Here is a 72089-nt window from a genome sequence, read left to right as displayed (position 1 = left end):
TCTATTTGGAGTCTTTTGAGGAATCTCCATTCAACTTTCCAAAGTGGTTGAACAAGTTTACACGCCTACCAACAATGCAGTAGGGTTCTCTTCTGACCATCCTGTTAGAATTCCTGATTATAGCCATAGTAACTAGGGTGAGGTGGAATCTGAATGTTGTTTAGATTTACATTTATTTTATAGCTAGGGAGGTTGAGCATTCCTTCATGCGTCTACTGGCCATCCTTCTTTCCTCTTCAGAGAAGTTTCTCTTTAAGTCTTTAGCCCACTTATTTATTGTGAAGCTGCTTCTTTGAGGATTTGTTGTTGGGAGATTTAATTTTTTGAGTTCCAGGTATATTTTAGATATGAGACCCTGGTCCACTGTATGGCTAGTGAAGATCTTCTCCCAATCCTTGGGGTTTCTATTGATTTTGCTAGCTTCATCCTTTGCCATTCAGAAACTGCAATTTCATGCAATCACATTTGTCCAACCTGTCTTTGATTTGCTGGTTTTCTGGGTCTCTTTTAAGAAAATTTCGGCCTGTGCCAAGGAGACTTAGAGTTTCTCCAATTCCGTCCTGTAATGTTTTCAGAGTGTCCGCTTTGACTCCAGGTCTTTGATCCATTTGGAGTTGATTCTTTTGCAGGGTGATATATATGGATCTAGCTTTAGTTTTCTACAAGTGATTAACCAATTTTGCCAGCACCATTTATTGAAGAGGTTGTTTTTCTTCCATTCTAATTTTTAGCTCCCTTATCGAAGATTAGATGGCTATTTGTCTGTAGGTTGATTTCTGGATTTTCATTTATATTCCATTGTTCCTGAAGTCTGTTCTTGTGTCAGTAATAAGCTGTTTTGATTACAATGGTGTTGTAGTAGAGTTTGAAATTTGGAATTGATATTCCTCCAGCACTTTTCTCTCTGTTTTTGATCATTTTTGCTATTCGGGGTCTTTTATTGCTCCATATGAATTTTTGGATTGCGTCTTCTACTTCCTTGAAGAATGAGGTTGGAATATTGATAGGTATCTTATTGAATTTGTAGAAAGCCTTGGCAAGTATTGCCATTTTCACGATGTGGATCCTTCCAATCCAGGAGCATGGGAGGTTTTTACACTAAGAACTGTTTTGACTTTCTTTTTCAGGTTTTTAAAGTTTTCATCAGTGGGGCACTGGTGGCTCAAGCCTGTAATCCTAGTTATTCAGGAGGCTGAGATCTGAGGATCATGGTTCAAAGCTAGCCAGGGAAGGAAAGTCTGTGACACTCTTATCTCGAATAAACCATTAGAAAACTGGAAGTGGTGCTCTGCCTCAAGTGATAGAGTGCTCGCCTTGAGCTGAAGACCTGTGGGACAGCTCCCAGGCCCAGAGTTCAAGACCCATGACTGAAAAAACACAAAAAAGTTTCCATCAAAAAGTCCTTCACTTTTTGGTTAATGCCTAGGTGTTTTACTTTGGGGGAGCTATTATAGATGGAGTCGTTTTCCTGGTTTCAGCCACACTTTTCTCATTGTTGGATTAGAGAAAAGCCATTGTCTTTGAGGGTTAATTTTATAACCGGCTACTTTGCCAAAGTTTTGAATTACTATGAGTAATTTGGGAGTGGAGTCCTTGGGATTCTTTAAATACAAGATCATGTCATCTACAAAGAGGGAGAGTTTTATTCATCTTTCCCTATATGGATCAATTCTATATTTGCACCTTGTCTTATTGTTCATATTGTTGTAGCTTGGCATTCTAATGCTAAATTGAAAAAAATTGGGTAGAGTGGACATCCTTGTCCCCTTCTTTTTTTATTGTGAAAATATTTTACAGAGGGGTTACAATTACATGGGCAAGATAATGAATACATTTCTTCTAAAGCATTGTAGACTCCTCCTTTGTTTCCCCTTCCCAGCACTTCCCATCCTCCCCCTGCTCCCACGCAAACCTCCCACCCCACCCCCCCCGCACCAAAGTTGTAAAGTTCGTTTTCGACAAACTACTTGTACATCTCATTGTTGCAATGGGTCCACCTGTATCCCTACTTAAACGATTTGTTTTTCCCCTTCCCCTCCAGAAATTATACCGACATCAAATACAGTGAAAACAGGGGTCATACTGTGGGGGAGGCACATACAAAGCAACAAAGAAATAATCTTACAAATGTGTTAGAAAAATCGCATGAAAGAAAAAATATTGGAATACATATCTTAAGGTTCATTTCCCTAACATCAACTTATCTGACCTTTTCTGCTTGACTCAGACATATACTAGATATTGCTAATAAGGGAAACCAAGGGATCTATGTTTCTTTGGGCGTGGCTTCCTTCACTTAATATATTTTTTTCCAAGCCTTTCCATTTCCTAAAAAATGGGGCAATATCATTCTTTCTGATGGAGGCATAGAATTCCATTGTGTATATATACCACATTTTCTTGATCCACTCATCTACTGAGGGGCATCTGGGTTGGTTCCATATCTTAGCTATGGTAAATAATGCTACAATAAACATAGTCGTGCTGGTAGCTTTAGTGTGGTCTTGTTTGTGAACATTTGGGTAAATGTCGCACAGGCCGAAATTTTCTTAATAGAGACCAAGAAACACAACAAATCAAAGAAAGGTTGGACAAATGGGATTGCATGAAATTGCAGAGCTAGCAAGATCAATAGAAAGCCCACGGTTTGGGAGAACATCATATCTAGCCATACAACGGACAAGGGTCTCATATCTAAAATATACTTGGAACTCAAAAAATTAAACCTCCCCAAGAACAAATCCTCAAAGAAACAACTGCACAATAAATAAGTGGGCTAAAGTCATAAAGAGAAACTTCTCTAAAGAGGAAAGAAGGATGGCAATAGACACATGAAGAAATGCTCAACTTCCGTAGCTATAAAAAATGCAAATCAAAACATCATTGAGAAACCACTTCACTCCAGTTGAAATGACTAAAATCAAGAAATCTGATAACAACATATGTTGGACGGGATGTGGACGGAAGGAAACCTTACTGCATTGTTGTGGGAGTGTAAATTTGTTCAATCACTTTGGAAAGTAGTGTGGAGGTTCCTCAAAAGCCTGTACATAGAGCTTTCCTATGACCCAGCAATCCGTTGTCCCCTTCTTGATTTAAGAGGATGGCTTTAGTTTTTAACCATTAAGTATAATGCTAGCTGTAGGTTTGTCATATACAGCCTTTATTCTATTGAGGAATGGACCCTGGGTTCATAATTTTTCCAAAGCCTTCATCATAAAGGGTTTGTTGGATGTTGTCAAATGTTTATTTTTTTTTCAAACAATTGCGATAACCATGTGGTTCTTATCCTTGCTCTTGTTGTTGCTATATATTATATTAATTGACTTGCGGAAATTGACCCAACTTCGCATCCCTGAAATGAATCCTGTTTGATCATGGTGTATTATTTTTTGGATGAATTGTTGAAGTCAATTGACCAAAATTTTGTTGAGAAGTTTTGCATCCATATTCATCAAAGAAATGTGTTTAAAATTCTCTTTTTTGATGAGTCGCTACCTGGTTTGGGGATGAGGGATTTGATGGCCTCATTGAATAAGTTCTGTAGTGAACTTTCTTTTTAATTTCATTGAAGAGTTGGAGTACTATTGGTGTGAGCTCTGCTTTGAAGGCCTTGTAGAATTCTGATGTAAATCTGTCTGGTCTTCGGCTTTTTTTAGATGGGACTGCTCTTATTGTTCTTTCTATGTTAATGCTTGATATGGGCCTCTGAAAATGGTTTAACTCATCTTGGTTTAGTTTCGGCATGTCGATATTTGCTATGAAAAGGTCCATTTCTTCCAAGTTTTCAAACTTATTAGCATAGTTTTGAGAAGTATTTCCTTATAATGTTCTGAATCTTGGTTGTTTCTCTGGTGATGTTTCCATTCTCATCTCTGAGTTTATTTATTTGGGTGAGTTTTTTTTTTTTTTCTGGTAAGATTTGTTAAGGGTCTGTCAATTTTGTAAATGTTTTTGAAGAACCAACTCTTTGTTTTGTTGGTTCTTTCTATGTTTTTTTTTTTTTTTTTGGAATCTAATTCATTTAATTCTTACTTAATTTTAATTATTTCTTTCCATCTACTGGGTTAGGGTTTATCTTGCTGCTCCTTTTCAAGGAGGTTCAGATGTGTCATTAAATTGTTGGTTTCATGTATCTCCAACTTGCCTCTGAGTACTGCCTTTTCTGTGTCCCAGAGGAGCTGGTAATTGTGTGTTCATTTTTGTTGAATATCACGAACACTTGAATTTCCTTTCTAATCTCTTACATGACTTACTCTTGATTCAACAGTGTGTTGTTCAGCATCCATGTGTTACAGGAATTTCTTTGGTAGCTTTTGGCATTGAATTCTAATTTTATTTCCTGTGGTCTGAGAGAGTGCAAGGTATAACTTCAAAGTTTCTGATTTTGGACTTTTGTTTTGGACCTAAAATGTGGTCAGTTTTTGAAAATGTTCTCTGTGGTGCTGAGACAAACGTGTATTCTGATACTGGTGGGTGAAATATTCGTTAGATGTCTGTTAAATCTAGTTGATCCTTGCAGTTGTTTAGATCTGCAGTTTATTGAGTTTTTGCCGAGTTGATCTATCTAGTGGGGATAGTGGTATGTTAAAGTCACCAACAATTAATGTCTTTGGATCTATGTGAGCTTTGAGGGAAAGTAGTGTTGCTTGGATAAATTTGCATGCTTCGTTGTTTGACAAATAGATATTTAGAATTGTAATAACCTCCTGAAGGGGCAATCCCTTAATTAGTATGTATTGACCTTCTTTTTCTCTTCTCACTAATTTTAATTTGAAGTCTATTTTTTCTGATATTAGGATTGCAACTCCCACCTGTTTATGGGGATCATTTGCTTTGTAGATTTTGTTTCAGTCTTTCACTTTCAAAATGTGTTTGTTTTTATGGTGTGACTCCTGAAGGTAGCAGATAGAAGGATTTTGCTTTTTAATCCAACTAGACAGTCTATGTCTCTTAATTGGAGAGATAAGTCTGGTAATGTTGAGAGATAGGACTGAGAGGTATTTTTTTATTGTGAAAATGCCGTACAGATGGTTTACAATTACATGGACAAGATAATGAGTACATTTCTTATCAAGAATTGTTGCCTCCTCCTTTGTTTCCCCTTCCCATCACTTTCCAGACTCCCCTTACCCAATCCTCTCTCTCCCACCAAAGTTGTAAAGTTCATTTTTCAACATAATGACTTGTACATTTCATTGTTGCAATGGTTCCTCCTGTATTCCTATTTAAACTATTTGTTTTTTCTCTTCCCCTCTACAAATTATACTAACATCAAATACAATGAAATCTGGACATATTTTTTGTTATGTCGAAAAACTAACTTTACAACTTCGGGCGGGGAATGGGGGAGGGAGGGAGTGAGGATCAATGTGGGGGTAGGTGAAAGGGATGGGAAGAGGAAACGAAGGAGGAGGCAACAATGCTTGAAAAGAAATATACTCATTACCTTGCCCATGTAATCGTAACCCATTGGTACAGTATTTTCACAATAAAAAAACTTCAAAAATATTTATTACTTATTATAATTCAAATACCAAGCAAAAGTAATTTTATATAATCATTACAAGTATCATTTTATTACTATCATAAAACAGAATAAAAAACAGTCCCAATTATTACCTACCTATCATTATTCTTAATTCCTAATCATTACCTAAATATCTTAAGCAACCTAATAGTCATGTTTTTAAAATAGACATAAATATTCTATCCTTTTTACTTAAAATTTTCCAGGGGCATGTATTCATGTTTCTAAGAAATGTTCACAACTGTTAAAAAATGCTTTTGTGAAATTAATGTGAGACATGTTGTTGTTGTTGTTGTTGTTGTTTGCAAGTCCTGGGCATTGTCCCTAAGCTTTTTTGTGCTCAAGGCCAGCAATGCACAACTTGAAGCACAGGGCTAATTTCTGTTTTGGAATGGTTAATTGGAGATAAGAATCTAACATGTTCTGTCGGAGCTAGATGTGAAAACAATTGTTAGATCTCAGCCACCAGAGGAGGTAGAATTATAGGCATGAGTTACCGGCACTTGGTTTGATGATGTTTTGTAAATTTTAGTTACATTTTAAGATGTTTGTTTCACTATAATGCACATAATTCTATACATAAATTTATGTATATGATGACAAGTTCCCTCTAAAAATATATGACTTTCTACACATAACATTTATACACACACATATAAATATATATTTCTGAATATATACACTCCCTCTAAACCTTTTATGCTACTATTTTTTACTCTTTTCATTTCAAAGATATATAGTCTATTTTTCCAAAAGTTTCCTAGAGTAAAATGACTAATATTTCAATAGAAAGTAGAATATATTATTTTCAAGGTAATTTTAGATATACACATGATATTGTAGTAATATTTATAGTATATTACTTGAAAAAATTCTGCTCAAACCCTTAAATATTTGCGTGTAATAACAGGGAGAGAGGAAGTTAATTCTTACTGGTTAGAAATGTGCAATGCTTCCAAAATCTGTTCAATAATTTGTTATAATCACATAGTCAAGTTACCTGTTATGGTTTAGCTTTTTTTCTTTCTTTATTTATTCAAAACTTAACATGGATGCATGCACAGTGGTAATATTAAAATTATTAATCAAAATACAAATAATTCAAAATCATAGACACATACCAGACTTTCAATAATTAGCACTTATGATGCTAATAATAATTTTGTTGAAGATGATGATGACCAGAATGACCCTGATAATGACAATGATATGATTGAAAAGGAAAAATTTTAGACATCTTTGAAGCTAGATCTCCCACATTGAATACATAATAATAAACAGTGTTGGATTACATACAATAAGAATAACAAGAGGAGAGTTTCAATATCAAGAAATACAACCACATAATCAGGTGAGACAGTAAATCTCTCATGTTATTCTTGCAGTCTCTCTAATGTATACTCACTTTTCTTGGTGGTATTGTTTGCTTATAAATAAAATCGTTTATTTTCACATTTTTATTATCCCACATAGATAAAATATAATAAGCTGAGTGCTTTGTTATCAAATGATCTTGTTTGTTCTAGCCTTGGGAACTGAGGAGAAAGCCTTTCACCACCCACATAGCCAGTGGCTTAGTTATATATCCCTAGACGGTAACAACACATGCCTCAAGCATGCTTCACTCATTAGGCAGAAATCCTTGGTTAGTTTTAGTTTCTATCCAGTTCCCTGAAGAAAATCTATGTATAAATTTATGAAGAACACTTGGCAACACATAAAGCAATAAGAAAATTTTGATGGACTAAGATTAGTGGTCAACTTAGTGTTATTAGTTCAAGTAATTCTCGTATAGATACTATTCAATAAACAATGCTTTCCAATGATATGTTGAGTATGTTCTTCAATACAAATGTAGACACATGACCCAATTTACATAATACCACTTACATATGTGTAGTTGCCTTAAAAGGACACAACCCTTAGAGCCAGGAGGTAAATTTTATTTATATTTCTGCATGAAACAATTTGTGACTTTATGCCAACAAACTGAATTTGACTCTTTCCTTATTTCTAAGCTAAGGTGCAAAATGTAAGGACTCTTCACTTTTCTTTTTTCTTGCTCTAGGAGTAAGCAAATGTATTCTTCAATATTTCTTGTAGATTACATCCATTTACAGATGAGAAATGTAAGGCCAACAGTCAATGTGGTGAGTAAATAATGATACTAGAATTTGTGTCTGAGCTCTTCCCTCTGCATACTTTCAAGGAGCAATAATTTGTTGATGGAGAGGACCGATATGAAAAGACTATGGGGAAAAAACATACTTTGTAAAAAGTTGTTTAAGACTAGGTGACCAGTGATGAGTACATAAAAGAGACTTGTGTCAGGAGCATGAAAAGGAGTACATAGAAATTATATTAGTGCTGGGCGCCAGTGGCTCATGCCTGTAATCCTATCTACTCCGGACGCTGAAATCTGAGGATCAAGGTTCAAAGCCAGCCTGGGCAGAAAAGTCCATGAGACTCTGATCTCCAATGAAAACCACCAGAAAACGTGAAAGTGGTGCTGTGGCTCAAGAGGTAGAGTGCTTGTCTTGAGCTGAAGAGCACAGGGACAGCACACAGGCCCAGAGGTCCAGCTCCTCGACCAACAAAACAACAACAACAAAAAAAGAATTCAAATTAGTAACAGAAACTGAGAAAATCTTGATCGTTCAGTTTATATAATGGATGGGAGTAGAAGGCTAAGAAGAAATCTAAAGGGTTCTACATCTATGGCCAAGCAAATGTGTGAGTGATATTCTTGGTGATAAGGATTACAGGTGAAAATGATGGATTTAGGGGAAAAAACTCCCTAATATTTCTAAAGTTTATATTAAACAGATGCAAAGTTAGGACTGTTTAGATATCATCAAAATATCCATGACCATGAATATTAAAAAGAATGATAGGGCTGGGAAGGTGGCTCAGTGGTAGAGTGCTTGCCTTGCATGCCTGAGGCCCTGGGTTCGATTCCTCAGCACCACATAAGCAAAAAGAAAAAATCCGGAAGTGGCGCTGTGGCTCAAGTGGTAGGGCGCTAGCCTTGAGCTGAAGAGCTGAGGGACAGCGTCCAGGCCCAGAGTTCAGGCCCCAAAACCGGACCCCCCCCAAAAAAAGAATGATAAAATTGGGGGCATTATTAAAGGGAAGAGGAAAAGAAAAATTATGATATAAGTGTAGCAATGTGAGCACCAGTGCGGACAAAATTGGAAGAAAGAGATAAGGAAACAATAAAGTAATAAAAACAGATTTACAGAAGTAAAGAAAGGAAAGAATTGGCAGGAAGAAAAGGTCAAAACTGTTACAGAGACATTGAAGGAAATATGCTATTTGGATTTGAAATATAAAAGGACATAGACAAGTTCAATAAGAACAGTGTTTTGGTGAAATGGTAGAGATGTAAGTCATATTGATGAAATTTTGAGATGTGAATGTGAAGCCATAAAATTCTAGATCCATGAATTCAACAGATACTGTTGATTTTAAATGTTGGGAACAAATACTTTTATCCTGACATTAGAAGTATTATACAGATGTAACTCTCATGACCTTTACTTACATATATTCTGTGAATATTTTTGAAGACTGTTTAACCAGGAGATTATGGATTGAACTATAACACAGACAAGCCTAATTTGCCCTACAGTTCCAATGAGGGACCCATGTATCTACATCAGTTTGGGATTTTATTGAAATATCGTTAGATATGTTTGGATATCTTATCAGCCTAATCATTATAAATGTAGGACAAGTAATACCAACTATAGGTTGAACATACAGTTTTACTTATGTTACTAAAGACTCCGCAAATTTATTCTTGTTTAGAATAGAAAATGCCTCAATAGCCATTGATACGTCATAACTGCCATATACTCTATTTAAATATAATTCTTGTTAGGGATATCTCCACGCTGAAATAACCCTCTCAATGAACCTGCCACAAATTCTTATATGTAGGAAGTGCTCTTATAAACTTCAAACTTTTATTGAATGGAAGAGTTCAGACATTACCCTCACCACAAGGACTAAATGCCTAAAAAGATAAGACATTTTGTTTTAATGCCTTTCTTTCATTTTCTGATACACATTTTCATGTAGGGAAGGATTCTGATGTAACAATAATACAACGGTGACTTGGAATAACACAACATCTAAGATTGAGTGTTAATTCAGATACTTACTAATTAGCTCTAAAGTGTGTGGATATTTATATTTCTCCTGGGTAAACTAATGAGCTCCAAGAAAATGTCCTTAAGGAGCCTTTCAATTCTAATATCACTGTTTGTCTCAAAATGCCTTAAATTCTACACCCTGTAATGTTGGCATAGAGATATACTGTGGAACTTTTCTCCTCAGAGTGAGTACTACCCTATTGGTTAACATGGACAAAGTACCTTCATACATAGACTGGGTATTTGCAATCAAGAAGTGGTAGCTGAACAATGTTCTTAGCAGTTTGTACAGATGAAGTGGAAATAGAGCAATCAAAAGGAACATGCAAAAAAGACAAAGGCACAAAGTAGAATGTGCCAAGGAAATGCTGATGTACAATTTCAATTAATGTGCTCATGTGTGAGGGTGTGTTCAAAGTACAGCGTCAGACAATATATTTGGATACTTTGAGAAAAAAACTGCATTAAACCCATTACGCTGACTCTCTAATCAGTCACAACATTATCAATTTAGGGAGTATTTTCCAAGAGCATACTGAGAAAAAGAGGGCTCATCACAATTAGTGTTCAGGTTGAAGTAATGACAATCACATAACATGTCTTATAAGTCTTTATTTATTTTGAAGCATTAAAGTGGGAAAAAGCCAAGTAAATATTTTGCATGTAACTAAATTAAGTAGGACGTATTATATTGGTCTCTCTTTAACTTGGAAGTTATAGGTTATGCTTTTTATACTCTAAGTTGGGACAATGATCTGTTTTCAGTTATTTTCTTCTCTTCCCCTTCTTTTGCCCTTCCACTTAAAGAGAAATACTTGAGCTTGCATTTCTAAATCCTTCAAAATTATCTGAATTTCTCCATACTTCTGGCAGGCTCCTATATCTTTCTCAAGGGAATTTCTTCTCACTACCATTTTTATCCTACATGATATTGGATATCTTCCTGCTTAATTCAGTGCAAGATACACATTAGACTCATCCAGATATCTCAACACTTGTACCACCATAAAATCCTATCTTACTTAGAAACCATGATTTTAGTATGTCTGGGGAGGTGGTATCTGTCATTTTTTAATGTCCATAATTGATACTTACATGCAAGCATGTTTTAAACCAATATGCCTCTCAATAGATGAATGAATCGGTGTGTCCATTGCAGTGCTGTGGGCTGTGGCAGGGACCAGGAAGGAAAATGGTTGGCTACCCTCAGCTATTAATTCTGGGCCTTGGGGCTGGCCAGATGGAGAGTTTCCCTGCATAGGGTAAGCATTTTTTATAGGAATTCCTTTATTGTCTATTTTTGATCAACACATTCTTGCCCATTGCTTTCTTTTTTACATTTAGAGTTTCCCTGCATAGGGTAAGCATTTTTTATAGAAATTCCTTTATTGTCTATTTTTGATAAATACATTCTTGCCCATTGCTTTCTTTTTTACATTTAGGGCAAATTCCTGGTCCTCTCTTGTTAACATCAGTAGCCTTTTTTTTTTTTTTACAATTCTTCTTTATATGTCCCGTTTGACCACATCCAAAACATTTTAGATTAGAGGGTTTGGTTTGTAAAGCATGCCAGGTAGTGGCCATAGTTTCAGCAAATAACTGCATATGCCGGGATTCGGATGTAATGTCTTTACACGCCCTTAAATATGTATTTACATCCCCAGATTCTTTAATAGGCAATATGGCTCGTCTACAGTCTTCATCAGCATTCTCATAAGCCAACATGCCTAGTAGTTGTTGCAGTGCAGCCTCTCCCACAACAGTACGTTCCAAGGACAGTGTCAATCTTGATAAAAATTCAACATAGGGTTTATTAGGTTTTTGAATTACTTTAGTCCAGGAGCCATAATGCTCTCCTACCAGCCGAATCCTCTCCCATGCCTCAATACCTATGTCTCGTAACTGCTCATGGATCTCTTCAGGAGAGTTCACTTGCATATGAGCATCTGCATATTGTTCTGTTCCACTCAACATGGGAAAGGTTATGACCTGCAGGCATGGATTATTGTTCTGTGCATTTTGTCTAATCCTTTCAGTATATAACTCAGTAAACCACATTTGCCATTGTAGGTATTCAGGTTCCTTAAGCAAGGCTCTAAAAGAATCTTCCAGTCCTCAGGAGCAAAATTATTGTAATGTCGGGCAAGCCCAATAAGCAATTCCTTAACATAATGAGACTGAGGACCATACAACGTCATTGCCTTCTTACGTTTACCAATATCATGGACAGCAACACCCTCATATCTGGGTGGTTGAGCTATACCATTCATAGGAGGTGGTCGAATTACAGGATGAGAAAAAATAGGCATTTCATCATGAAACTCACTGTCTGAGACCTCTGTTTTGTGAGGGAGTGACGAGGTTAAAATTACTTCTGCAAGTGGAGGAGTAGAAGGCTGTTTTACTTTCACTTTCTCAGATTCTCCTTTCACCCTGCTAATTTCTAACTCCATATGTTGTAATCTTGATAAAATCAATTCCATTTGCACAGACATTCTATTGATGCTTTCAGTTTGTTCCTTTTCAGCCTTCTTTAACTCTTATTTTTTCTCCGTTAATTGTGATGCATCCTTATCTATTGCGTCCTTAACCTCAGAGTCCAATAGTAAATCTACAATAGAAGGGGTGGCCTCTTTCTTTAAGATTGCTATTAATCTTTTCTCATTTAAAGCTTTAAAAAGGTTATGTAAAAAAGCCCAAATGAACCAAAATCTAGCAGGACTCCTTTCCCCTTCTCAAACAGCTCTTTCTACATTATACATTACTCATTTCCAATTATCAACATCTAACGTCCCTTCGTCGGGGAACCAAGGATTCCATTCCCTAACTACATTAATACACATTTCTATGTCAAAAGAAGAAATAGTTACACCATAAGCAGCAAGTAAATATTTTAGCATATCTAAGTACAGAGTAGACTTAACTTGTCCCATGACCCTGTAATTAAAAGTACTTACATGAATATCCCTTCTGAATTCAACACTGCAGGGTCCCTGTTTGGGTGCCAGTTGTCAACGTCTAACGCATTGGGGTCCCTGGGTAAGTGCCGCAAAATCACCAGGACACAGGGGTTCCAGAGTGCAAACAGCAATTGCCACTTCATGCTGTGTTTTATTGCTAGTGGGTGTTTAAAGACAAGCAAGTTTATCTTTGCCAAGATTTAGTCAGGAGACATTAACACAAAGAATTTCAACAGAAACAATTTTGCTTAAACAATGAGACAAAGTCTTTGTATATTTTTATCTGAACTATTTTAGAGCAAGCTCAAACCACTTCCCCGTACTCAGGAAAATGCTTGACTAGCTGTTGGTCTATGCTTAAGTAAGTAGAAGAGCTACTTCCTCAGCTCCCAGGAGTCTGACATGAGCTTTGAGATAGGGAGAGAGAATATATTCCCTCTATAGTCCGGCATGCCAATAGCTTTCCACATTCACAAACACAGTCCTCAGATAATCCTGAGGCCAGAGCCTGCATCATTCTGGCCCTCCAACACAGACCCAGAGTCTTCACACAGATTGTCTCACCAACTCTTCTATTACTTTAAGCAAAAACAAAGCAAAGCAAAGCAAACAACATAGACTTTATGGTTAATTAAGCTGCTATTAAAGATTCCAGGCAGAACTATACTGTTAAATGATGTTAGTAAATATGTTTTGTAGATACTGATCTCACATGTGTCACAAAAATATCCATGGATTCATAACTAGAAACTCTGAAGTGTAGTGTATATTAATAAGGTGAGTTTCATTAGGTAGCCAATGAAGAGAACACCACACGGTATTCAGTCAGGTAAAAAAGTTTATTTACTGAACTGCTGCCCATGCCATATATGGTGGAAAGGCATGTAAAAAAAAATGGGGTGACCCAACCTCAGGCAAGGATGTATCTATGTGAAGGACCAGATGAGGTGTGGCCATTTGGGGGAAACTCTGACCACACTGGATCTGGATGTGACTTCACGTTCTTGGACTCACCTCTGGTCAGATGGAAAGTGTGACCAGAGGCTGACCAGGTTGTGACTTAACAGGATAGGGAGGAGGTGGCTGCCTCCAGGTGTGCCAAATACTAGGCAACACATAAAGGGTTGAAACTTAGCCAAGAAGTGGAAAGGTTTCTGCATAGGGTCTACATTACCTGGAACAGACCTAACACCAAATATAGGTAGTAGCTCTGACATATGACTCCTGACTCCAAACAATTCATTCTCAATTATTTTCTTTCTTTTTCTTTCTTTCTTTCTTTCTTTCTTTCTTTCTTTCTTTCTTTCTTTCTTTCTTTCTTTCTTTCTTTCTTTCTTTCTTTCTTTCTTTCTTCCTTCCTTCCTTCCGTCCTTCCTTCCTTACTTTCTTTTTTCCCTCCCCCTCTCTCTTTTTTGTTTTTTTGGTCGGTCATGGGGTTTGAACTCTGGGCTTGGGCACTTTCCCTCTGCTCTTGAGCTCAAGGCGAGCACTCTATCGCTTGATCCACAGCTCCACTTCTGGGTATTGGAGATAAGGGTTTCACAGACTTTTCTGCCCAGGCTGTCTTTGAACCGCAATCCTCAGATCTCAGCCTCCTGAGTAGCTAGGATTACAGGTGTGAGCCACCAGCGCCCAGCTCGCTCTCTCTCTCTATCTCTCCTCTCTTTCACTCACCCTCCCGCTCTCCCCTACCTCAGTATTCTCAACTCTCAAATAATAAACACTTGCTGAGTTGAACTCACAGGCTGGGAGAGCAGCTCAATTGGCATATGTGAAATTTATTTAATGTTTCCTTATACCTCTACTACAAGTCACTGGAATCAAATAATGAACACTCAGCAGCATGGCATTTCAAGCAATTTGGAGGAGGAAAGCAAGCATGCTCACTGCATTCTGTGAGGTCAACCCTAGGAAGGTGGGGCAGACTCCTTCCTCCTCTTGCTAACTCTCAACTCAGTTTCTGCATCAGTAGAGGTGACTGTCTCCAAGAGTGCCAGTTACTCAAGTGACATAGGTATTAGGCAGAGACTTAGCCTCTTGTGGTGCTGAGATTAATGGCATGATTCAACATGATCCACTAGTTTGTTGAGATTGGGACTTCTTAAATTTTTGGTTAAGCTATGTTCAAATTGTGATCTATTTATTTCTGATTGCTAACCATGATTATAGATGTGAACCAGCACATCAGACCATTAAAAGTTCTTTATCCCACATGGAAGACATGAAGTTTATTTTACCAAATGACATACAAGTTGACAGACAGCAAAAGTAAGTCCTTAATTCTGGTCAAGATGTGTTATTAATATGAACCAAAATTACTTAGCAAAATATGTTACTACTGTGATTATACTTTCAAACTAACCCTACACTTGAATATCAAATCACCTATGTTAGCCAATGATTCACTCAAATTACCTGTAATCATTTATGTCTGTCCTATCTTCTAGAAGTAGGGAGAACTGGAACTCACACAATTGACTAAAGTGGGAGAATTTGAGATGATCACAGTTCTGAATCAGTCTAGGAAGCAAAGTATCACCCATATCAACCCACTAGGTAGGGATAATGGAATGCAATCATGATCCCTGCTTTTTGGGTTGGGTGCAAAAATTGCTACTCTATAAGCAAAGTAACTTAAACTAGAAAGGATTGGTAGAATGACTCCAGTGGTGGAATACTTGTCTGGCAAACACAACATCAAAACTCAAATCAACTTCCTAAAGATAAAATAAGAAAAGGAAAGAAAGAACAACTCATACTGAGCATGTGTTCAATGTAAAGATTTACACTAAATTATTGTAGTTATAAATGCCATCATTTATTTCTAGGAGCACACACATTTTGTGTCAAGACTAAATGAAAAAATAACACCATATATATAAAGCTTTGGTAAAACACAGGTCTAGCTTACAATGGTGAACACTTAAGTTTACATGTGCAGTGGTGTTGCAGGGTTGTTAAGGTTTATGGAAGTCCATCTTCTTGATGAACTTGACATGATGAAATTACCTAACCATAGGTAAACATACAGTTCACTGGACAGATACTGCTGATATATATACATATATATATATATACATATATATATATATGTATATATATAGTACACACATCTATGCATTTGTATATTAACTGACATGTAAATAAAAATAAAAAATTACAATGAATAAATTTAGTGAACAGATAACTTTCCCAAAGTATTACTTTACCTGAACCAGTTCATGTCTTAAAATCTCCAATGCTATATAACACTTACATGGTTGCTGATCCTCTTCCGATTTTATATGATATTGTTTTTTCTTTGTTTTTCAGGTGAAAAGCCTGCCAATAAATATACTTTCATGACATTCCTTTCTTTAGAAAATGAAAAGCACGTTATGTTATCTGGCTATTTATGTACTATCAAAATATTTTTTTTATAATTTCAAGTGCATATTGTCTTAGATCTCACTCATTCTCTTCCAATAGTACCTATGGTAAGGAGAAAATGAAGGATTATTCTGTTACTTTGGAAGTTTCTGTTATTAATAACTGTAATAAATATGAAAATTAAACTCTGAAATTATTTAGAGATATAACTTGAAAATTACTTTCTAGACACTCATGTTACTCCCTCAACTAAATCACAGAACTTAAAATAAGTAACATTTTTAGCTGGGTGCCTATGGCTCATGCCTGTAATCCTAGCTACTCAGGAGCTGAGATCTGAGGTTAGTAGTTCAAAGCTAGCCCTGGCAGGAAATCCATGACACTCTTCCTTCCAATTAACCACCAGAAAACCAGAAGTAGCACTGTGGCTCAAGTTGTAACGTGCTAGCCTTGATCTGAAGAGCCCAGGGACAGTGCCCAGACCCAGAATTCAAGCCCCCTGACCAAGAAAATTAAAAAGAGGGGGAAAAGTAATATTTTAAAGCTAATGTGCATATAAACACAAATTTGTCTAGAAATAAACTATAACAGCCCCTGGACTGGCAAAAAAAGAGATTAAAGTGAAATTGCCTTCAATAATTCATTTAAACGATCTATTCTGAGGGCAGGCTACTGGAACTCACATCACTAATTGAAGAGGTAAAATTTGAGAGGATCACAGATCAGAACCAGTGTGCAAGGAAAATAATAAGAGTCTCATATCATCCTAAAAGTTCGCATGTTGGAATGCATTTGTGATCCTCGCTAATTGGCAGACAGAAGTGAGGAACATAGCCTGTGTTCGCCCCTCAGCAAAATGGATAACTTACAAGCAAAGTAAATAAATCGAAAAAGGATATTCTAAAGGTAGAATACTTGTTCAGCAAACAAAATATCTAAATTCATACTTATTTCCTAAAAGAGGAAAGAAAAGAGAAGAAAGAAAGAAAAAAGAAAGAAAGAGAGAGAGAGAGAGAGAGAAAGAAAGAAAGAAAGAAAGAAAGAAAGAAAGAAAGAAAGAAAGAAAGAAAGAAAGAAAGAAAGAAAAGAAAAGAAAGGAAGAAAAGAGAAGAAAGGAAGGGAGGAAAAAAGAAAGGGAAAACCAGAGGTATAAATAAAAACCTCAGCATGCGTTAGAAGTTAACAATGACCCTAAATCATTTTAGCTATAAATACCATCATTTACTTCTGGGCAGAGACATTTTTTATCAATCCTGAAAAAACCATCGCATACCACATATAAAGCTTGTGTTAAATACAGTTCTGCCTTAAACTGTTGGAACAATGAGAATGTATGTCTAGTGCTGTTGCATGTATGTTAATATATGTGGGAGTTTATCATCCTGATGATCTTGAAATGATGAAATTGACTAACTACACAATTACCTTGGCAGATCCCTGTTGAGACCTTTATTAAGTCACAGGTTAACAAAGAACAGTATATACAATGAAATATATTGAACAAGGCATTGTGACCAAAATTATTTTTACCTGATTCAGTGTATTTTTCCATTCTATATCACATGTACAAGTTCCTCATTCCCTTCTGTCTCATTATGTTGTCTTTCCTTGGTTTTGTTTTGTTTTCAGAACCATGGTATAAGAGGGCATTTCTTATATTTTTGTCTTCTAGTCTTCAGACAGTCTGCAGTTAAATATGCTTAAGTTCCTTTCATTAGAAAATTTAAACCACATTGGGTAGGGTCTTCATCATGATTTTGTTACGATGTCAAATACATTTTTATTTCTGGCATTCTACCTGTATAATCTCACTTCAATCTTTTCCAAAGGGCACTTTAGTGAAAGGAGGAAATTCAAAGTGGATTTGGTAGAGAATTTCTGTTACTAAAAACTCTGGTACATAGTAAAGTAAGCAAGTCCAAAATTTTTCATTAGAGAGATGATTTGAAAGTCATCTTTTTACATCTTAATACTCTTTCCTCAACCAAACCAGAGGATTTAAAATAACAAATATTTTTAAATTAATGGACACAAATGTGCACGAAAATTCTAGAAATAAAATGATCACTCATGAAACCTTACTGATACTTCAAAGTATGCTTTCCAGTTAGAGGAATCATCTTCACACATTTTCACACAATGTGTATCTGCCTAGTAACAGAACCCCAAACCACATTAAGGCATCTAATAGCTATCTAATTTTTGTTGCTTTCTTATCATATTGATTAGTATGAATTCTGTGACCATTATAAAATCACATTTGTAATAAAACTTACTAGGTGGGAACTTCAAGGATGAGGTGGTGTGGGGTTTCTCGTGGAGCCCTCTCTGGTTCAAGGGAGGAGTTGGTATTGGCACAGCCTCTGTGGTAGAGCAGGGCGGGGCTTTGTGGGTGAAAGCCAGTCTGTGTAGGGCTGTGAGACAGGAGGGAGGGGACAGGAAAGACTAGACTTGTTAGGAGCAAGGTCTCTTGTGGAGTAGGTGGGACTTAAGGATGGAGACTGGTAGGTGGATTGGTTTTCAGTGGAAGAAGGCATGGTCACTGGGGAAGAGGCTCTTTGGGACAGAGCGTTGAAAAGGAAGAACAAGGCTACAAAGGAGGAGGTTACTTAGAGGAGGGGTTGTGGTGTAGCACTGTGAGCCTTGGTGGGATATGTAGGGTAAGGTTTCCCATAAGGCATGGAAGAGAATAAAGGCATTCTGGTGCAGGAATGCGGAGCTATGAGGGAGAGGCTTTTCAGGGTCTGTGGGAGGGCAGAGCGGTACTAGGAAAAAGTGGGCTAGTAAGGGGCGGGGTTTCTGTTGGAGAATGGCAGGCCTTTGGGAAGTGTGTTAGGATGGAGGTGGGGTTTCTGGCAGAGCAGGATGTAGAAACAATGTATGGAGGAATTTTTGCGGACCAGAGCTTGGTGAGAGCCGGGATAGGATCCAGTAGACTAGACTAGTTAGGACAGGGTTTCTGGTGTAGCCAGTCACCACTTCGAAAAGAGGAGTAAGGTTGGGTGGGGATTTTAGTGTTGCAATGCAGAACATTAGACTTTGGACAGGGTTTCCAGTGGGGCAAGGCAACCTTCAAAAAGGGACTATGAAGGGACAGGGATTTACATTTGAGCCTGGTGAGGCTTCCAGAGGGAGGCCAACAGATGCAGTGGTTTGCAGTGGAGCAATGTGGGTGTCGAGAGATGGGATAGTGTGGTGGGGTTGTCTAGTGGGGGTTTTCTAGAGTAGGTCAGGGCTTGGAGCGATGGGGTTAATTGGAAGAGGGACTTTGAGAAGGAGTGGAAGGTCTACAGAGGTGTAGGGTAATTATGGGCAGGGTAACTGGTTGAGTAGGTTGTGGATCTTCAGGAGGATCCAATAAGGGGGGATTCATCTCAGGAACAATGCAACCATTGAGAGAGTAGATATGGGAGGTAGAGGGGCCTGTGGTGGAGCAGGGCTGGCTTTCCAGGCAGGAGATGGGCTGTGTGAGATGCTTCTGCTCAACCAAGGCGGTGATACAAGGGCAGTTATAGAGTGGTGGAGAGTTTTTGGTGTAGCATGAAGGGCTTTGTGGGAAGAGGTAGGTTCAGGGCTGGGTTTGAGACGTTAGGCCACTTAGAAGTAGACTAGTTATGGATGGAGTTTCTGATGAAACCAAGAGGGGTCGAGGGAGAAGTCTGGTTGGGAGTGGGGTATGAAAGGGACGGGAGGAGCTTGGAGGTAATAGAATATGGGAGCAATGGGACTTTGAAGGAATAGAATAGTTAGGGATGGGGTATCTGTTGGATGAAGTTAGGATTAGAGGGAGGAGCCCGATGTAGGCGGGGTTCTTGGTGCAGCAAGGTGGATCATAGGAGGAGATATGGATGTGGCCTGGTTTCTGGTGGTGCAGAGCAGGGATTCCAGGAAGGGGTGGAGTGGAAGAAGGCATTCCCTGTAGCAGATGAGGACTTTCAAGAAGGATTCTGGTTGCAGTCAAGCCTTTGAAAGTTTAGAGCAGGACTACCAGGGGTAGGTTAGTTAAGGTTGAGCTTTTTAAGGATGAGGCTGACTGGAAGTGGGTTTCCAGTGGATCCAGTCAAGTTTTATGGGAAGGGGGGATAGGAAAGGGACAAGACTTAGTGAAGAGTGGGGTACAAAAATAAACAATTACTCTAATAGGAACACCATTTTCAGTCAGTTTAGAATTATATTACTTTTCTGTATGCGAGAGATATTGGAGAAAGTAAGCAAGTAATAATTCCTTCCTAGTTAAATTTTTCTGTATTCCAGTTGTGAGAAAGTAAGACCACGGGTCACATCAGGATCAGAGGCCCACAGTAGACTAAGACACATGAAGCACTGGACTTGATTCCCCAGCACAACCTTTAAGGACTACAAATAAAAAATTTTAAATATCTCACTTGGTCATAATGGACACTCTATTATCTTAAAATTGTGAATGAATAGAACTATTACTCTGACTGTTTTAGAAATCCTAAAACTAAGTAAATGATAATGTTTTAACTTTATATAATATTGGGAAGTATACTGAAATAATTAGGAAAATATAAAATTGTACACAGAATGTTTGTTGTCCAGCATCAATTTTAATCTAAAAGAATTTAAAACCAGAAAATTGCCATCTAGTGAGATTGCAGATTGGTTTATTTTCAGTCATCAAAATGGTGACTTAAGGAATGTGTCTTCATCATTGGATGCATCGATGTTAAAACATATCTAAAAATGTGAAGCACTACACAGACCCTTAAGAAACTCAGAAGGATCTGGGAAATGAGGTTGGAATAAAATTAATGACTAATTACAGTTGGAATTGATCTTCACTAGGACCATAATTATTTTCCAGAAGAAAAGACTACATTGAAAAATAAACAAAACAGTCAAAAAGAAGCAGACAGGCAGACCTTGAAGTAAACATTATCCAATGAACAACACCTATTGAAGCATGACTGCAATAATCTTTTACTTAAGTTACAGTACTGATCTATGTTCTTCCTTTATGCCAAATAACAAAGCCATGAAAATTTAGCAATAATTTTCAAGACATTAGACTTTACAGAAGGAATTCAGTGAATGTATTTCTAGAAAGTAAAGATAGATGTCTGAGATAAGAGTAAAGCAAATATCCCCAATTTTTAGCCCTTTGAGGTGAGAGGGGTACAAGCCGAAGCACAAGGAGAATGGACGGAAGTACAGTAATGCATACCAGTAGTTCCCAAGATGCAATGATGAATGTAACAGGGGAGAAAATCAACATGACCATCACAGGACTTAGCACTAGAGAGTAGAGAGAAGAACAGTGAAAATCCATGGAGAATTACAAAGGATGACCTTGCATATTTGGCAGAAGTGTGCATTGCATAGCATTGAAGTCTAAAATATGTGTAGGTATTATAGGAAACTATTTGTGCTCATATGATGCCTCAATAGTGATAAACTTTTGATTTACAGGACATTGAATAATCATAAAGGTCTTGCTTCGGTAGTGCAGAGTTAATTCTTGATAAATTCTGTTTTTAAACACATAACACCCTAATACCAAGACAAGAAGATTCAAATTATATATAAGTGACTTGACTGCAACAATAGAGTTCAAAAAATCAAATCACATAATGTGGATGCAAAAGGATTATATTATTAAGGTAATCTATAAACAACACACATTTTATGTGAATAGTCCTGATTATTAATGATTTGTTTTCCATACAGATTTTGGATGCACAAAAGCAACAAAAACAAAACCAAACAACACAAAGCAAATGACACTTGGCAATAGAGCTAGATGCCAGTATCTCATCTCATGAGGCTGAGATTGGAAGACCATGGTTCACAGATGGCTGGGGTAGCAATCCATGAACGTTTATGTTCAATTGTTCAATCAAACACAGAGTAAAACCTTAGTTAAAATAGCACAGATTCAGTCAATCATGAGTGAAAAAACAAGCAAGATTTTGAGGCTCCGAGTCAAGTTTCATTACTGCACACACACACACACACACACACACACACACACACACACACACACACACACATACACACAGCGAATATTAAGAGTGTAAAAAATGAACTTATCTGCTAGGACTATCCTAAGCATATATTAATTAATGAAAATGATGGAAACCATAGAGCCTATGTTTCTTTGAGTCTGGCTTCCTTCACATAATGATTTTTTTCCAAGTCTTTCCATTTTCTTAAGAAAGGGGCTGTGTCATTCTTTCTGATAGAAGCATGAAATTCCATTGTGTATATATACCACATTTTCTTGATCCATTCATCTATTGAGGGGCATCCGGACAGGTTCCATATCTTAGATATGGTAATAATGCTGCAAAAAACATACTTGTGCTGGTAGTTTTAGTGTTTTATTTTTTGGAGTCTGGTCCTGGGCATGAACTATGGGCATGGGCGCTGTCCTTCAGCTCTTCAGCTCAAGTTTAGGGCTCTATCACTTGAGCCACAGTGCCACTTTCGGCTCTTTTCTTTTTGCTTATGTGGTACTGAAGAATCGAACCCAGCGCCTGTTGCATGCAAAGCAAACACTACCACTGAGTCACCTTCCCAGACCAAGAGAAGATATTTTAACTTATTTTCTACAAGTAAACTAATATTAAACAAAGCTAATTAAAATCATTACTTATTTACTCTTCAGAAGATGAGTATAGTACTCTTAGATATCTTGGAGGAAAAGACTTTAGACTCATTACAACTGATGCCTTGCATTGAAATTACAGGCTAAACTTTCTTCTTCATGAAACAAAAGCTTCAGTTCTTCATATTAGAATTATAAAATCATAATACCTGCATGTTGATTTGTTTTCCTCTGCTATTTTCAATTCCATTCTTCATCCATTAGCTATTTAGAGATAATTTCGACAAATGCCCATTAGTGGGATTGCTGGCCCCAAAGCTATGTACATTTCACCATACAAAATGATGCTAATTGAAATGAACTCCAAGACATGGAAATAACAAGTACTTTTTTTTTCAGATATCAACCTTGATATCGGTAAAGTAGTGTATCTAGATCTTATTTTGTTTCATTTCTCTTTGATTTATCCCTGGACATCTCTGTCTTGATTCTGGTACCTTCCATCTTGTATATACATTATCTGATTTGTAGAAGGAAAGGGAAATAACATAAGGATGAAAGAAGTGACCCATTGCAACAATGATATTCACAGACAATATACCGGCAATGAACTTTACAACTTTGGGGTGGGGGGTAGAGTTGGGGGTGGGATAAGATAGGAGAAAAACAATGGAGTGTGTAACAATATTCAACAAGGAATTTACCTTACTCATGTAACTGTAACCACTCTGTACAGTACCTTTAAATAAAATAAAATTTACAAAAGTGAACCTACCCTAGAAAACAAATATCCTTTTCAAAATAACCCATCTGTAATAGCACTTTTGAGTGATTCTAGAGTCAAACTGTTATACCTGGAAAGGGATATATTGGGAAGCCCTCTCAAATGGCAATCAAAAGGTTGAGAGCTGTGCTCTGTAAAGGTCAAACAGTTAAGGGAAGACAAGGGTATGGGTTATTACCTCAAAAATATTTAAGTTAGAGCTGTTGGACACTAAAAGTTTAAGACTTTGGAGACAAGATGGATGTCTGTGCTATGGTTGTAATGACTATTGCTCCCTTCTGCTCCCTATATATAAGGGATTCAATTATCACTATGTATACAAACAATAACTCAGTTAATAGTTGTAACCACAAGCTAGATTGATGCCTTAGTTTGTGGATATACCTGTAATCACTCACTACCCCACCACTGTAGTAGAATGAATATAAACATGTTAAGCAGGATTTGGGGTTCCGGAAGCCGGCAATGAGGCTTTGGGTCCTCTGGTGTCTATTTTCCTATCACTTCCTGTGATTTCTCAGTTCTTTGGCCAGGTATCCCATCTTCTTTGCTGTTCCATGGTTGTGGTCAGTGACAATACTGAAATTTTGAACACTTCAAAACAAACTATGGAAAAACACTTCCCCACAAAAAATTCACAAATGTATAGGAGCACTTGAAAAGGTATGAAACATCAGCAGTCACCCTATGATCCGCTAGCAAGAAAGTATAATTAAGGAGTATCTTAACTTCTGATAATATAAGCGATGGACAATTGTCCCTTTTGTACATTTGGTATTTGGTATTGCATAAAATTTCAGAAACGCATATACATTGTGAAATAATGTTATTTATTTCATAGGTCACAAACCTCATCACTGGAGTGATGATCCTAATGTCTTATCTCAGTTGCCTGATTCAGACTTAGATGAGTGTGAATTGCGTAATTATGAACATTTCTCCATGAAACTTAACAACACAGAATGAAGTGTGAGGGTAAGTCCACTCCATACCTCTAAAGATTTTACATATATGACAGTAATACACACCTAAACTGCTCAGCACTTACAGCACATTGGTGTGTTTTAATTGTCTTCAGTTCAGAAATACTCTAGAGTTTAAAGTAGAATGATGGGCTGTACATTTCCAATGCAAGAGTGATGATCACACCCTGCAATTACTCTCAGTGGAAAATTCTTCCTATACATTTTACTGATTTAGCTTCTACTCTGTGCTTTAACATTATCAGGGAAGGTCACACTGTATTGAGCTAAAATACTGCAGCAACCTTAGCTGCCTTTGAATTTTACCTCTAATCTTAATATCAAGGTCAACTCCGCAACTCTAATCACATCATTAGTAGACACCTGAACTTTCCAAGCTTGGTTAAAAATTCAGCTACCATTGCTCATTGCCAGTGTTAAAGATCTCACTCCATTAGATTTATTGTGTTTCTTCTTGTATTTCCAACACTGCCCTAGATGTTTGTTTTTGATATGGAGCTTTTAGTTTGCATTTGATTCATTGAAGTGTTAGTGATTCCAGTTGAACTGCATATATTATAATGTAAGTAATTTGATGTTTTGACATATGAATTTAATTTTGGCAATTGAGGAAGTCAATACATATCACTCACAAAGGTTTCTTTATATGTACTGGTATTGCTTTATTGTGAACTTCCTAAAAGCCAGTCATAGGAGCACATGTCCTAATCCCATCACTTCTGTCACTGAGACGAGGCTTGAAAGGTCCAGACAACTTGGCACTTCATAGTTAGAAGGTTTCTACAATGAAGGGTGAGAGAATAGAAAAAAGAGCAAATGAATCTACCAACTCTTTTGTTACATGTTCTTTACACTTAGCCATTAAGACACCATAATATTATTTTATTACTTCTTACCTACTCTTTTCCTGTTCTGAGATGTTTTATTTATGGATCTCTAAGAAATCATATAAGAATCATATATTAAATCTATAAATCATATAAGAAATCTTAAAAAAATAGTTGTTAGGGATATATAACCTAAAAGGAATACTTTCAGGAAAGTATTAAGCACATAAAATGTAATGCACACCTAAAATTGTCTCTTTATTGGAAAGTTCAGCAGTTGTAGTTTATTGATTCTGATAACAAAGTTTATAAACTAAGTTACAATAGTATTCCAAATGGAACACAGAACTAGAAAAATGAAGGGTAGCACTAAAGAACGCTACTGCTACCACTAATAGAGTAAGAATAAAATTTAAGCAAAACTCTTTCAGAGTAAAAGCCACAGGACAGCCCCAACATTACTTTAATTGCTTCATATGAAGAAAAGACCTTTATTTGTAAAGACAAATTTTCACAGATATTAACATCAGTTGGGTATATATTTCTTAAGGCCTTTAGGAAGGATGCTGTGACTATGTTGATGGAAGCTGACTTCTTTGGGACCTACTACACAATGTGCAGACACCATTCCAAGCACTGCATCTGCATTAGGTTAATTTTAGTGCTCATGATAGTTCTTCCAGTTAGTAAATGAATTAAGTATTTTATTAAAAACCAGAAGTAGGCAACAAGGCCAAACAAATTTCCCAAGTACCTAATACTGATCAGCTATAGACCCATAATTCAAATCCAGGTTTCCACTAGGCATATCTGAGGATATTCTGTAAATTTCACATTCATTAGCTTTCAAGATGTATGGAGCAGATGAACACATATTATCTTCCTAATTATGGTTATAATGACAATAATATTGCTACAGAATATACATATTTTTAAATGAAAAGGGTGTGGGTAATGACATTGTAGGTGATCTTTATACCAAATAAGGCCTGAGCAAAAAAGAAAAGTAAGGGGCTAGGAAGGTGGCTCAGTGGTAGAGCGATTACCTTGAATGCATGAAGTCCTGGGTTCAATTCCTCAGCACCACATAAGCAAAAAGAAAAAAGTTGCAAGTGGCGCTGTGGCTCAAGTGGTAGAGCACTAGCCTTGATCTGAAGAGCTGAGGGACAGCACCCATGCCCAGAGTTCAGGCCCCACGACCAGACCCCCCCCCCAAATAAAGAAAAATAAAAGAACCTAGGCCCCAAATTTAAGTCATAGTACTAGCACTGATATACCATATATATATATATATAGTTCCTAAAATATACAGTGAGTTAATTTGTCGAAATCTGGTCATAAATTAAATATGAGGTGTGAAAACATATGTAAGTCTGAAATGTTTCCAAGGTATTTTGACAAGACAGCTGGAAGAGTTATCACTTAATCAAATAGTAATGAGGGATTGGTTTGTAGATAGAGATCAAAGCTCACTTTGGGATCTTTTGAGTTTTCTAAAATCAGTAGTTAGTAGTTGTCAGTAGACAGGATGCTATTAAGGACTTGAATTAAAGAAAACAGAGCAGGAGAAAAAATACAGAAATAATTACTGTACTCAGTGGTAACAACCATGAGAAGGACTTTGACAGAGCTAAGCCCTGGGATACACAAATATGTAAAACATGACAAATGAAGAAAAACAATAATAAGTATGTAATGCAGACTTATATGGGTAGGTATTTTTAATGTTTAAGGGCTATGAAGTGATTGTGTGATGACCTAAAATTTATGAAATTGGTAAGTTCAACTATCCTTTGGGCCAACCATAGCTGATAGTGTAAGTAAAACGGAGCCAAAATAATGTGTCTTGATTTACCAAAGTAAAAATAGGCCAATATTTGGAAAGCCACTTTTTGGAAATGTGGTTGGAGTGGCAATTACTGCAGTTTGTTCAAGTGTCAGTAGAAAGCTACAGGGTTAGCACAATGATAGAAATCTTTCAGGGATCTGATAGATTTTTCCCTCTGTCTTCAGTTTCCCTCTTTTTATGAGAGCTAAAATGTCATTACTGGAAGCCTGTCCAAATTGTTCCTTTGGCAAGTTAACAGATAGTCAGTCTATCACATGCCCAAATAAAAGAGAATGGGAACAGGTCCACATTGAGCACTCATAGCAGACTGGTCTCTGGACTTTCTCAGAAGAGCCTTCTGCCATTGTGGGATGGATAGGGCTGGATAATATGCAAAACAGACACCACAGATTGAAAGTATTCTGCTAAGTTGACACTTGAGATATTGGATGTTTTAAGTGCATTGTATTGATTTTTATGAATCAATACAGATTCTTCATACCATATGATGGTACTAGATTGTAAAATGCATGCTTATTGCATTTCCTTTGTATAACATATAGTATGTTTTGAAATTTGGTATAAAACATTAGTCTTTTTATATATTTATTTTTAATATGGATTACTCTAGTTCTCAAGAGTAGGGAAATGCCTTGGAACTTTGTAATTTGATGTCATATGTAATTTTTTTTAGTTTTATTTATTGTCTATTGCAGCACCCGCCTATATGTAATTTAAACTATAGTTTTCTTCAAGTGTATCATCATACACTGAAGTTTTTTTCTTACAAGCTTTCTAATAAATATGTAATCTATTCAATTTTGAAAAGTACTGCTGTACCTCCCACTTATTTGTGGCATTTCTGAAATCCAAGTTCCTCTGTGTGTCAGGGTGGATACTTTTGCCTGAAACAATTTTGTTATTGAATACATAACATCTGGCTACTTAGGGAACAAAGGATGTGAAGCTACAATATCCCGATAAAGATCTTCCAGGACAATTCAAGGGCAACTCATGTACTCTCGGTGTAGGTGAATAGGAGAATAGAAAAGAAATTCTTTTTTTTTAAATTTAATTTTATTTTATTTGAGAACATACTGTACAGAGGGGTTACAATTATATGGGCAGGATAATGCATACATTTCTTACCAAGCATTGCAGCCTCCTCCTTTGTTTACCCTTCACCTCCCTTCCCAGCCTCCCCCCTCCCCCCCCACCCAATCATACCCCCCTCCCCACCCCCACACCGACATTGTAAAGCTGGTTTTGACATGACATTTTGTACTTCTCATTGTTGCAACAGGTCCGCCTGAATCCTTAAACGACTTGTTTGTCCCCATCTCCTCCACATGTTATACTGACATCAAATATAGTGAAAGCAGGGGTTACACTGTGGGGGAGGGACATACAAAGCAACAAAGAAATCATCTTATAAATGCGTTAGAAACACATGCATGAAAGAAACAAAAACATTAAAATACATATTTGAGGGTTCGTTTTCCTAACATCACATTCTCTGACCTTTTCCGCTTGACTCATACCTATACTAGATATTGCAAATAAGGGAAACCATGGGACCTACGTTTCTTTGGGCCTGGCTTACTTCACTTAATATAATTTTTTCCAAGCCTTTCCATTTCCTAACAAATGGGGAAATGTCATTCTTTCTGATGGAGGCATAGAATTCCATTGTGTATATATACCACATTTTCTTGATCCATTCATCTACTGAGGGGCATCTGGGTTGGTTCCATATCTTAGCTATGGTAAATAATGCGGCAATAAACATAGTTGTGCTGGTAGCTTTAGTGAGGTCTTTTTTGTAAACATTAGGGTAAATGCCCAAAAGTGGGATTGCTGGGTCATAGGGGAGTTCTATGTGAAGTCTTTTGAGGAACCTCCATACTGCTTTCCAAAGTGGTTGAACAAGTTTACATTCCCACCAACAATGAAGTAAGGTTCCTTTCTGTCCACATCCCCTCCAGCGTCTGTTGTTGTTAGAGATCTTGATTTTTGCTGTTCTAACTGGAGTGAGGTGATATCTCAATGTTGTTTTGATTTGCATTTCTTTTATGGCTAGGGATGTTGAACATTTCTTCATGTGTCTATTGGCCATCCTTCTTTCTTCTTCAGAGAAGCTTCTCTTTAAGTCTTTCGCCCACTTACTTATTGGGCAGTTGTTTCTTTGAGGATTTGTTGTTGGGTGGTTTAATTTTTTGAGTTCCAAGTATATTTTAGATATGAGACCCTTGTCCGTTGTATGGCTAGTAAAGATCTTCTCCCAATCCGTGGGCTTTCTATTGATCTTGCTAGCTATGTCATTTGCCCTGCAGAAGCTCTGCAACCTTATGCAATCCCATTTGTCCAACCTTTCTTTGATTTGTTGTGTTTCCGGGTCTCTATTCAGAAAATTTCGGCCTGAGCCAAGGAGACCTAGGGTTTCTCCTATTCCATCCTGTAATGTTTTCAGAGTGTCTGCTTTGAGTTCAAGGTCTTTGATCCATTTGGAGTTGATTCTGGTGCAGGGTGATATATAAGGATCTAGCTTTAGTTTTCTACGTGTAGTTAACCAGTTTTGCCAGCACCATTTACTGAAGAGGCTGTCTGTCTTCCATTCTATTGTTTTAGCTCCCTTATCGAAGATTAGATGGCTATAGGTCTGTAGGTTCATTTCTGGGTTTTCAATTCTATTCCATTGGTCCTGAGGTCTGTTCTTATGCCAATACCAAGCTGTTTTGTTTACTATGGCTTTATAGTAGAGTTTGAAATTTGGTATTGATATTCCTCCAGCAGTGTTATTTCCGTTGAGGAGCGTTTTTGCTATTCGAGGTCTTTTATTGTTCCATATGAATTTTTGGATTGCCTCTTCTATTTCCTTGAAGAATGAGGGTGGAATTTTGATAGGTATTGCGTTGAATTTGTAGATAACCTTGGGAAGTATTGCCATTTTCACGATGTTAATCTTTCCAATCCAGGAGCATGGGAGGTTTTGCCATTTTTAAAGTTCTGTGTTGATTTCCTTTTTCAAGATTTTAAAGTTTTCATCACAGAGGTCCTTCACTTCTTTAGTTAAGTTAATTCCTAGATATTTTATTTTTTGTGGGGCTATTACAAATGGAGTTGCTTTCCTAATTTCAGCCACACTTTTCTCATTGTTGGCATACAGAAAAGCCATTGATTTTTGGGGGTTAACTTTATAACCTGCTACTTTGCCAAAGTTTTGAATCAGCTTGAGTAATTTGGGAGTGGAGTCTATAGGATTCTTTAAATACAAGATCATGTCGTCTGCAAAGAGGGAGAGTTTTATTTCTTCTTTCCCTATTTGGATCCCCTTTATGACTGCATCTTTTCTTATTGCTGTAGCTAGGCATTCTAATACTAGATTGAAGAGAAGTGGAGAGAGTGGGTATCCTTGTCTTGTTCCTGAGTTAAGAGGAAATGGCTTTAGTTTCTCACCATTGAGTATAATGCTGGCTGTAGGTTTGTCATATACAGCCTTTATTGTATTGAGGAATGTTCCATGGATTCCTAATTTTTCCAAAACCTTCATCATAAAGGGGTGTTGGATCTTGTCGAATGCTTTTTCTGCGTCTATTGAGATAACCATGTGGTTCTTATTCTTGCTCCTGTTGATGTGATGAATAATATTAATTGATTTGCGTATATTGACCCAGGTTTGCATCACTGAAATGAATCCTGTTTGATCTTGGTGTATGATTTTTTGGATGAATTGTTGAAGTCGGTTGGCCAAAATTTTGTTGAGAAGTTTTGCATCAATGTTCATCAAAGAAATGGGTCTATAGTTCTCTTTCTTTGATGAGTCCCTGCCTAGTTTTGGGATGAGGGTTATGATGGCTTCATAGAATGTGTCCGGTAGTGAGCTTTCTCTTTCAATTTCATTGAACAGTTGGAGGAGAATTGGTGTGAGCTCTGCTTTGAAGGCCTTGTAAAATTCCGCTGTAAAACCATCTGGTCCTGGACTTTTCTTAGCTGGGAGGGCTCTTATTGCTGTTTCTATTTCAATGCTTGATATGGGCCTGTTAAGATAGTTTAACTCATCTTGGTTTAGTTTTGGCATGTCAATATTTGCTAGGAAGAGGTCCATTTCTGTCAAGTTCTCAAACTTATTAGCATAAAGTTTTGAGAAGTATTCCCTTATAATGTTCTGAATCTTGGTTGTTTCCGTGGTGATGTTTCCATTCTCATTTCTGAGTTTATTTATTTGGGTGTGTTCTCTTCTTTTTCTGATAAGATTTGCTAAGGGTCTGTCAATTTGGTAATTTTTTCGAAGAACCAACTCTTTGTTTTGTTGATTCTTTCTATAGTTTTTTTGGATTCTAATTTATTTAATTTTGATTTAATTTTAATTATTTCTTTCCGTCTACTGGATTGGGGTTTATCTTGCTGCTCTTTTCAAGGAGGTTTAGATATGTCATTAAATTGCTGGTTTCAGATCTCCCCAATTGGTTGATGTAGGAGTTCAGAGCTATAAACTTGCCTCTGAGTACTGCCTTTGCTGTGTCCCAAAGGAGCTGATAATTCAAGAACCATAGGAAGGAGCTGGTAATCCAAGAACCATAGGAAGAACCCAGTTTTCGCAGCCCCCAAGAAGGTAGATAACATGGCAGGAACTCCCAAATACCTCTCAGTCCTATCTCTTAATGTTAATGGACTGAACTCTCCAATTAAGGGACATAGACTGTCTAGTTGGATTAAAAAACAAGACCCTTCTATCTGCTGCCTGCAGGAGTCACATATTGCCCGTAAAAACAAACACATTTTCAATGTTAAAGGCTGGAACAAAATCTACCAAGCAAACGGACCCCATAAACAGGCGGGGGTTGCAATCCTAATATCAGATAAAATAGACTTCAAATTAAAATTCGTGAGAAGAGATAAAGAAGGTCGCTACATACTAATTAAAGGATCTCTCCTTCAGGAGGATATTACAATTCTAAATATCTATTCGCCAAACAATGGAGCACCCAAATTTATCAAAGAAACACTACTTTCCCTCAAATCTCATATAGATCCAAAGACATTAATTGTTGGAGATTTTAACACACCACTCTCCCCACTAGATAGATCAACTCGGCAAAAACTCAACAGAGAAACCGCAGATCTAAACAGCTGCATAGATCAACTAGACTTAACAGACATCTACCGAACATTTCACCCAGCAGCATCAGAATACACGTTTTTCTCAGCAGCACATGGAACATTTTCTAAAATAGACCACATTTTAGGCCACAAAGCAAACTTGTCTAAATTCAGAAACATTGAAGTTATACCTTGCATTCTCTCTGACCACAAGGGAATAAAAGTAGAACTCAACACCAAAAGCCACCAAAGAAAGTCCGGTATCACATGGAGGCTGAACAACACACTGCTGAATCATGAGTGGGTCATGGAAGAGATTAGAAAGGAAATTCAAATGTTCATGCTATTCAACAAAAATGAACACACAAAATAACAGCTCCTCTGGGACATAGCAAAGGCAGTACTCAGAGGCAAGTTTATAGCTCTGAGCTCCTACATCAACAAATTGGAGAGATCTCAAACTATCAATTTAATGACACATCTAAACCTCCTTGAAAAAGAGCAGCAAGATAAACCCCAATCCAGTAGACGGAAAGAAATAATCAAAATTAAATCAGAATTAAATGAATTAGAATCCAAAAAAACTATAGATAGAAAAGAAATTCTTATACATGAAAGTGACTGGAAGTGTGTGCACATAGGTGTTCACTTATTTATCTGTTGTTATAATTTTACAAATTCACTATTATTAAACGATATTTCATATATATATATGATATATATGTATATCATATATACATATGTATATGATCACAATTTCCAAAATCCAGAGAACCACATCCATGGGTATCACTTTCCGATGTTGCTCTTTGGGTAATAAGAATAAATCCTGGTATTGTCCTGTGGTAGAGAAATAACTCAGAGATTCAAATGTTTTTCTTTCAATATGTCGCCTGTTCCTACATCTAAAACTAGGAAGTCTGTTAATGCATAATACATGTTATAATATATTTAATATATTATATAATGTATAATATATTATATATAATAACTGACATTATTATATATTTATAAGGAAAAATAAAACAAATGTATCGATGTCCATACATTCCTAGCCATGATTAGGTTCAGTAGAGTTAGGTGCATTACATCTCAACAGGAAAAGTCTACTAAAGTTCTGATGACCTTGAGCTAGATAAGGAAAATTTCTGTAAAAAGAGCCTCTCTTCAATTATGAGAAAAAATAAGTTTGTAAGATTTTTTCTTTTGTTTTATTTTTTTGTTTTTATTTAGGCCGGCCAAGGGGCTTGAACTCTGGGCCTGAGCACTGAGCCTCACTTCTTCAATTTAAGGCTAGTGCTCTACCACTGGAGCCATAGCAGCACTTCTGGATTTTTCTGCTTATGTGGCACTGAAGAATCGAACCCACAGCCTCATGCATGCAAGGCAAGCACTCTACCACTGAACCACATTCCCAGCCCAAGTTTGGAAGTTTTTGAGAAGAGGAATTTGGCATTTGCTTTGCATCCTTGATTAGTAAAAAGTAGATAACATTTTGCTCCACATATTGTCTCCTTTTATGTCCCCTAAACAGTTACACATGATCATCATCCATCGCATATCTTTAGGTCCTTCTTTTATTTCTTTTATCATTATTGTTTCTTGTTGTTTTGCTGATCCTAAAGCTTGCACTCAGGGCCTAGGCATTTTCCCTGAGCTCAAGGCTCATGCTCTACCACTTGAACCTCAGCACCATTTCTGGCTTTTTCTGCCTGGGCTTGCTTTGAATCATAATACTCAGATCTCAGCCTCCTGGGTAGCTAGGATTACAGATGTGAGCCACTAGTGCCCAGCAAGTCCCTCTCTTTTAGATATTATTCTAAAAGCCTCCTATTGAAGGTCACTCCTAAGATAGTAAATGGACCTATGCCAATAGTTCCTTCAAACTCTCATCTCCTGTTATGGCTATGGTGTGTCTTTTCCATTGTATCCTGAACCTACTTCACTGTTCTCTTCCTAATCCATGATTCTAGATGTATTCCTAATAATTACCTAAATTTTGTGGCTATAAACCCTAAATTACTCAACTATTAATTTAATTTAATTTTTTCAACATGATTGTTGTTCTGTACAAATCTGAGCTTATATTCACCTCTTGCATCTATCTTTCGGCATGAGCAGAGCCTGGGCCTATTCTACCTTAAATGCAAGAGGTTAGCCAAAGAATAGCCTACATTATTCCTGCCTAGGAGCCAGGACAAGTAGTTGAGTGCCTGAAAGAAGCAATGCATTCCTGACATGAGAAGGGGTGAGAGAGACAACAGCCTAGAGAGAAAATTGGCAGTCACAACATTTAACAACTTCTCCTTTGGGGAAACTGACCTCCTTCAAAGTGGCAGTGAGATAACTTACCTAGTGAATTTTATTATATGAAGGAAGTTGTCATGTCTCACTACACAACTCCCTTGTAGTCAAAGAGAGGGTCATTCTTTTGTTTCCTCCTTAGGCCTAGTCTTAGTTTATCTCCATCTTAGACTTTGCTCAGACTCTACTCCTACTAGAAGGTCCCTGATGAGGAGAAAAGTGTGATCTCTTGGCTTCTGACTTGCCCTTTGGGAGCTGAGGCCACTTTTAGTTTTCAACCTATTCCTTCTGACAATGGGAAAGCTCATTCTCTGAATTGTGCCCTAGTATCAAATCTCTTCAGAGAAAGTCAAGGAATGACAGATTCTGCCTGAGGGAGTGAGTTTCTCCATTTTCAAAGAGGTCAATTAATATCTGATTCTGAGACCCAGGTGGTAGTCCTTCACCAGATCCTCCAAGCTGGAGTGGATGTTACCTCAGACTCCAAGCCATCCTCATATTTCTCCAGCTCTTTCTCATGAACCAAAAGGTTACAGGACTTTAGTCCAGAAACAAGGAGAAATGAGAGTAGCAGAAGAACCATTGGCAGGGTGAGGAATTAGGAACTTTGGGTGAAAAAAAGGGCTCAGAAAATCTAGGATCAGGGGGCTGGGAAGGGGGGTCAGTGGTAAAGCACTTGCCTTGCATGCCTGAGGCCCTGGGTTCAATTCCTCAGCACCACATAAGCAAAAAGAAAAAAGCTGGAAGTGGCGCTGTGGCTCAAGTGGCAGAGCGCTAGCCTTGAGCTGAAGAGCTGAGGGACAGCCCCCAGGCCCAGAGTTCAGGCCCCACGACCAGACCCCTCCCCCCCCCAAAAAAAGAAAATCTATGATCACTCACATCATTTGGGAATCACGTCATAAGATTAGGGAATAAAAGTAATAAATTACTACCTAAAGTACTAACTCCACTACTCTACTTTACAAGTGTTCTGTCAAAAGTTAGCTGTCCTAGCTCTATTTTGATCAGGAAAACGGAGCACATTTTTTCCTCACAAAGATCAACTGAGTATCGTTATCCATACCCCAGTTTGTTCTTACTCTCTACTTCTCTGTTACTTTCCTTTGCTGGTTTCAATCAATGACACTTGAAAGTGTTAGCATCTTCAGACGTGTAATTACACTTTCTTCTAATCCATTTGTTATAAAGTAAAACAAATTATAGGGAAATGTATATCTACGCTACATTTTCTTCTATAGCATATTTATTTGATGTTATTAAGTATTATTTTAACAGTTTCATTGTTCAAACTTGAGGAAAATGTTTTACTATTAGCAGTAATTAGTTGCACATATTTTTCCATGTCTGTGTATTTCTAAGCTTTTAACATCGTCTTTTTCCCCAACTGTTGCCTTCTTAAAATTGCTTCAAATTATAAACTATATATGATGGTCCTCTATGTGTTCATTGATATATTTAAATTTTGATATAATATCCACATATTATAGGATATCTTCAACCTATTGTAACTGGTCTGAAAATCAATATGGACGTTCCTCATTAAAGCAAAAACACAATGCCACAAAACGTAGTGAAAGTAGGATTAGGTATATATTCAAAATATTTAGCAATGATACAGTAGAAACCTTCACTTCTCATATACCAGAACATGTTTATAGCTATGAATAGCACATTTTTTTATTCCCTCTTTCCAGTGCATCTAGGTTGATTACACAACTTGTTTGCTATGAATACTGCTGCCATGAACATGGATGTTCATGTTGATTTATATTCCTTCAATATGTATCCAATTGCAGTAAAGGTCATCAAGATATCTGTCTTTTTGGTATTGTGTAAACTTCCATTAAGATATCCCTATGGGTTGCACTAGTTTACAATGCCACAAAACCAAATATAGTTCCTGATTTATTTCAACTTCTCCAGCAGTTTATTTATTTGAGTGGTGATAGCTATTCTGGTGTGTAAGATAGGATCTCAGTGACTTTCCTCTTTATTTTCCTTTGTATTTGCTATGTAGATATGAATCTCAAACATTTCATTTATTTATTACTTACTTTTGTACTTCATTCCTGATTAGTATCTTTCTTTTTCTTTTGGTATTTGATCAATTTATAAGATTTATAACATTTGATTTTTTCCCATTACAAATACTCATTTTAGTTAGTAAAAAGATTTTTTTCATTACAGTGGTGAACAATTAACTAAAAACAACAAATTGTACATTTATATCACTGGATGTTTTTGTTTGTATTTACAGCCAGGAAATTGTTTCAATAAAGATGTTGAACTTCTTTCACTGATATACTGAAAGTATAGTATCTCATATTGGGCTAAAATAATCTCAGAATTAACAGTCACAGCCTGTGCCACCACAGTCTGGGCTAAGTAAAACCACTAACACAGCACAAACTGCATTTAAAGATAGCAAAGGGCTTCATAAAAGTTAGAAGAAAGGCATTACCTTCATGAAGCAAATGTTAAAGTTCACAAGCAGACCTTAGGAATCTGAATATCAAGAAGATCAAAGGATGAAAGTATTTAGAAGGACAACTTTAGAACTCAAAATTGGGGGGGTGGGACAAACAATAGATACCAAAACTCAATGCTAAAGCGAAGGAGTATTTTACCCCAAGCCTCAGCTGTGTCGGACTCTCTCACACAACACACACACACACACACACACACACACACACACACAGACTAGTGAGAGGCCTTTGCCAAAGTACAGGCATTCTGGACTCAGACTCCGAATACTCCGAAAGTATCCATTGTGAAGACCTTTACTGAAAGTACCCATTGTAAGTAGACTTTTACTGAAAGTTAGAACTCAGGTTCCTGGAAAAACCCTGAAATGTCACAATAACGTTCTGCCCATAACTCCCCTAGCAATATCCATCCGCGGATGAAGGGAAGTACCTAAAGTTACAGAGTTTTTTAAATTTTTTTAACTTTTTTATTGTGAAAATACTGTACAGAGGGGTTACAATTACATGGGCAAGATAATGAGTACATTTCCTATCAAACGTTGTAGCCTCCTCCTTTGTTTCCCCCTCCCATCCCTTCCCATCCTCCCCCCGCCCCCCCCCATCGAATCCTCCTTCCCCTCCCCCCCACCAGAGTTGTAAAGTTCGTTTTTCTCCATAAGAACTTGTACATCTCATTGTTGCAATGGGTCCACCTGTATCCCTACTTAAACGATTTTTTTTCCCTTCTCCTCCACAAATTATTGCTTATTGCTTAGCCTGCACTTGCTAGCCAATAAGATTGTTATAAGATTACCCATTTAATTGAAGGGTCGGGGCTCTCAACTCTGACACACTGCAATGGTGACAATTGTGATTCCAGGCTCAAGCTTGCAATAAATGACTCTAATGTGGTCACATGAGAACTGGCTCCGTGGTGGTCTTGGGGATCCTTATCTAAGCACAAGACTAGTGTACACAGAGAACCCCAGGGGCAGCTGTATCTGGGACAATGAAGCTTTTTTTCCTCTTCTTTTTAGATAATCAAACATGATGTTTCAGTTGGCTCCACAGCTGCTCCACACCTGAGCAAGAGGAAGGAAATGGTGCCTTAGACTGCAGGACGGCCTTGTGTACCCCTAGTTTTCTGTGCAAGAATGCAATTCGTGGTCCCCTAGGCAGGGGTGGCCAAGCTGAAATGGGGGTATGTTTTGCCTAGAGGATGGCACCCTGTGAGCCCTGCATGCATGGTGAAGCAGCCGGGAAAGCCCTGTGAGCATCTCCGGGATGGCCTCTCAGTGGCTTGGAGAAGTTGACTCCTGTAGTTGGACAAGGCAGGAGGCAGGAGGAGAGCAAGAATCCAGAAGATGGGAGACGCACAGAAGCAAATGCACCTCTTCATTGAGACTCCTCGGCCATTCTAAGGAGGTTCACAACCCACACGTGGCGGCCACTGCACAAGTCCCCAGAGGCCCTATTTGTTTAGGGAGCAATGCCTGGTCCTGATGGTCCTGATCCAGAGCTGGAACTTCCCAAGTGGCCCTGAGCTTAGCTGGGCTGGAGCAGAGCCTACCAAAAATGCTTCAACTGCCCTGCTGTGTATAGCTTCCTAGCAGCTGCCCAGGCTACAGCACCCACAACAGGCCACCTCCTTGGGGCAGGCTGAGACTGTGCTGACAATTCCTGGTGCCTGATTCAAGGCAAGAGCGAGGCCTACCCCACAGCAGAGCTGGCCCTCACTTCCAAGGGCATTGAGAGAGGCATGACAACCACAGGCCCAGCCTTGCTGTCCTCACTGCCCCTAGAGGTTACCTATAAGTCCCTGCCTTTGTTCTTGAAATTCTTCAGCCATTGGTTGTCTCATTTTTCATTATCTGTTTGGGTGGGACTCAAGACTTCTTCCTCTCCTCACCAAGCAAACAGGCCCTAGCAAATCCACCCCAAATTCCACACCTCACAGACACTCCCCAGAACCCAGCTGCCTTTAGGGCTGCTGCATGAGCTGTTGGCCAACTGCCTCTTCCTCCCTTCACAGCTTCCTTCAGGGCCCCCCCACCATCCTCGCCCCACCGCCCTCAGCCCCAACCAAAGCTTGGCTTCTCCTGTGGCCTCCTTCCTCTCCACACAGCCCCCATCCCCAACCCCAGCAGGGCCACTGCTGTAGGGAAAAGAACTCTGGGCCTGGCACAGCAGAATCAAAGGTGTCACAGTGTGCAGCCTGCTGGGAATTGGAGGCAGCATAGGTCTCTGATCACTGTCTTTCACTTCATCTACACATGTATTAATTGTATTAATTTGGTATTTAATATTAGATCTCATAATTTCTTATTAAGCCTTTGCAGAAATATAGCTGGTAGAAATATAGTCCCACATTTGTATTGTCTCTTGTTTAATTCTTTCGAGATTGAGAGATATTTTAAGTAGACATAACCATCATAAATTCTCATTTACATAACAGAGTTTTATTCAGAAAATATTTGCTTTTGCATCTGTTATCAATTATTTACAAGACTAGAAACATTTAAAGTTCCAAATATTATAGGAAGATCTTTGATTCATGTTGAATGAATGTGAGTAGGTTGAGCTGTTGCATACATTCGTGTGTGTGTGTGTGTGTGTGTGTGTGTGTGTGTGTGTGTGTGTGTGCGTGTGTGCGTGTGTGTGTGTGTGTGTGTGTGTGTGTGCAGGGGGTTATATGTATCATTGAAATCAAGGACAAGGAATTTTTTCCTTTTTCTGAGATATGCATTATGGTGTTTCTTTGTTGGTGGTAGGCTTTGATTTCTTGCTTTTGTTTGATGTGCACATTCTAGGTCAATTTTTCAATTAAACCTTCTTATTTAATATTGAGCATATAGTGCTCTGATACTGCTTTGTCTTTAGTTTGTCGTCTAGGATCTTCTTTTCCTCTTTAACTATTAACATTCAATATAAATTTTACCTCCTGACTGTTTTTCCCCTTTAATTTGCATTTTGAAATAAGAATAATAAAACCTTTGATCTCTGTATTCATGAAGAAAAACTATTTTGAATTGTCTGTTTAATGTAATAATACACATTTGTTAGCAACAAGATCTTAAAATTTCTTTTGTAGTTTTAGTTTAAAATACCCTCCTCTATGTTTTTAGTATGGGGAGACAAACACTTCCTAGTATCAATGATAACAGTTTTATTCATTAAAATATCAGTTAATTCCTAATTTTGAATATGTCTAGTGGCAAATGTATACATTTGCTCAATAGATTTTCTTGACAGACCCGTGCACAAACATACCACTCATAAGGGCTGAGAAGGTGGATCAGTTGTAGACACTCATAAGGGCTGAGAAGGTGCATCAGTTGTAGACAGCTTGCCTTAAATGCATGAGACCCTGGGTTTGATTCCTCAGCACCACCTAAGCAGAAAAAGATAGAAGTGGTACTGTGGCTCAAGTGGTAGAGCACTAGTCTTGAGCTGAGGAGCTGAGGAATGGCATCAAGGCCCAGAATTCACCACCGCCGACAAATTAAATCAATAAATAAAACTTATAGTCAAGTACATTAATTTCAAAGATTAATTACCGTTTTAGTTAAGGGCAGGGGGCCAAGATATAGCAAAGCTTTAAGAAGAATTCAACACCTGACAAGTACTAAAAACAAAAAGTAAAAATTTAGCTATTACAACAACATATATAATCACCACTCAAAGAGAAAGAGGCACTAAGAATGAAATACTTTTTATAACATTTCTTCAGAGATTCAGGCTCTACATTAATTATCATATAATGTGACCTTCAAAAACTCCAGGTGAGCCTGAGTCTTAAGGGCCTCTACAAAAATTGGAAGAGAGAATAATCAACCTGGATTTTTCAAATGGTTTTTGTTAAGGTAGTGTACAAACAGATCACCATTTTATAAGTCGCTAACGAGTTCACTTCTTGTTTGACAATCTCATCACTTTGTTCTCTCTCTGATTTTCCCTCCTGTCCCTGTCCACAAGAGATAGCTCATTGTGAATATAATATCTACAGAGTACAACTGCTGCATTTATTTCCCTGTTCTCCTTGAATTTCTGCGGCTCCTTCAATGTCCATAAAAAGATAAACAAGAACAGAAAAATCCCTCTTGTTTCCAATTCCTGGAATTCATTTAAATATAAATACCAGTAGTTTTATGAGAGTGTCAGACTCTGTCCACACATCCTGAACACTTATACTTCCTGCACCCAGTCATAACTCCAACTGGATTCTTAGGTCCACAAAGTAATTCTTTTCACTTTCCACACAGGAAGAACCTGAGTGTCAGAAAGATTAAGTAACTTACTGGAAATACTGGGCTGAGCATAGTGGCTCAGATCTGAAGATCATGGTTTGAAACTAACTCATGTTGTCATATCCATTACATGTTTTTCTCCAGTTTAAGGCCACCTGGACATCAAAGTAACCCATCTTAGCTACAAGAGTCTGGCTATCTTGAGCCACAGAGAGAAGTTGGAAGAGCATCAGCAAATGCTCTTGCCCAATTTCTAGGGAGTGGCTTGGTGCCAGCTTAGTAAGGTATAGCTATACCAGTGAAGGGGAGTAAAACAGAAGTGTTTATAAATAAAAGCACTGGTCTGAAGCCTCAAAATAAGGACCCCAGTCTGTGTGGACCAAAAAGTCTCTAGCATGAGGTTCTTTTTAAATTAACAAGCACGATTTTAGATTGTTTCAGAGTGGGATGGTGTATAGTTACAGGCAATGTCTGCTATGTCAGGTAATCCAGTCTGCTCTTTCACATGTTACCCAATAGCCAGGTTTCAACACAAATGACTTCAGTGAGATTGTTCAAAATATACTGTGACTTTTACCTCTCATGAATCAAAATTCTGTCAAATGATTTCTGAATTCCAGATGTTCACACACGTTTCTCATGATATTTTCTACTATTTTGTCTTTATTATTGATGTTCATATCACTTTTTTGTTGTTGTCTTTTGTGTACTTGCCATTTTTAGGGCTTGAACTCAATGTTTAATGGTCTCTGTTGTATTCTTTGCTAATGGCTTATGACACGCTATTCCTTGAGCCACATCCTCAACTTCTGCTTCCTGCTAGATAATTGGAGATAAGTTTTCACATTTTTGTCTGTTTGAACTGATATTGAATTAAAATATTCAGGTCTTAGCCTCCTGAGTTTCTCTGATTCTACACATGAACAGCTAACACCAAACTTTCCTATACTGTTATTTTAATTATGTGTTAGAAGAAAGTGGAAGTATATTTGTGTTAAGTGTACAATTTTTAAATACAAGTTTGAATCAACTAGATATGATGTAATTGCTATCAATTTTAAGTTAAATCAATGAATATTACACATTGCAAAGAAATATAATTGAAAAAAATGCATTATCATTTTCTTTAAACAAGTAATGAAACTATGAATTTCTTTCACTTTACAATTCATGTTTTATATAACTTTAATTAGCAGACTTCTGTGACTAAAAGTAAACATATTAATTTTATACTACAAGAGGCAAAGTGATTATAGTTAAGAATAGATATTTCATCAGCCAGAAGATAAGTTTTTGAGCATTCTCACTATAAATAAATGTTACACGCAGAAATTAATGGATACGATGTAGCTTGATCATTAAGCAACATATAAATGAATGGGATTGCCACTTCATACTTCATAAATGTGTAAAAAATAATTATGTAGCTAGGCGCCAATGGCTCATGCTTGTAACCCTAACTAGTAAGGAGGCTGACAGGTGAATATCATATTTCAAATCCAGCATAGGCAGGAAAGTCCATGAGACATATCTAGACTATGACTTCTCATGTTGGAGAAGAGGAAAGGTGTGAAAAAGTTCAAGATTGTTTGACTATTCCCCAAGATCATTTTTCTTTATCAGCTATAGCAATGCAAGTAGCCTTGGTTACTCTTAGTATCATGCTTGTTTATATTTAGAAACATTATTTGTTGCTGGGTTATAAGCTGCGAACACTTGAGTATTAATAAGGAATCATTTCCTAGAGAGTAAAGTTGCTGTGTAAACAAACCTAAAATATAAAGACTTAGCATTGTAGAAACTATTTTCTAGCTATATCACAATGTGTAGGTGTAGATTTTGTTTCCCATTGTTCCAGGGGACCCATTCTTGTTACCTTTTTTTCACCATCTAGTGATCCTATAACATCCTGTATCATCCTGGGATTGCTGTATCTTTACTGGATTCTCTAATTTCTGTTGGAAAGTTAGGAAAGATATAAAATTGACTTACTGTTTCTGTTTTACCTTATTTTTTATTACCTTACAACTGTAAATCAAAGTGACATAAATCATCTTTATAACATTAGAAGACAGATTTCATTTCTATATTCTTACCCTAGCCTTCTACATAGCTTTGGTACTTAGTGATCCCCAAATGTGAAAATGAAGAAAAGGACCTTCTTATTTAAATATTATTTAGAATTTCAAGACTTCATTAATGCAAGGCCCTTAGTAGTATGTATATCATACATGTGTACAAACCTGGTGGCAACTTTTTCTTATTCTCAGAAACCAGGACTTGTGGTAACCTTGTGGTTGCATCAGGAGAGGGTGTAGTTGAGTTAGTTTACTAAATCAAATCTTCTGTAAAATATTTCTACAAGTTAATTGGCTTGAACAATCCGTATTTATCATTTTACAGTTCTAATGGACAAAAATCTAAAATAATTCTCACTAGATTAAAATTGAGCCCCCTACAGAACTGAAATATTTTTCAGATGATTCTAGTTGAAAACTAGCATTTACTTCCTGTTCCGCTTTCCAAAAACTTCAGAATCTGGATTGTTGTCTTTTCCTTTATCTTCTAATGTAGCATCTTTACATCTTTCTGATGGTTCTTACCTAATAATGTCCCTCTCGAACTACAGCTGGGACTTTTGAGTATACTTTCCCCATCTGATAATTATTCAAATTTGTGTTCCTTAGGTAATGAAAGGTGATTATTTTACAAACATATATAAAATGTAAATCTACATTTGATGGATTAGATATTTCGGGACTATAGATATTTTGGAAAGGTATTTTACTGCCTACCACAATGAGTGTGTAAGCATTCTTTCTACTAAAACCTGCTATCTTTTCATTAATTTTGAAAAGGTATTTCTTCAACGAAATATAACTAAAGAAATTTAGTTCCTGAAAGCCTTTAATCCAGATGAAAACATTGTCATGTACTAGAAATCTTAAATGTCAGAGAGCAGTTCCTGAAGCAGTTCTGGCACTATCACTCTTTGTATATTCTGCTTACAATCTCCTCTTTTCAAGAGCATTTGTTTGTTATTATTTTGGAATTATGGTTAATAGTTATTTGACTGATATTTTTAAAGAATGCACCACCAATCCTGGTTCTCTTCTTCTAACTTATTTGTCTAATCTATTTCTGAAATAAACACAGATATTTGAATTACATGAACTGCTTATTGAAGTGTGGAGAGGAAAAGAAGAAAAAAATGTCCCTGTGTGTATATCATGTAGAAAATGTACCTAAACGCTATTTATCTTAACATCATATATTTTTCATTTTGTTTAGATTCAGATAAAATTTAGCCTTTCAACTCACACAATGTTAATGCAGTCTTATTTCATGCCTACCAAAAGCAAACAACAAATTACTATATATTTAATTTTTTAATTTTTAATATTATTTATTTTAAAACACTATATTTTTAAAAATTAGCCAAAGCAAATGGTTTATTAAATATTTAGAGTTGTGTTCAGACTCTATTGTTGAAACTAGTAAGGGGAAAAAATCATGTTTTCCTTCTTCCTTGAGCCATTCTGATTTACTTCATCTATTTCTGAAAGAATAAAATTCTGGCTTTGAAGCCTTTTGCTTGATATGCACAATGTCTCATTCTTCCTTTATTAATAGGAGAATTTGGAGAAAGGATGAGAATTCTCACTAGAAAAAGGAGAAGAGGAAAAGAGAAGTGAGAAATCTAGATATTTTGTTCTTCCTCATCTCAATCACAAGGTCTGGATAATGATTGTGGGTGTTAGATACAGTGCTCTAGAGTGATTATACACATTTATAGAGAAAGTTAACACCTCAAGTGACCACATATAGAATGCTTATTTATTTAAAAAATAAATGTAATAAATGTAATAGCATCAAACAGGAAGTGTTATCTGTTTAGTACTTGTTTAGTATTTCTAAAATACCGAAGTGCTGTAGGAAACTATCATAAAGGTATACAAGAATAGTAAGAAACTAATATCATAGTATCATATTCTAATATTAGCTTAATTATTCCTGTGTTTGAGTTTTGCCTCAATTTCACATGCTATATTCTTTCAGTATATAAGTTGAAAAAAGATTCCCTCTGGAAATATGCTATTTTTATAGCTAAGGGAAAAGAAGTTAACTCTTAGATCCAGACAATGGGATAGAAATCTTCCCCTAGAAATAGCCTTTCACCACTTCTGGTGCATTTTTGTAAGCTGAAGTAAGTCACATGCTCCATCTTGACATTGCAGAGTAGAGGTAAATCTCACCTACAGGAAGCTGATGCAGGACAGATTAATATGCCAAAATATGCAACATGAGATGTAGAGGGAAAAAAAAGATAATTACAATACGATCAGTCATACATGCCATCACATGCCTCTGCATGAAGGAAGCTACTATGTACCTTTGTTTCTAATATTACTGAGATCTTCAAATCAGATCTTTTATGCTGGTATATTACTGGAATTAGAGAACATCTTGATACTGAGACAGCATAAAAATCTCAAAAAAACCTGGACTAATCATTGCAATACTGCATTTTGTTCTGCTAGGACAAGAAACCATTTTATAGTCAATACTTTATACTAGTAATTTTTTTTTTTGCAGAACTGGATTTTGTTAATATATGTGACAATCCACCAGAATAAATGTCTTCCTTTATCTGCATCTTGTGCAGACAGCATAGACAAGAAGATGTAGGAGATCATCAGTAATACTTTTTAAGAATGCAAAAAATGTGGACTGGGAGCCAATATAAATATTTTTCCAACATCACCTTCCACATCCTCATTCGTCCTTCCTAGGAAACACATCTAATCAATAAAAAGGCTTAAATTTTTGGCTCTTGAACTTGAAAGTGGAAGCAGAATGTTATGGATGTTGGAGATGACTGTTAATGTTTTTTTACATAATAATGTAAAATATTATGTAATAATGTAAACTAATAATGTCACATGCAAGAGCCCTATGAGTCCTAAAGGTCTTAACACTGTACTTCCTTAGTGATGTGACAGTAATGTCAGCCTTACTGGGCTTAGTATTGTTTTTCACTTCCTTTTCTACCACCTTACCTAAATTATAATACATAGTAATGGAATGAAAAAGCAAAGTCATCTTAAGAAAGTCATTTAAGGCTCTGGGAATGTGGCTTCATGGTACAGTGATTGCTTAGCATGCATGAAACCCTGGGTGCAATTCCTCAGTATCACATAAACAGAAAAAGAAGTGGTGCTATGCCTCAAGTGGTAGAGTGCTAGCCTTAAGCAAAACAAGAAAAATCTCAGGAAGAGTTCCCTGGCCCTGAGTTCAAGCCCCAGGACTGGCAAAAAAATTAATTTAACTAGTAAATGCCAAATAAAGAAACTTTACTTGGAATATATTATTGCTCCTTCCAACTATGACCTAACAATAGTTCTTAATTCGTGTACTTTACCTATATTAGAAGACTGCGTTTAGGAAAAAAACACATTTTGTTATTAGGGCATGGCAATTAATGTCAAAATGTGCTTAGATATCAGGTGAGGATTAATCTAAGTCTAAGTGAGATTTGGAAAATTTTTTGGTCACTTTTGGCACCAAAAATGCACCAGCTAATTAATAGTTGTGATAGAAGTGAAGGAATAAATCCAGATGCAAGAAATCAATGATAATAATAACTAAATTATACCAGAAAATGTTCTAGGGAACCATATTTGGTTATTAAAGAACTAGTTATCAAGTAGGCTTATTCCTCATTCCTTTAGCATTCTAAATCACTTAGACTAGTTCTTAATCTCTGTGAGATAAGTTTTATACCATTCTATGTTGTTCTTTCATATCTGATCTCCTTTGCTTTCTAAAAATCTCAGTCTTTCTCTATTTATCTACTAAAAATTAATTATACTAAGTCCAGCGATGCAGACCTCAGAGGATGCTAAATTAAGAGTCCAATGGCTCAAGAGTCATTAATGTAACAATATGGAAAAGGATGACATATTTATTGCTACCTCAAATTTTCTGAAAAGCTGCAATGTCATCACTTGATTCAAATTTCCATTATTTGTCTACAGTGTCATTAAGTGCACATACATGCAAATATGAGACGGGTGCTGGTGGCTCACACTTGTCATCCTAGGTACTCAGGAGGTTCAGACCAGAGGACTGTGGTTCAAAGCTAGCCTGGTCAGGAAAGTCCATGAGACACATCTTCAATTAGCTACCAGAAACCCGGAAGTGGTGCTGTAACTAAAGTGGCAGAGCACCCAACTTGATCTGAAGAGCTGAGGCACATGCCCAGGATCAGAGTTCATGCCCCACGACCAATGAAAATGTGAAATGTACTTGAAGTTTCCCCAAAAGAAACTACGAAGTCAATAATAATCTTCCCAAGTAGAAAAAATTTTCCAATATGACTCAGTGCACCTACTTTTGCTGAATTATTTAAGTTATGGCTTCTTTGCTGCACATATTCTCTTCTTTTAAAAATTGTCAAATATTACCTTTATAATATTCTAATATTTCTTGGTTCAAGAAAGAAGTCCATACAGTTGGTGTGACTTGATTTTCTTACTCTCTTAGTTCAAAGCCAACTCAGGAAGGAGAGTCTTTCAAACTCTTATCTGTAATTAAACACCAAAACTCCAGAAGTGGAGTTTAGGCTCAAGCAGTAGAGTACTAGCTTTGGGGGCAGGTGGGCAGGAAAGACAACTGTTCAGGGACAGGGTCCAGCCTCTGAGTTCAAGCCCCACAAGCAGCACAAACTAAACAAACAAACAAGAAACTAAAAAAAAATTTTTCTTTGGGACCATCCTTAAAGCACTGTTTTGAAAAGAGGCTCCTTTTGCTGATCATACTCACTGGATCCTGCTTTTTGGAATCCTTATTGATATGGCGAATTCAGGACCAGAATAAAGGAATGGATATCTGACTTTTGCAACAAGAGAATCATCTCAGGAGTTAAATATTCATGCATAAGACATTTTAAAACCTCCATGTCTTTGTTTCTTTGTAGTAGAACACTGTAAAACAATGTTATTTCCTTTTTTTCCATGCTGGCCTTCAAATGGCATATTGTTTCCTTTTGTAATACTGTCAACTAGAAGTTTACAGACAAGTTTTATGGCTAAAGTGCACACTCAAAAAAGATAGGGACAGAGTTCCCTTCAAGCCTTGGATTATATTCTTGTACAGTAAAAATGAGAGCACAAATTAACTTGAACATTGTCATTTCTCTATGTTCAATTTCTCTCCTGGATTCAGTTTCTACTTCCTGTAAAAGTTCATTCCACTTACTTCCGGTAACAATCTATGGTATTGCTCCAGGAAAATGAATATTTTCTGGCTTCATTGAGATAGCACAAAGGCATCTTTAGACACGAGGTAACACGTGTTTCAGAGACAACTTAGTAATGAGAAACTATGGAATTTACATGGCTTATAAAACATTATCCACGTACATATGGCTGTATAAGACGATGTTAAGTGAAATGAACCCCAAATACAGACACAACTTGTTTTTTCTTTCTTACTATTGTTTTTAATGTATCTGCCATGTATTATGTGATTTTTTTGTTTCTCTTCTATTTTCTTCCTCCATGGTATAACCCGTTTCCACTCTATTTGAGGTCGGTGAGCTGTAACTTGCATATACATTTTTCTAATGTGGGGAGGGGAAGGGAAATAAAATGCTGAAAGAAGTATACAGTATGACCCGTTGTTACAATGAGATGAATAAGACATTATGTTGAAAATGAACTTTACTAGTTGGGGATGGGAGGGGAGAGTTGAGGCAGTGTGGAGAAAAGGGATGACAGGGGAAAAACAAAAGAGGAAGTAACAATGTTCGGTAAATAATGTACTCATTAACTTACTTATGTAACTCTAACCCCTCTGTCCACCATTTTCACCATAAAAAAAAAAAAACATGAAAAAAAAATTATCCTGGAGTACATTAAGTTCAAATTTCCTAAGTGCTCTGTAAATTAAGACCAATTTTAAGTGGGAAGAAGGTTCTCAGAAACATTTTTTGGTCAGTGTTTGTGTTGTGCATTATTACTCAAGTGTACATAAGTTAACAGAAGGAGAAACAATAGGAATAGAAGAAAGAGAAGTTCTGTATTTAAGTATAATGGTTCAATACTCTATAGTAGACTCTGCAAATAAGACAGCGTTGAAATAATAAAGCCAAGGCCAGTATGTAGATCTATGTGAGTGACATAGAGAAAGCATTACTACTAAGTGGAACATGAAGGATGAGACCACTCTCTTTCTTCTATTAGCTCTAATTCATGATAGGTAATCATGCAAATTTGTAAAAAGTAGAATGGAAGAATTATTCTGGTTCCAAGCCAGTCAGATATAAGACCATGGACTTAACTGGAAAAAAGTCCTTTGCGAGAGAGCAGGAATTATACTAGCAATGAACTAGTGGCTAAGATCACATTTCTTTTTCTTTTTCTTTTCTTTATATTCTAGACATTTCCTACTTATTACAAATGAGGAAACCACGGAATCTGTTTCTTTGTGTCTTGTTTATTTTACTTCGTAGGATTTTTCCAACTCTTTCCAGTTCCGTATGAATTTGAAGTATAGAATTCCACCGTGCATACATAAACCACATTTTGTCAATTCGTTCATCTACTGAGTAGCATATTGGTTTAAAACATGACTGCATATAAGTATCACTTAGTGTCATTCAAAAATGAGAGATGCCACCTCCCCAGACATTCTAAAAGCATGATTTCTAAGTAAGATAGGATTTTATGGTGGTATGAGTTTTGAGATATCTGGATGAGTCTGATGTATATCTTGCACTGAATTAGGCAGGAAGATATCCAATATCATAGAGGATAACAATGGTAGTGTCAAAAATATTTCCTTTGAGAAAGATATAGGAGCCTGCCAGAAGTATAAAATAGTTCAGATAATTTTGAAGTATTTAGAAATGCAAGGTCAAGTATGTTTCTTTAAATAATAATTATGTAAGTGGAAGGGCAAAAGAAGGGGAAGAGAAAAAAATAAGTGACAGCAGATCATTGTCCCAATAGAATATAAAAAAACATAATCTATAACTTTCAAGTTAAAGAGAGACCAATAGAATACATGCAAAATATTTACTTGACTTTATCCTACTTTAATGCTCCAATGGCTTTCATAAAATGCATTTGCATAGTTTTGTGTCTTCTGTCATTTGCTAAACGTTTCGTCCAGCAAAGGTTATCAATTACTTATAAATGATGCATAATTCCTAGGTATTCCAGTTATCACATACCCTCTTGATTGAGATATCTCTGTATAAACTCAAAATAACGGACAAAAAAACCCTTAAAATAAACAGAAATCACATGTTTGTTTTAAACACTGTAGTTTACAGAGTTTTTAGCCAAAACCAAAAACGTCTATTTAGATATTCTGCATTTTGTGTGAAGAATTTTTAACAATAGTTTATTTGCTGACATGTAATTCACTTGCAATATACTATCTCCTTTTATTGTATACACTTTAGTGCTTTGGAAGTGAATTGTACCTTCATAGGTTTTCAAAGCCTAATTTTCACAAACTTGCATTTCTTCAAATAGAAATGCTAAAAATTTTAGAACAGACATTAAAATAGATAAAAAATTCTGTTACTAGAATTTGTCCAGCATACATCCTCTGTAGTGTGTATTTTCAAAATTTTATTTTGGGGATTTTTTCCAGGGTCTCACACATACTATTTAAGTGCACTGTCAATGAACTACAATTCCCTGTCCAAATACTTTTTTTTACTTCTCTTTAATACATTCATAGAAGTATAATGAATTGATCCTATACAATTCTTTTTGACCTTTGAGACATGAAAACTTGCTTGTTAAAATGATTGCAGTATTATACAAATGGATCACTATGAGTAGTTTATCAATTCCTCCACAATGCATTACTATATTTTGTGTCATCTTTTTATATTAGAGTCATACTAGTGATTTTTCTTTTTCTTTTTTCTAAGATACTAAAGAGGAACTTATTTCATATGCTCCTCTTATTGACTATTAATTTACACATGTTCGTTAAAGAAATATCCTATTCAGGAAAAATTATATAGAAATAGAAGATATAAAAACACTTAAGATTAAGAATCATTGTAGCATTCACATTTCAGCATTAACAAATATGTTACCTCTATCTGTTGGATATGTTTTCACTTCGGTTATAGTGTCCTTTGAATTATGAGTATAGTGTCCTTTGAATTATGAAAGGCTATCACTTGATATAATCCAGTATATTCTTGCTTTTCTTTAGCAACTAATGCTTTCCATTTAGAAACCTTTACTGATACAATGTCTTGAATTTTTACGTTTATCTCTTACAGGTTTGTACATCTCATATTTAGTTTGATAATCATTTGTTATTTTAAATTTTTGTATAAAGATTGAGGTAGGCCAGGTGCCTGTAGGTCACGCCTGTAATCCTAGCTAATCAGGAGTCTGAAATCTGAGGATCACGGTTTAAAGCCAGCCTGGGCAGGAAAGTCCATGAGACTCGTATTTCTAATAAACCACTAGAAAGGCAGAAGTGGTGCGGTGGCTCAAGTGGTAGGGTGCTCGCATTGATCTGCAGAGGACATGGACAGTGCCTAATCCCAGAGTTCAAGCTCCATGAGTGACAAAAAAAAACAAAACAAAAGAAACAAAAAAAGGGATTGAGGTAGTAGTCTAAGATCATTCTTTAAATCTCGAGAGAAAATAGTGCCAATACACCCATTTAAGATTCTATTTTTTATTTCATAAAGTCATAGGATAGTTTTCAAAATCTATTTACCATAAACTGAGAATTTATTTTTGACAAATCTGTTACATTCTTCTATGTGTCTGCTCTTGTAGTAGAACTATGTTGTCTTTACTACTAAATATGGTAAAAAGTTTCAAAGCTAGTATGAAGGCTGAAGCTACACCATTTTACATGATTGTTCTAACTGACCTGTATTCCTTGAATTTAAATACGAGTTTATTGAGCAGGTGGACCAATATTCTACAGAGATATCTAGATGTTTGAAAGTGACTCATATTTTGTACCTTGTAAAACACAAGACCCCAGATATTATATATAGAAAAATGTCTTCAGAGAATACTTGAAACAACTAAAATTAATTCAAGAATGAGTTATGATTTAGATAACACTGTAACATAACAAAGCTGAATGATAACAACTTGAGCTGTACAACAGAGGAGAGTGAGAGGGGAAACAATGATGTACCACATAGGAGCTATATGTCATTGCTATTGTGTTTCAAAAAACAGAAAGACTTCAGAGAAGAGAAGGAGAAAAATAACGTTTCCCGAGACAAGTTTCTTTTTAATCCATCTAATAGTTTGTACTAAAAGTCAGTGAAAATGGGAAAAATTAAAATAGAAATTAAAGCATTGTATATACCTGTTACAATGTAAAGAAATTGTAATAGGAATATAATAATTAATTTCCAAAGAAATAAGAGAAAGAATAGTTAAACTCTAAAGGGAAAAATAATGAAGAGACAAAAGAAGCAAAGTAAAACCTTTATCAATAACAAACACAAGAGTTTGGAAGTGGAAAGGCAGTGGAAATATTCTAAATAACAATAAAAATTGCTAACGTGGATAGAATATGGATCACATGTTATCGTATATAATTTAGAAAGGGCATACTAGGAATGAAAGTTTGAAAGTCATGGTTTAAAACACTATTTGGATTATAACTAGACAGAATAGCTCAGTCGTAAACCATTGGCCTTGCATATGTGAAGCAATGGTGTGATCTCGCAAGCATTACAAAGTATACACAAAGGACACACTCACATACACACAAAACACATAAACACACACACACACACACACACACACACACACACCACATACACACATTTGGAATATTGATTTTATTATATTAAATGGAGGAAATTATCACAAACAGTAAAAAGTATGTTAATATATGAAATCATAATATTGCTCGTACTATTTAAAAGTTTAGTAGAAATAAAATAGTCACAATATACTTGGATTTTAATAGATTAAGTAAATCGAAAATTAATAGAAGACATGAGAACTTTTGCAAATAAGTTTTAAATAATAATCATTTTGAAACAAGTGTCCTTTTATTTTGACAAAAGATTGATGTTACTGGTGTTTTAACTCAAGATTTAGAATGTGATAGCTAGGTGCTCTATATAACACTAACGATGGCTACATCTCTAATCAGTTCACTCTGAATAGTTTTATAATAAGGTCTCAAAGTTTCCCAGTCTCTCCCGAATTACAAACCCTATTTACAATTCCCACCATAGCTAGAAAATGGATGCAACAAATCACCATGCCGAGCTCAAACTTTTTTTTAAATTCAAATACAAATATTTCCAAAAAGTGATCAGGTAATGAAGGCTTTCTTAATAAAGTAAGTGCTTCTTGAAAATACAGTAAATATTTGTTACCTGGACAAATATGTTTATAAATATAAGAAAATAAATGTATTTAAATTCACTAACCATATAAAAATTAAGAAAATAATTTCAAATAGGCACATGTTACATATTTTAAAAGCAAAATATATGTGACTGAATAATTTACATGTGTAGAAATCATGCAAAATTATATTAACTGATCCTACAACTCTGAAAAAAGAATTACCCTAAAGAAACAAAAGGAAACATTTAAGATCAAAATTTGAAAATTAGAAAATAAAATGAAGTAGGGGCTGGGACAGTAGCTCAGGAAGAGCGATTGCCTTCCATGCACGAAGCCCTGGGTCCGATTCCTCAGCACCATATAAACAAAAAGGAAAAAGCTGGATGTGGTGCTGTGGTTCAAGTGGCAGAGCACTAGCCTTGAGCTGAAGAGCTGAGGAACGGGGCCCAGGCCCAGAGTTCAGGCTCCACAACCGAACCTCCCCCCCCCCAAAAAAAGAAAAGAAAATGAAGTGTACTCTTTAATTGACTTAATTAAGTGGAAAAGCTCTGTATATCAATTTTATAATAAAAAATGCATGAACAAAGTAAGCAAAAGTACCCATTGATCAATAGCAACAGCAAAAGCATCAGTAGTTCTTGTTTTGAGTGTACAAAAATATCGATGGAAGATATAACAATGTTCCTTCCCTAAGAAATGTATTCATTACCTCATTTATGTAACTTTAACCCCTGTGTACCTTACCATTACAATGAATTTAAATTTAAATTAAAAATAAACCAAAAAATATATATACCAATTAAGAATTCTTAGAAGCCATTGGTTAAAATTTTTGTAAAAAACTTCCCTAAATACCCAAGGAATATACTTTGATGATACCATTTAAATACTTCAACCTCAGCAGAGAAGCAAAAAGTTTAAAAACTGTTACAAAGTAAAGTAATAAATCAGAATATATTACTAATAATCATAAGATGATTTTATAGTGGTAGTCAAATATGTAAGAAATGAGGCAATTTGCCATTCATCTGCACTTAATAAGTGAGAAAGAATTTTCTACGTCATTTTAAATTATCAAAAGTTTAATGAAATTATTTTGTCACATCATATGTTAATCAGATGAACTGATATTAGAGAAAAGAACAGATTGTATTAAGTTTTTGGATGTTAATGTATATACTTATTTTGGTTGTGGGAAAATGTGGGGATTTCAACTTGGGGTATATTGTTCTTGCAGGCCGGGGTTCCCTTTCCACAAGACCATGCATCTCATCTGTCCTTTTAGCCTTCCTATCATAAATGGCATCAGAGTTGCACACCAACTTGTCTAGCTTGCTACCTTGACTGACCTGGATCCACAGTCCTTCCAATCTTAGTCTCTAGATAGTGCAGGTTGGTAGAAATTATCCAATTTACCCAGCTATAGATTGAGAAGTAAGTCCACTAAACTTTTGGTTTGCGTTCTATTCTCAAGCCTCCAAAATAGTTAAGAGTACACATGGGATCCCCTGTTTCCAAGCAATAAGAATATTTTAAAGCAACTAGACATATATATGACTTAGGCTTGTGAATACCTCAGGAAAAGTATAAAAGAGCAGTGAAGCATAGAGGACTGCCAGAATTTTAACTACCTACTCAGAGGCTGAATAAGCAGAGCTAGCTACTCGGGAGTCTCAGATCTGAAGACCACTGTTCAATCATGAAAATACAAGCGATTATCTCAAAAAAAAAAAAAAACAGAATTGTAGCAGAGGCTGAAGTGGTAGACTACCATCCTTGGGCACAGAAGCTGAGGAATAGTTTCCACGGCACTATCAAGCCTCAAGAATGATGAATGCATGCATGAGCACATGCACATGTGCGTGTGTGTACTCGCACATTCATGCACACATACACAAACACAAATGAGTATTTCAATGTGAAGTTTTTATTTTTTTATCTTTCTGTACTTAATTTCCCTGTATTAGTTCACAAATTAACAAAATCAGCTAAGGACCTATTTACATAAAATTCATCATGTTTCTCTAAAATCTACTCTCTTTTTGGAAGCCTGCTTTTATTTGACCCAAAAGTAAATTATTCAGGAAGTCAATTCATCACTCTCAAGTTTATACTATTAGATGATTGTTTAGGTTCCTGCTAGCAATATGATTTTGTGAAATCCTGCATCAAGTAATATATTTCTTTCACTAGAAGAGAAACGTCTGTCAAACAATTAATAATAGTTTATTCTCCTCCTGGCATTCATCTGTAGTTTTATTTTCTTCATATATTTCATGATCTGTCTGTGTATGCCAAAGACTGCCGTGAAAATAAAAACACCCTTCTCAGCGCTTAGCATGTGTATACCATTCATAGATACGGAAATTGCTTTGGAATAAATAATGTTCACCCTATCTTGAGAAAGAAGAATTGGTTTCTCAGCACTTTAGGTAAGAACTTGAGGGAAAGAAACAAAAGGAAAAGTGAGGAACAACTCAACACATAGATTCAAATGAAACAAACAACCCAAGAAAACACAAATTAATTCAGTACTCAAGAACCTGCAGGAAATGAAAGATTTAAAAAAATCAGCTATGACAAGCTTATGAAATTCGTGACTACATGGGAGTGCAATGTTGTGAGGATAGTGGCAAAAGCCCAGACTGAACAGAAAGTTCTGTACACAATGCCATGCACCTGTTGTTCTAAATTCCAGGAAGAATAACGTCAAGTGGACTGAGGCCAAGTTCATACACAAGTAGGAAGCCATTTTCTAGCTGAAAAATAATCAGGATAACTTAGGGCTGGGGGCATGACAAAGTGGTAAGAACACACATTTAAGGGGACAAAACACTCAATTCAAACTCTAATATTAGGAGTATGAAAGAAAAAAGCTATGATTTTAAATAATTAGAACAATTGTAACACTTGAGTATTTGAGTGGAGAAAAATCCATTAGAGAGATAAAATGAACCCACGTTCCAATGCTCCTTTAGTGATAATGTTTAGTCGTACTTCAGACAAAACAGAGTTACCTTGCAAATAATCATGGATGTGCATTTGGGTGATGGAAATACTCTACTTACACAGGTGTAAATTAAATAGATTTTTGGGGTAGATTGTAGTTCTTGAACTAAGAGCCTGGGTGTTGTCCATGAGCTTTGTCTCTCAAGGCTACCACTCTAATACTTGGAGCCACAGTTCCAATTCTGATTTTCTGTTGGTTGTTTGGAGATAAGAGGCTCATGGACTTTCCTGCCCAGGATGGCTTCAAACCAAGATCGTCAGATCTCAGTCTCCTGAGTAATCCTGATTCCAGGCATGAGCCGTCGATGTTTTTAATAATTTAGTAAATTGTATAGTTACAGAAGTTATAAATTATGATTGTAACCTGTGTAATATATGTGTGTATGTATAGATCAATGCATACAGTTAGAAATATATTAAAATATTTTCGCATCTAAAGTAGATTTATGAAATCATCCTTCATTAAAAATATAATGGAAACAAAAGTTAATAAGGAGGAAAACAAAGGTAATTGTTACACGTTTCTTTTTGTTGAATGGAATATGAATTGTGAGAATCAGTTTGGGAAAACCATCTCTACTTTAACAAAATGGATAATTGCTATTAATTCCAATCCATCTCTTTGCCCATATTGTGCATCCTCACACATGAGTGTCAAAATCAAACCACACTTTTTGCCTTTGTATTTAACTCACCTGTTATAATTTAGGGGCTAGATGAAGTAATCAAATAAAGATTAAAATAATAGTAAGTGAGGCTATTAGTTAGAGCTGAAAAACATTTTAAATAAGATAACTAATTAAATTACATATTTCTTACTTTTACTCTGTTGTTATGTCCCTCATTCCCACATTAGGAAAGTTCATAGAAGGTTCTCACTAAATTATATGTAATTATTAAAAATGTATTGAAAGAATATGGGCACAGTGTGGTTTTAGCTTATTGAAACCTGTATGGGGTAGTGTGTTTTTGAGGACTTGCAATACGTTGTGATGGAGATGAAGGGAGGGATATGCTTATTCTTGAAAACTGGCTAGAGGATTGCTCCCAGAAAGATAGTGATGAATTCTTCCAAAAGGACAGTAAAATCACTTTCACAACCATGTTCACTACTGCACTCTTCACTGTAGCCAAGTTATGGAAACAGCCCAGATGCCCTTTGGCGAAGGGATGGCTGGGAAAAGTGTGTCATATATACATAAGTGGAATGTACTTATCCATTATGAAGACTGTTACATTATTTGCAAAGAAATGGATCGATCTAAAAATATGTTAAATAAACGAAGTCAAAGCCAGACACACAAAGGACCCATGTTCTGTCTCATATTTGGAAGCTAGAACTTCATACAATTTTACACAGCAATATTAACCAAATCATGCTATTTGTAGAGGAGTATTTAAAAGATGTATTTTTTTATAAAATTGAACTTTTAATCCAACAAAATAAATACCAGGAAACTATCACTTTGAAGATGTGAGGGGAAGTCAAAGGGAAAGAATAAAAAGAGTTATGGAAGAAGAAAGTGAAGACATGATATTCAATGCAGATAGTATGAAACTAGAAAAAATTAAAGTGTGGTGAGGTTTAGAAAGGCAGGGAAAAGTTATATAAGGATCCATTATACTTAAAAGCATTATTTATTGAATGTAAATTCCCTTGTACAACTAGTTATGATAATAAAAATATAATTAAAAACAATGGAGCCATCTGATCTTAAACTGTGTTCTCTTAAACCATGAGTCAATATAATAGTTTCCTCCTCAGAAATTTTCTTTGCAGGTATTTTCCTTTAAGTGACAGAAAAATGATCAATGCAATGAATATCAATACATCACATTGCACATCATAAAGAGACACAATAAAAATCACAGTAAAAATGTTAGAATTAACCACATGATAAAATAACAGGTAGAATATGCCAAATGATCATTGATTGTTTTTCCAAGTACTATACCAATGGTATCTAATTTAATTCTCACAATAATTCCATAAAGTGGAACTACTTACATTTTTGATTCTCAGATGATGATATTGAAGTCTTCAGAGTTGGAATTACTAGTACAACATTGCACACATGGTAAGTGTTAGCCTGAGTTTCATCTCCCACTGTATCAATTAACCTCATTCTATTTTATGACTAAAATACCAGCAGTCTACAAATTCTAGGAAAATTTCCCAGAATTATTGTGTACACTCATAATATTTCACTTTATCTTTGTTAGAAAATAGGGAACTGTAATATGAATACTCGAAGTTCATAATCAGTGCATACCTCCCTGGTGAAAGGAAGTGCTAAAGTATAACATTCTTGATTTCTAGGTCAAAATAGCAGAAATCATATTCTATCCCTTCACTGAACACTGCACTGACTGGGGACCCTATCTCTGTTTAACACTTTCTTACTGAAAGAATGACCTCCCCAATTCCTGATGGAAACAGACTGCAGGTCTTATGGACCAATCATTTCCACATTGTAGCTCAACTAAGTTGTTTACCATTAGAAGTATTTTGATTGCTTTTTATACCCAACATTTTGAGAGAAAGGTACTACTTTAAAATGCTATTAAAGTAAGACATATAAAAATCACCTTTGACCCTAGATAAATATTTTACCTTTCATGTACCCAAAAATGCAGTCTGACCTATCATTAATGAATTAAAGCCTCTCCAACTTGTGAATACAATTGGTTTAAAAAGACATAAAGGGCTGGGAAGGTGGCTCAGTGGTCGAGCGCTTGCCTTGCATGTGTGAAGCCCTGGATTTGATTCCTCAGCACCACATAAAAAAAAAGAAAAAAGCCGCAAGTGGCGCTGTGGCTCAAGTGGAAGAGCGCTATCCTTGAGCTGAAGAGCTGAAGGACAGCACCCACGCCTAGAGTTCAGGCCCCACTATCAGACTCCCTCCCCCCAAAAAAGACATCAATACTACTATATTTGTTCAAAATTTCTTATGATACTGAAGATTCAATTGTAAACTTTTAACACTTGAAAATAACTCTTTTTCTTGGGAGTAGGAAACAAAACACAAGATTAATCCTAATCATTTCCAAAGACATTTATTTATACTACAAATTCACTCATAACTAAAAAGATTCTAAAAATAAATGAAGCATAGTGTCACAAAGGGCATAATTTAACTTCATCATGTACATTCAAAGGACTGTGTTAATAGAAAACAAAGTTATACTAAAAATTAGCTCACACAATTCACTTCCATTCTTTTATTCTATATATTGTAGTTTCATAAAAACTGTCTTTTGATAAAATGATGCACAAAAAGCCTATATACCCACTTACATTTTCAGATTTTAACAATATTTATTTCAGAAATGTCTTTAGCTGTATAGTCAATGAACTGAAATAACACTAAAGTATTCAAAGGGTTTTCAGAAATTGTAAGACTCGCTCTTGGATGTTATTTATATTGGAAAAGATCTTCAAAAAGCCTTATTTGTTAAAGTTGTGATAGTTACTCCCACAAAAGAACTATTAATGAAGAAACCTTTGTATGTAAAATACAACTTAAAATGCATCCACAATCTGGAGGTGACACATGCTTTTTTTGTTTATTTGTTTTTGCAATGTATATCAAACAAACATATCCACAATACTGTTTTTCATTCAATATGATCAGATATTCAAACCTAAAAAATACGGGATTTATTCTTAATGTGAATAGATACTATCTTATAAAGAAAGTTATTTTCAACAGAAATCCGGAAAGAGTTTATCCACCTTGAGTTTCACAGGAATAACCAGAGTGTAATACCTGTTTGGTCAAGTCAGTCAAACTCACTCCATGAGTATATCTTAAAAGTATAGCCAATTTAAGAGGTCAAATACATATTTTGTACTGACAGTCATCTTACAGCAATAACTTACTACTTAAATATATGTGTATCTTCTTGCCTAACATATAGAAAGAGCTGAAAGTGTTCTCTTTTATCTAACTTAATGTTGTAAATGCTTTAATTATGATGATATTATTATTTGACGAATAAAATGTACAGAAGGGTGGTTCCACTGAAATGACAGTATAGAACACTGATAAATAACAACATTGCAACACAGTTCTTTTCAGCATCTCTCTGTCCTCATTGGCATGCAACATTGTAACTGCACACACACACACACACACACACACACACACACACACACACACACACACACATATTTGCGCACATGTACACACACATTTACATGCAAGGCAAATTCAGGGTTTATTGTACAATAAAGTTCAAATAAAATGTTAGTGATAAGGCTAAGGATAATGGGTGTAGAGGAGCACCTAGAAACGGAAGTTAATGCTCTAGGAAATTTGTTTAACAGGATCCTAACAGAGAACTTCCCAAACATGCAAAAAGACAGGCCTATTCAGATACAAGAAGCTTTTAGAATTCCAAATAGACCAGAAAACAATAGGACATCCCACCGTCACATTATAATCCACACAGGATCAATTTGTAATATCTAGCATATGTATGAGTCAAGCGGAAAAGGTCAGATAATGTGATGTCAGGAAAATGAACCCTTAGATGTGTATTTTAATGTTTTTTTCTTTCATGCATGTGTTTCTAACACATTTATAAGATTATCTCTTTGTTGCTTTGTATGTCCCTCCTCCACAGTATAACCCCTGCTTTCACTATATTTGATGTCAGTATAACTTGTGGAGGAGATGGGGAAAAACCAGTTGTTTAAGGATACAGGTGGACCTGTTGCAACAATGAGAAGTACAAGTTGTCATGTCCAAAATGAGCTTTACAACGTTGGTGCGGGGGAGGGGGGAAGGAGAAGGATTGGGATTGGGGGGGAGGGGGGAGGCTGGGAAGGGATGTGAAGGATAAACAAAGGAGGAGGCTGCAATGCTTGGTAAGAAATGTACGCATTATCCTGCCCATGTAACTGTAACTCCTCTGTACAGTATGTTTACAAATAAAATTAAATTAAAAAAAAAAAAAAAGACCAAGTAAAGATCCTTAAAGCTGTGAAGGAGAAAAGATTAATCACCTATAAAGGAAAACCAATTAGAATCACCTAAGATTTCTCAGCAGAGACAATCAAAGCAAGAAGAGCCTGGAATGATGTATCCCATGCCCTATAAACAAACAACAATCAACCAAGAATACTGTACCCAGCTAAACTCTCCTTCATAACTGAAGGCCAAATAAAAACCTTCCATAGGAAAGAAAAATTGAAACAATACATGTCCACCAAACTAGCCCTACAAAAGATTCTTAAAGATGTCCTACACATAGAAAACCAACAAGACCACAATAAAGGCCAGAAACTGCACCCAAACTGAGAATCCAAGAACCATAGAAAGAACCGAGTTTTTGCAGCCCCCGAGAAGGTGGATAACATGGCAGGAAGTCCCAAATACGTCTCAGTTCTTTTAATCAACATTAACGGACTTAACTCTCCAATTAAGCGACATAGACTGTCTAGTTGGATTAAAAAACAAGACCCTTCTATCTGCTGCCTTCAGGAGTCACATCTTGCCCATAAAAACAAACACATTTTCAATGTTAAAGGCTGGAACAAAATCTACCAAACAAATGGCCCCCATAAACAGGCAGCAGTTGCAATCCTAATATCAGATAAAATAGACTTCAAATTAAAATTTGTGACAAGAGATAAAGAAGGTCACTACATACTAATTAAGGGTTCTTTCTTGCAGGAGGATATTACAATTCTAAATAACTATTCCCCAAAAAATGTAGCACCCAAATTTATCCAAGAAACACTACTTTCCCTCAAATTCCACATAGATCCAAATACATTAATAGTTGGGGATTTTAAAACACCACTCTCCCCACTAGATAGATCAACTTGGCAAAAACTCAACAGAGAAACCACAGATCTAAACAGCTGTAGAGATCAACAAGATTTAACAGACATCTACCGAATATTTCATGCAGCAGCATCAGAATACACGTTTTTCTCAGCAGCACCAGGAACATTTTATAAAATAGACCACATTTTAGGCCACAAAGCAAACTTGTCTAAATTCAGAAACAGTGAAATTATACCTTGCATTCTCTCTGACTACAAGGGAATAAAAGTAGAACTCAACACCAAAAGCCACCAAAGAAAGTCCGGTAACACATGGAGGCTGAACAACACACTGCTGAATCACGAGTGGGTCATGGAAGAGATCAGAAAGGAAATTCAAATGTTCATGCTATTCAACAAAACTGAGAACACAAATTACGAGCTCCTTTGGGAGTACTCAGGCAGTACTCAGAGGCAAGTTTATAGCTCTGAACTCCTACATCAACCAATTGGGGAGATCTGAAACCAACAATTTAATGACATATCTAAACCTCCTTGAAAAGAGCAGCAAGATAAACCCCAATCCAGTAGACGGAAAGAAATAATTAAAATTAAATCAAAATTAAATAAATTAGAATCCAAAAAAACTATAGAAAGAATCAACAAAACAAAGAGTTGGTTCTTCGAAAAAATTAACAAAATTGACAGACCCTTAGCAAATCTTATCAGAAAAAGAAGAGAACACACCCAAATAAATAAACTCAGAAATGAGAATGGAAACATCACCACGGAAACAACCAAGATTCAGAACATTATAAGGGAATACTTCTCAAAACTTTATGCTAATAAGTTTGAGAACTTGACAGAAATGGACCTTTTCCTAGCAAATATTGACATTCCAAAACTAAACCAAGATGAGTTAAACCATCTTAACAGACCCATATCAAGCATTGAAATAAAAAGAGCAATAAGAGACCTCTCAGGTAAGAAAAGTCCAGGACCAGATGGATTTACAGCGGAATTCTACAAGGCCTTCAAAGCAGAGCTCATACCAATACTCCTCCAACTCTTCAATGAAATTGAAAGAAAAAGTTCACTACCGAACACATTCTATGAAACCATCAAAACCCTCATCCCAAAACCAGGCCCGGACTCATCAAAGAAAGAAAACTATAGAAACATTTCTTTGATGAACATTGATGCAAAACTTCTCAACAAAATTTTGGCCAATCGACTTCAACAATTCATCCAAAAAATCATACACCAATATCATACAGGATTCATTACAGGAACGCAAAGCTGGTTCAATATACACAAATCAATTAATATAATTCATCACATCAACAGGAGCAAGGATAAGAACCACATGGTTATCTCAATAGATGCAGAAAAAGCATTCGACAAGATTCAACACCCCTTAATGAGGAAGGTTTTGGAGAAATTAGGAATCCATGGAACATTCCTCAATACAATAAAGGCTGTATATGACAAACCTACAGCCAGCATTATACTTAATGGTGAAAAACTAAAGTCATTGCCTCTTAACTCAGCAACAAGACAAGGATGTCCACTCTCTCCACGTCTCTTCAATCTAGTATTAGAATGCCTAGCTACAGCAATAAGACAAGATCCAAACATGAAGGGGATCCCAATAGGGAAAGAAGAAATAAAACTCTCCTTCTTTGCAGATGACATGATCTTGTATTTAATGAATCCCATCGACTCCACTCCCAAATTACTCAAGCTGATTCAAAACTTTGGCAAAGTAGCCTGGTATAAAATTAAGCCCCCAAAATCAATGGCTTTTCTGTATGCCAACAATGAGAAATGTGTGGCTGAAATTATGAAAGTAATTCCATTTGTAATATCCCCACAAAAAATAAAATACCTAGGAATTAACTTAACCAAAGGAGTGAAGGAACGTTACGATGAAAACTTTAAAATCTTGAAAAAGGAAATCAAAACAGAACTTAGAAAATGGCAAAACATTTCATGCACCTGGATTGGAAAGATTAACATCGTGAAAATGGCAATATTTCCCAAGGCTATCTACAAATTCAATGAGATACCTAGCAAAATTCCAACCTCGTTCTTCAAGGAAATAGAAGAGGCATTCTAAAAATTCATATGGAACAATAAAAGACCCCGAATAGCAAAAAAGCTCCTCAACGGAAAGAACACTACTGGAGGAATAACAATACCAAATTTCAAACTCTGCTATTAAGCCATAGTAATCAAAACAGCTTGGTACTGGCACAAGAACAGACCTCAGTAACAATGGAATAGAATTGAAAACCCAGAAATGAACCTACAGACCTATAGCCATCTAATATTTGATAAGGGAGCTAAAAAAATAGAATGGAAGAAAGACAACCTTTTCAGTAAATTGTGCTTGCAAAACTGGTTAATTACTTGTAGAAAACTAAAGCTAGATCCTTATATATCACCCGGCACAAGAATCAATTCCAAATGGATCAAAGACCTCGGAGTTAAACCAGACACTCTGAAAACTTTACAGGATGGAATAGGAGAAACCTTAGGTCTCCTTGCTCAGGCCGAAATTTTCTTTATAGAAACCCGGAAACACAACAAATCACAGAAAGGTTGGACAAATGGGATTGCATGAAGTTGCAGAGCTTCTGCATGGCAAAGGACATAGCTAGTAAGATCAATATAAAGCCCACAGATTGGGAGAAGATCTTCAATAGCCATACAATGGACAAGGTCTCATATCTAAAATATACTTGGAACTTAAAGAATTAAATCCGCCAACAACAAATCCTCAAAGAAACAAATGCCCAATAAATAAGTGGGCTAAAGACCTAAAGAGAAACTTCTCTGAAGAAGAAAGAAGGATGGCCAATAGACACATGAAGAAATGCTCAATCTCCCTAGCCATAAAAGAAATGCAAATCAAGACATCATTGAGATACCACCTCACCCCAGTTAGAATGGCGAAAATCAAGAACTCTAACAACAACAGATGCTGGAGGGGATGTGGACAGAAGGGAACCTTACTGAATTGTTGGTGTGAGTGTAAACTTGTTCAAGCACTTTGGAAAGCAGTATGGAGGTTCTTCAAATGACTTCATATGGAGCTCCCCTATGACCCAGCAATCCCACTGTTGGGTATTTACCCAAATGTTTACAAACAAGACCACACTAAAGCTACCAGCACAACTATGTTTATTGCAGCATTATTTACCATAGCTAAGATATGGAACCAACCCAGATGCCCCTCAGTAGATGAATGGATCAAGAAAAAGTTCTATATATACACAATGGAATTCTATGCCTCCATCAGAAAGAATGACATTGCCCCATTTGTTAGGAAATGGAAAGGCTTGGAAAAATTTATATTAAGTGAAGTAAGCCAAGCCCAAAGAAACATAGGTCCCATGGTTTCCCTTATTTGCAATATCTAGTATATGTATGAGTCAAGCAGAAAAGGTCAGATAATGTGATGTTAGGAAATGAACATGTATTTTTCTTTCATGCATTTGTTTCTAACGCATTTATAAGATTATTTCTTTGTTGCTTTGTATCTCCCTCCCCCACAGTATAACCCCTGCTTTCAGTGTATTTGATGTTGGTACAATTTGTAGAGGAGAGGGGGAAAAACAAGTCGTTTAAGGATACAGTTGGACCCATTGCAACAATGAGAAGTACATGTTGTCATGTCGAAAATGAACTTTACAACTTTGGTGTGGGGGGTCGGGGGGGGGGGGAAGGGAGGACGGGGGGGTGGAGGATTGGGTGGGGGGCAGGGGGAGGCTCGGAAGGGATGTGAAGGGCAAAGAAAGGAGGAATCTGAAATGCTTGATAAGAAATGTACTCATTATCTTGCCCATGTAATTGTAAGCCCTCTGTAGAGTATGTTCACAAAAAAAAAAAATAAAGAAAGAAAAGAAAAGAAAAGAAAAGAACCTAAGGGATATGAGGACCAAATTATTATGATATTTCACTAGGTATCCTATGGAAAGCAAAACAAAATGTACCAGAAGAAAGCTCAGAAAATCTGAATATAATACAGGCCTATTTGTCCTCACTAACTGTCATAGATGTATATGTTAATTCTAAGGAGACTTAAGTTCTAATAGCATTCGAACCACTGGAAAACACTCATGTTTTACCGATACAAATTATGTCCATACAGGTAGACCCATTGCAACAGTGAAATGTACAAGTTGTTATGTTGAAAACAAACTTTACAACTTTCGTGCAGGGGGTGGGGAGGAGAGGGGAGAAGGGAAGGCGGGGAGGATTGGGTGGGGAGGATGGAAAGCGATAGGAGGGGGAAACAACGGAGGAGGCTACAATGCTTGATAAGAAATGTACTCACTATCTTGCCCATGTAATTGTAACTCCTCTGTACAGTATTTTCACAATAAAAAGAAAACAAAGTATGTCCAAAAAAATATTAGTGATTAGGAAAAATGATAATTTCCCTTATTACAAAATAATACATAATCCACTCAGCACGGTGGTTACATTTTCCCTGTCTCTCCACACGTGACTATTTAATTTATTTTTAGTTCATTCATTCATTCATTAGTTTGGTGCTAATACTAGAGCTTGAACTCAGGGCCTGGCTCTGTCTCAGAATTTGTTATTTATTTTGTTTTAGTTTTCTCAAGGCTAGCATTTTACCGCTTGTAAGACAGCTCCATTTCTAGCTTTTGCTGGTGACTTTCAAACCAGAATCTAATGGACTATTTTTCTTTGTCTGGTTTCAAACCACAATCATCAGATTTTGTCTTTCTGATTAGCTAGGAATAAAGACATGAGCCACCAGTGTGGCTCCTACTTTTTCCTATACTTATATATTGCACATACTTAGATAGCAATTTAATATTGAGAGTATAGAAGCAAGATGTACAGTGATTATATTGTTCTGTCAGAAATTCAAATTAGTAATGTAAATTTCTTCTTAAGACCATACACAAAAAATACTTAAGAAGAAATCTGATGATGATGATGATGTGTGTGTGTGTGTGTGTGTGTGTGTGTGTGTGTGCTGTTGCAATATGTTCCACATATAAGCACTGTGCAGGTGTGTCCAGCCATTCACAGTTATTGGATAAATATCTGCCTTGAGATACCAAGTCTAAGTGTCCACTCTAGGCTTCCCGATGAAGAGGATTATACTTATCCTCATACCTAGTATTCATATGAGTGGCCTTTTTGGAAAGTAGTGTCTGCACTGTAGTAAGCTGCAAGGCAAGCACTCTACACTGAGCCACCTTCCCAGCCCAAAGATTAAGATTCTTATCTGTAATTTGGTCAAAGCTATGTCTCTTTATGTAGGTGACTAACAATGTATTTACTAATTTCAAGTAAATACATAAATTCTATTTCCATCTTTTTAAAAAAATAAAAAAAACCTTGTTTGTAAATTGAGTAGAAGCATGGATTTTGTGGCTAGCTAGGTCATTGCACATCTGTATCTCTTTTCCTCTCTCTGTTTTATGGTTCTCATAGACAATATGATTGCTCCATAATTATCCCAATTTATTTTGCTTTTATATTTTTGGTTGCATCATTTCACTTTCTGCTCTGCCATTTCCCAAAACAGCACCACATGAACAGAAAAATCCAGAAGTGGTGCTGTGGCTCAAGTGGTACAGCGCTTGCCTTGATTTGAAGAGCTCAAGGACAGTGCCCAGGCATAGAGGTCAGGCCCCACAACTAATTTTAAAAAAAAGAATCTCAATACTTGATAATTCTACTAACAGATCTGACTGAAATCAGTTGAATCACACTTTTCCTGTAAAATGAAGGAATAGATCCAGGCTAGGAAAGCAGCTAGAGAAGGCAGGCAGATTGTATCTGTAACAAAACTTTGTGGAAAATGGAATCGAGGATTACTTACTGGTGATTCACTTGTACTTGAAGCATGATTCTGAATTATTGCTTGGTGATTCTGAATTATTGCTTTGATCATTATATTCTCCAAGAAGAAAAAGTGAAATTTAATTGATAGCAAAGGACTACTAGTACATTTTGACTTCTCATTAAGCATCTTCAATCATCAAAATCACCTGAAGACAATAGATAGGCCTATTTTTAGATGAAAACAAGGGTCTTTAAAAAAAACAAGAATTTAGGTAGTCATACAAAGGACTTCTATTTTACTACTGCATTATACATTTTTTCTAATGTTGGATACCAACATTCGAAAGCTATTAGAAAGCTCTTAAATCCCATATGTTGAATAGTGAGTTCTCTTACACTATAACATGGTATTTCCCAAATCATTTACATAGAAGGCATTGTTTCCTATTTTCTCATTCCTAGAATAAGCTGCACATGAAGACACCACTGGTCCTGATTTTCAGTCTGTACCTTTGAATACTGAGGAAAATCTTTCCTCTGCTCCCTATAATTCACTACTCTCCAGTTAGAATAATTTAGAATAGTGAAAATGGAAAACGAGAAAATTAATCATGGTGAAAAAACATATGCAGAACATTCACCAGTTTTTTCTGACCAGTTCAACCAATGTGAACTATTGGGGAAATACATGGACACCTCATTCCCACTGGTACTCAAAATCTCTGATTAGGCAATTCTGACGAAGACAAAGAACAAGATGAAAAAATGAGGAATGGTATCAATTGCAAGAAAAAAATGGAGTAGGATCCAAGCAAATTTCTTCTTTGGGATGCCGAAATTTATCGGCTTACTGTGGTGTGAACACTACTTTCCAAAAAGGCCACCCAGACGAATACTAGGGATGAGGATGAGTATACCCCTCTTCATCGGGAAGCCTAGAGTGGACACTTAGACATTGTCCATGAGTTGGTAGCTCAAGGCAGATATTCATGCAATAACTGTGAATGGCTGGACACCCCTGCACAGTACTTATATGTGGAATAATACCAGAATGGCTTCTTTATTAATTCATCATGATGCAGATACCAATCCCCAAACTAAAGGCCTCTTGACCTCCTTGCATCTTGCTGCTGGGAATAGAAATAGCAAAGATACTCTGTATCTCTTTCTGTTGAACCATTATATCAAACCAGGTCTGAAGAACAACTTTGAAGAAACTGCATTTGATATTGCCAAAAGGGTAAGTATGTATCATTACCTCTTTGAAGTTGTCGAAGGCTGTACAAATTGTTCTCCTAAGTCGTAATGGTTTGGTTAAGTTTCTTAAATTTCAAAAATGCCAGTCCATCTTTTGTGTCCCTACAAATTTTTTTCACAATACAAAGCAACAGCAATATCTTACTATAAAAATTTATGTATTCCATGGTATTCTTCCAAGTGAATTGCATGACTTTGATATCAAAATGTATTCAAGAGTTGTTTGTATACATCTGTAATGATTTCTGCAGAGTTTGTGATTCTTTAAATCAGAAATAATTTTAACTTATCTGTTGAAATGAATAGTATAGAAACTAAAGATGTTCCTGGAGCTTTTCTGAAAAAAGTATATCTATGTTTGTGTAATGTCCATAATCTATTTCAATCTCTCCTAGATATAATACTTTGAATTCTACATTGTTATATAATGATTCATTAATAAATGTGACCTTTCAGATTGCATTTCATATAGAAGAATTTTAAGACTCCTTTTTTTTTCGTAGTTTCTTATATTATTTTATTTCTTTGGGATAAAATGGCAATATTATCTAATTTCAAGTTTTGTAACGGTTATGCTATGTAAAGGCCTTTCTAAGGTGAAAATTTAATACACTGATGTCAAACTAACCTTTAATTCTATGAATTACATGTATGGTTACACGTGTATTTTTGTAATCAACTTTTTAATAACTGTTTTTCATTTCTTGCATCAGAAGAATGGAAAATATGGAATACTTCACAAATTTTCATATCATCCTTGTGCAAGTGCCATGTTAATCTCTGTATTGTTGTAATTTGGGTAGACCTGCTGCTGAAGCATGTAGTATCCTCTAAATTTAAGTACGTAATGATACAATTTTTATACGGGCATATATCCATGGTTGCCTACTTGTAACAAGGAACCCTTATTGTTCCTAAAAATGCTATTGATCTTATTTCTCTAAATTTCTGTGTACACTGGAAAAAACTTATATAGTTTGGTCGATTGCTCACATTTACATTTTTTTTGTCAATGACTATTTTGTCGTTTTCATTTTAAATTTTATCATACTTTGAAGCATTTACAGCTAAGTCCAAAGGTGATGGCTTTTCAAGTACTTATTTATCAACTGAGTTAGCTTTGTGGAGCTATTGGATTCAAAGTAAGCCTTGCTTAAGAGCTACTTCTAACTTTCTGCAGCTTAAAATTTCCCAAATGAGGTCTTGCTGGGACAAATGTCTACCTGAACTGTGAAGACTCAGGGTCTAGGTTGAAGGGGCAGAATGATGCAGACTCCAGCCTCGGGATTATCTGAAGACTGTTTTTGGGATTAGGAAAGCTCTTGGAACGCCAGGGTACAGGGGGAAAATGTTCCCTCTCCCTATCTCAAAACATGTCACAGACTCCTGGGAGCTGAGGAAGTGGCTCTTCTGCTTGCTTAAGCATAGATGAACAGCTGGTAAAGCATTTTCCTGAGATTGGAGAAGTGGTTTGAGCTTGCTCTAAAATAGTTTAGATAATAATATACCTAGACATTCTCTCATAGGTTAAGTAAAAATGTATCTGTGGAAATTTTTTGTGTGAATGTTTTCTGACCAAATCTTGGCAAAGATTATGCTTGCTAGTCTTTAAATACCCACTAACAATAAAGCACAGCATGCAGTGGCAATTGCTGTTTGCACTCTGCATCCCCTGTGTCCTGGTGATTTTGTGACCCTTACCCAGGGACCCCAACGCACTAGACGTTGACACTGAACCTTTACCTTTCTTCCATGTAGGAATAGACCAACCAGAATATCTTACCCTGACAGCATGGATTCTCTTACTGGAACAAAAATAATCTTAGTTACAAGGGATCATAGAGAGATGAAAAGTTCAGACAGAATTGTTCAGAATGGAAGGTATTTTATCAAAACTTAATTGTTTATTATATGTATCATTTCAAAAGTAGCTAAAGCCAAGAAAGTGAAAAAATTGTTCATATGCATGATTACCTACTGTCCTGACCTGTCTATCATCCAACCAAGCAGGAACTTACACTACTGACATTTTATCACCAAATATTGCAATAGCTCCTGGAGAAGTCCATATGTTTCTCCTCGATATTAGGCCTTAAATTTTTAATGTTTTAATCACAGTGTTTCCTCTTGCCTCTAGGCTGCATATCTACAAATGGTAAAGCTTTAAGTCTAACTCTACCAAAAACTGAGGTAGAGATATTGGAATAATACTTTAAAACAGAGTAGCCTTTGATTCCCTAAACACAACACAACAATGCAAAACAATTTTTATATTATATGTACTTATATATTTTATATTTATATGTGCTGATTTTAAATTTCATACAGTGAATCTTACTAGAATTGATAATTTGACAAATATATTGACATTTATTCCCATAAATAGATTGGAATATAAATAATTAGGCTTAGAATATATATGAGAATATAAAAAGTATCAACGCAATATCTTCAGTATAAGCTTGTGATACCTTCTAAGTGTTCGTGGTCTTCTGAATACACATGGTAAAATAACAGTATTGTTTTCTGCTAATCTATAAGGGATTTTATTCTGATGCTCTGCTTATTGTTTTAACTTGCTGGTCCCTAAGTGTTTTTCTCCATATTTCTGAAGCATTCTTACTGATTATACCCAAATGTTGCTGATATGATGTCTAAAAGCTATTATTCTTCTGCAGGACCCACGGGTCCTAGGATAACAGGTCCT

At 36.2% G+C, this 72089-nt stretch overlaps 1 pseudogene; it reads right to left on the bottom strand.

Moving 5' to 3' along the window:
• Window positions 1–70102: 70102 nt before the first annotated feature.
• Window positions 70103–70202, bottom strand: LOC122127689 (annotated as a pseudogene).
• Between the last annotated feature and the right edge of the window lie 1887 nt (window positions 70203–72089).

Source organism: Dipodomys spectabilis, unplaced genomic scaffold, assembly GCF_019054845.1.
Source record: "Dipodomys spectabilis isolate Male_0828 unplaced genomic scaffold, ASM1905484v1 ptg000307l, whole genome shotgun sequence".
Classification (NCBI taxonomy): Eukaryota; Metazoa; Chordata; class Mammalia; order Rodentia; family Heteromyidae; genus Dipodomys; species Dipodomys spectabilis.
Note: the sequence above shows the minus strand (reverse complement) of the source record. Positions and strands in the feature narration are given on the sequence as shown.